Here is a 72,089-nt window from a genome sequence, read left to right on the forward strand (position 1 = left end):
CGCACCAAGGGGGAGGGAAGGCTATTATTTTTGCTAAGACTGAAAGATAAACATGAATGTCGTATATTCATGTAATGCTTGCCTACTGTCGAAAACACAACAGTTACAAAATTCACTAAGATTTTTTGTGAAGAATTATCCCGATAATATAATTGTCTTTCAGTCCTCATTTTGAAACGTGCTCAAAAACATCAGCAACATTAGATTCTGTAGCCTTCGGTGCGGCTGTCGTGGGTTCAAGTCCCAGAACTGGTGACCTTTGCCGAATGTCTCCCCCCCACTCTTTGCCCCTTCCTGTCTACCTACTATGGAAAAATAAAGGCATCTAGCGCTGCAAACAACAACAACAAAAAAAAGATTCTATAACAAAATGTTATTAATGCATTTAAAAAACAGAATGAACTACTTCTGAGTTAAATGAATCCTTGTCAGTGCAAACTTAGTGTTATTTCAAAATGCAAATATATTGCCCCTAGTGTAACAACCTGCTGAAATAAAACAATAAAATAAATTAATAATAGAAACGACCTAATAATTGATTTTGTCCAAAATCACTGATGCCAAACTTACCGGACCTCCTGCTGCTGATGAAAAGGATCCTCTTCAGCCAACCGGACAGCAGGTGCCTTTCATGGGATGTAATGGTGTTGGGTCATACAGAGAGTCTCTAGGTGGCCCAGAATCATGGCTCCTCTCTCCTCTGCAGCTCGGCCCACTTGAATCAGACCTAATGATTTTGGTTTCACTTAAAAATAAATGGGAAGCCAATTTGTGAGAAATCTTAGATACCTTTTGGAAAGGTATCTTCAAGACGAATGTGGGCAACAACTACAATATTCTTCATTAATCTCATTATTTGATGGTCCCTCAATGATTGTTATAAAAATATGATAGCTTTCGCTGTCATAAGGCTTTTATTTTAATTCATACTAAGCTATGATTGGACACGTCTCAGAGAGGTCGGAGGACACTGCATTAAAGGGGAACACTGCTGGTTCAAGACCAATCAATACAAATGCAAATGACCTGGGACTGAGATTCAGTTCACCCAGGAGCCTTTTCAATGTTCAGAAGAAAGGATCCTCACGTGTCCAAGTCAAAAACTCATCTTAGCATATGGAAAATTAACATTTATTACAATATTGTCTGTTATAGGATTATTATTTGTGATGTGTACTGCTATGAGGCCAAGTTATCAATCTTGTGAATTATTCTTGAATATTCAACATATTTGTTCAGAAAGTGTTGGGCCAAATACAGAAATTCAGTTCTTAAGTAGCTCCAGTGTTGCAGTATTTAAACATTCCTTAAAAACCCATTAAAAATAAAACAAATCAAAACACTTTTACTTCTATATAAGTCACCTCAATCAACAACATTTAACCAGTAAAACCTATTTTTTTATATTCAGGTCTTACAGTTGAAATAATAATAAAACCCGGGTAGAAACAATGAAAACAGAGAATAACTGTAAGAGTGAGTCAGCTGAAAACACATCATATCAATCTGCCTTTCTGTGAACATTTAACGTTGTGCTTCAACAGGTTGAGCAGGCTTAAGGAGATCCTTTAGATCAGTGGTCCCCAACCTTTATATCACCGCTCATCGGCCCGGGGTGTGGGGGGTTGAACCGTCATGTTGGTGTGGCCGCTGAGACTCACAAACTCCTCTCCTCTCGACCACTGCCACTCTGGTCGCTATGGTAACGTTTAAACATCCATTCAAAATAAGATACAGATACGCCACAAAAACGAATATAAAGAACATTTTATTTTCAGGAAACTTTTTACTCACGATAACGACAAAATCAATGGGAGCCCTGAGCTTGCTTCTCTGCAACAAGGCAGTCCCATCTGGGAGTGATGGGAGACAATGATACCCGAAGTGTGTTGCTCATGCCCAGTCTACTCCGTTATGTTTTGGTGCTGTCACTGCAGAAAACCCCGCTTCATATAGATAGGATGTCGGAAATGGCAAAAGAGTTTTCAGTGCTGTGGTGGCGATCTCAGGGTATTCTGCCATGACTTTAGTCCAGAACACCGGCAGAGTTGCTGTCTCACGCATACTTTAAGGCCGCCGTCATTTGCGATCTCCAGCAGCTGATCTTCTTGTACAGACCTGCTAGATTCACCTGGGAGACTTGACCCATTTTCCATCCTTGTCAAAGGCAACTGCATCATCAGAGGTAAAAAACAACCTGCTATGCAACACTGACTGAAAATCTGCAGAAAGGTTTTGAGGAAAGATTTTATGACCTGAAATAAAAACGACCTCAGATAACATTTCTCATCAACCCATTTACTGCAGACTGTTCAAAGGCCCCCTTGGTGATGGATGAAGCAGCCTCCCAGTTGGAGATGCCTGAACTTTGTGAGGATGACAGACTGAACCACAGAGTTTTGGAAAATTATGCCCACAGACAAATACCCCAACATAAAACAGGCTGCACTCAAGCTATTGTCAATGTTTGCATCAACATGTCTGTGAATCGGGTTTTTCTACACTTAAGCAAGTGAAGTCTAAACGTGAAAGAGATGCTTCGAGTAGCCACAACACAGTACAAGCCAAGCATAAAGACACTTGTTAAAAATAAAGACTGTCAGATGTCCCACTGAGGCCTAGGGACAAAGAAACAAAACCAGTTTGAGCAAGCAATGTGTTATGTAACTAATATTAAAATAGCTGTTTGGTTCTTTAAGGTGATGGTAGGCTTTATTTGGCTCCTCATGCTGAACTGGTTCGCCACCCCTGGTCTACAAGGTTAACTGCAACACTTTTACAAATCTCTAGTATCTGCTTTAATGAATAAAACAGACACCTGCAGCTTTTAGAAGATGTAGCTTTTATTATTTAGAGCAGAGTTGGTCCAGTTTCTTCTGCTCCTCCAGCAGATACAGGAACATCATCAGGTCATTTCTGCCTTTCATAGCGATTTCTCTGTTATTGTGAAGAAAACAAAAGATCTCACAGCACATTTAAACAGCAGTGATGTCAGAACAGCTTTTCACTAATTGTAGCTCTGCTAATATTTTTTATGGTGTTCAATGGTCACACAAAACTCATTACAATCACACTAAGTTCACGTCTTAAAAACTGTACAGGCTGATCAACAGAAAGAAAATTACACTTGATGAATATGATCTCACAAATCTGACACAAAATAAATAATAAATATGCTAAAGTAATAACTGTATTAGGTTCAAATATTTCATTTGCTAAATTTTCCACGGATGGGGGAGAGCAGCGCAGTGAAAGTCACTTTCCCATTGGTCACTAACTTCTTTTAAGCTGCTTACAAACTATCACATACTGTCCGTATTAGTCCAGATGAGCCGGGATGAGACTAGAAGTAGAGTATTTGTTTTCCATCTGTGGCCCAACTGCCCTGTTTTCCCTTCAGGAATGCCTGGAGAGCTCGTTGATGAAGGAAAAGCTTTGGAGTGACTTTTCCCATCTTCAGCCAGCAATCTGCACAGGTATACAGCTGACAGAACAAACTGTCAGAATAACAGAAACCGTTACAGGTGAGTCCTGTTTGGGTAACTGGGAATGGTGTTTGTTTTATTTTGGACCATGTGGAGTATTTTTTATGCCAGGCTGACTCTGCTGCGCTGCCCTGTGACTCATGATAGGAATCCGATTATACTTTTTATTGTCTCACTAACATAGAAAAGTCTAAAAACAACACAACAATGTGCTCTGGGCTCACATGCTTCCACATCAGACCTGATCCATTCCCAGTGTCTGAACAGGATGCCCTGCTCTTCTCCTTCAAGAAGAAGGTGAACTATCTGTCAAACTGGGCTGAACCATGAGGAGGCTGCAAAGGTTCTGGCAGTGTCGTTAAAACTCAGTGGTCCAGATTTGATTATTAGATCCCGATGAACCAGATTCAGACTACAAGGAGCAGATCAGGTCTGAGCTAAAAGTTTCCTGAATTTAAACTTTGTTTTAGTGTAAAGTTGGGATGTCCGTTTACTGAAACACTTTGACCCGGAAGGTGACTCGACCCAGATACTTGTCCCGGTCATCGCTGTTGCGCAGGTTGGATCCCTCCACTTTACATTCCACCGTCTGCTCCACGTTGTAGTCCTCTTTAGTTAGCAACAACTTGACGGCCACCAGCGGCTGGACATAATCAGGCTGCAGACACAAACAGAGTCAGAGGTATAGGTTCTGATTCGCTATGGGATCACAACAACCCGGCAGCAGCAGCACCTGCAGCAGTACCTGAATCCAACATCTGAGAATAGAATCAGCAGAATAAAACACGGCAGCTGGTTTCTTCTAGTTTACTTTGGTTGAACGTCTCTGAATTAAATTCAGAACATTCTGCTAATAAAACAACTGGTTCTGTCCGTTCTACAAGATGTTGGGTTGACATCGGGCTTCATTTAGCAGGTTTTCTTGGTGTTGAGGTAATGTCCAAATGGGTCTGTAAATGTTTTGTGTGGCTTCAATGTGTTCTTCTCCTGAAGAACAGAAGAACAATTAAAAACTGTTTCTCAGGTTGAAATGCTTTTAATTTCGGCTGTGTGAATATAAGAATCAGAATCAGAACCAGGTTTATTGCCACGTTTGTTTTTAGATAAACAAGGAATTTGACTCCGGTCCTCTTTGCTCTGAAAGAATATCTTTTTAAATGTACATATAAACACAACTAATAGAATATAATGGGGGACCAGTCCAAGTCTGCCTGGTGTTGTTCTGGAGCTCTGACTGTCAAGAGTTCATCAGAGAAACAGCCTGGAGGAAGAAACTGTCTCTGTGGCGGCTGGTTTTAGTGAACAGAGCTCTGTAGCGCCACCTGAAGGTAAAGCTCTGAACAGTTTATGTGCAGGGTGTGTGGGGTCTGCAGAGATTTTAGCAGCTCTTTTCTTGACCCTTGACCTGTATAAGTCCTGGATGGAGGGAAGGTCAGCTCTGATTATTCTCTCTGCGGTCCTGATTATTCGTTGCAGTCTGGACCTGTCCTGTTTGGTGGATGATCCAAACCACACTGAGATGGATGAAGACAGGACAGACTGAATGATGGCAGTGTAGAAGATGACCAGCAGCTCCTGGGGAAGGTTGAACTTCTTGAGTTGCCTCAGGAAGTACAGTCTCTGCTGGACCTTCTTCTGAACAGTGTCTATGTGTGAAGACCATCTCAGCTCCAGAGAAATGGTGGTTCCTAGGAACCAGAAGTGGTCCACAGCTGACACAGTGTTGCTGAGGATGGTGTGAGGGGGTATGAGAGGGTGGTGTTCTCTGAAAGTCCACCATCACCTCCACAGTCTTGAGTGGGTCAAGTTCCAGGTGGTTCTGACAACACCAGTGTACCAACCAATTCACCTGTCTGCATGCAGACTCATCACTGTTCTGGACCAGTGATGAGTGGTGTCATCTGCAACCTTCTGGAGTTTCAGAGAATTGATCCTTCTTCTTCCTAACGTCTGGATTTCTCTCGAACTAGCTGATGAGGACACGTTCTTCTCTTCTTAGTGCTTGGAGAAGATCACAGTTTGTTGGTTTCTGTTTCTCCACCTGCAGGTTTCTTGACACACTTCATATGTCAGCAACTTTCTGTCCCGCTCCTGTTTGTTTCTGTAAAATCTCTGGGCTCATTGTTTTATTCTGTTTCTGTGGCGTTTCTAAAGGTTTTGGTCTTGTGTTTGTTTGGCGGTGAAATGCTCATCTCAGGTCAGAGGTGGTGGTTGCTACAAAAGCTGTGTTGGGACCACAGCCAGTATGAACTTTTCTGGAACTTTTAAAATAAATCACATTAACCTATGTCCAGTTCAGCCCAGGAAGAGGAGTCACATCTGGAATCTCAGACCCAAAAACATGTCTTCTGCTCGGCCTTAATCCGGCTGCAGACGCAGCTAACAGAGAAACTGTGCATCAGCTGAAGGTCTTTAAACTCGTGGGCGAGTATAAGACTTCAACCTTCGAGAAATCCTTGGATCTAAAGTGATTACAATCAGGAGGCCGAGTCCTTGCCAATCCTGTACAACAAGATTAAGTAATGATTTGCTGTTTGAGTACCCAGCATTCATTCATAAAAGGGGGTAATTAAGACTAGCTTGACTTCTCTTTTTAAGGCCTACAGAAAGCCCCTGTCCCTAATTAGGGCAGTTGTGCCCCTGCCAGAAAGAGGACAGTGTAGGAGCCGCCAGCTCTGCACATGTCCGGTGTGAACGTCCAAACACTGGAGCAGCGAGAGTCTGGTGTATAAACCTACGTCACTTCCTGCACTTTCTTCTCCTCAAAACAATTACTTGTTGCAGTTTTAAATAGTTTTTTTAGCAGCAAGACTGAAAACAGCGCTGGTTCCCGCCCTTTTTGATGTTGCAGTTACGTTGCAGAGGTGCAAGTCAATAACGTAATCCCTACTGTCCGAATTCTCCAATTTTGCAGCTTATAACCTGCGCACTTCAACCCTTACATGCACTTGTACAAAGTAAACACTTCATAGAGGGGCGTAGGGTGTAGTGTGGGAATTGGGACAGGGACGTGTTCTGTGTTGGTTTTAAAGTTAAGACAAACTTTATTTAAAGGGTGGTTTGTAAACACAGATCAGACATACAGTGCTGTCAACGCTTATGCAGTTTGATCCTTTTATTGATGGTATTTTAAAGGTACATGTTTGACTTGAAAGGAATGGTAGCAGTTTCCTGTTAGCTCCAACTGCTAACGGCTAAGGTAACATGTGACCCGCCGCCATCTTATGAGTCTATTAAGACTCATTTATCCAGGAAGGTTTAGTTCTTATTCAAAGTCATATTTCCTTCTTAATATTTCCTTGAATATTATTGTACTAAATAAAGGCAGCTAATTAAACACCATTGTGAATAAGTCATCCAGGAGGTTGGTTTTAGTCAGCAAATCATTCTTTAAAATATAAGTTTTTTTTAAAAGTATGAAATACATATATAAAATAAATATATATAATGTTTTATCTGATCTTGCATTGTGAATGGTTGTTTAAAAGGTATAACAGTTATTGTCTAAGTTGGTTCCAAGACTAACTTAACCTCATTTCCAGATTCGTCCAGATAATCCTTGGTTCTCAAACATAAATATCATTGAATAGTAATGTTGCATCACTTTATGGGTCATGGTTTTTAACCATTTTTGATTAATTTATTTATATTGTACATTGCTCTTAGTCTTCCTTCTTCTTTCATTCTGTTTGGTAGTTTAGTCAGAATCAGAATCAGAAACAGAAAGCTGATTCTGATTCTGATCCGGGTTGTTCAAGTATGGTAAAGTGTTTGATGATTGAAATATGTTTGACTTTAAGTTGACTTATTTTTGTTAATAAATTCTTGTAATTTAAGAAACTGTGAATGTATTCCATGTGTGTGCAGAGTTCTGCTGTTCAATAATGTCAGAGCTTGGTTCACCCCTTTCATTATTGTTCTAATGCCACCGCCTTATTGGGCTGGTTTTCACAGGACAACACTTAACAGACCAAATTATTATTTAATTCAATATTAAATGATATTAACAATTACAACAATAGGTTTGATCTTCAACAGGTTTTACTCCTCAGGTTCCAAATGACAATATTAAATGGAAATGAAAGCGTCTGACATGTTATGCTTCATATTAATGCCTGGTAAGACCATAACTTAAAGAGATGTCCTGAATATTTAAAGCCTAACCAAATAAAAATAACAGAAAATGAAAATAAATATTTTTTCTTTCTTGCATTTTAATTGGAGCACATTAGTAATTTATTCCATCCTCACTGATGAGGAGAACTCAGGGGAATCAGTTATTTGTAAAGTTAACTTTAATAAAGCAGTTAAATAATTGATGAATATACAGAACATAACTGAATCAACCAGAGGTTTTGTGTCAGAACACAAGAAAGTTTTTATTCAGTAAGCTACAGGTTGCAGTCAGTTAAAAATCTGGACAAATAAATGTTGAGATTGTTAACATTCTAAAACACAATCTACAAACTACAGTATATTTATGAAGACTGAAACATACAATATATTTGATTCTGATAAGTATCATGTCAGCTCCAAATAGGGATTATAGGGTGTTTCACTGAAGCAGAGAAGCAATGTGGTCATTTCTTTCAGTGTTGAAGGAGTATATTATATAGATTATATATAATATCGGTTATTGGTAAGATCAGCAATATTATTATCAGATATCGGCTTAAACTTTCATATGGGTGCTTCCCTACCTCCGAATTACTAAATTTAGGTGTTCCAATTTCTACAAAAATTTTTGAAAGAATGGGTCGTCGTCAGGGTCTCAGTACCATGGTACCATAATGGGATCCCACCTGTACAATGAGTCCAGTCATGAAATCATTCCCACAGCAACTTGGCCATGGAAAAATCTCAGAGTGAGGGACAGCGCATGCTGACGCACACAGTGTGCAGAAGTCCCTGACTATCTGCAGTCAATTAGACCTCCAAATGTCAAGACGCCTTGAGGTTGGCTCAGAAAGGTTGAGCAGAAAGCATCATGGTAAGGTTTGCCATGGCCAAGTAGCTGCATCTAACCCACAGATCAAATCCAATGCAAAGCATCACATGCATGCAGTGGAGACATGTACTGTGGAGTAACGAATAATGCCTCGCTGTCTGGCAACCTGATGGATGAGTCTAGGTTTGGAAGGAGCCAGAAGAACGGCACTTATTTAACTGCAGCTTGTGAAGAGTAAAGTTTGATGGAGGGAGGATTATGGTTTCCGGTTGACTTTTAAGGTGTTGAACTCGACCCCCATAGTTACAGTAAGATAACATCTTAATGCTGTGGCATATGAAAACTTTATTGGGACAATTTCATGCTCTTGACTCTGTGGGAACCATTTGGGGATGGCCAGTGGACCAGTGGAAGAACTTGACTGCACCTCAACCCGACAGAACCTTTCAGTTGAATTAGAGCAGAGACTGTGAGCCAGGACATCTAGATCAACATCAGTGTTTGACCTCACAAATCCCCTTCTGGAAGAATGGTCAAAAATTCCTATAAACACACTCTACCGACACCACACGAAACCCTCTGGATCAAGAATGGGATGGCACTCAGAATCATGTGTGTGAAGGTAAGTAACCCAGCACCGTAGCCAGTATACAAGTCCTTCTCAAAATATTAGCATATTGTGATAAAGTTCATTATTTTCCATAATGTCATGATGAAAATTTAACATTCATATATTTTAGATTCATTGCACACTAACTGAAATATTTCAGGTATTTTATTGTCTTAATACGGATGATTTTGGCATACAGTTCATGAAAACCCAAAATTCCTATCTCACAAAATTAGCATATTTCATCCGACCAATAAAAGAAAAGTGTTTTTAATACAAAAAACGTCAACCTTCAAATAATCATGTACAGTTATGCACTCAATACTTGGTCGGGAATCCTTTGGCAGAAATGACTGCTTCAATGCGGCGTGGCATGGAGGCAATCAGCCTGTGGCACTGCTGAGGTCTTATGGAGGCCCAGGATGCTTCGATAGCGGCCTTTAGCTCATCCAGAGTGTTGGGTCTTGAGTCTCTCAACGTTCTCTTCACAATATCCCACAGATTCTCTATGGGGTTCAGGTCAGGAGAGTTGGCAGGCCAATTGAGCACAGTGATACCATGGTCAGTAAACCATTTACCAGTGGTTTTGGCACTGTGAGCAGGTGCCAGGTCGTGCTGAAAAATAAAATCTTCATCTCCATAAAGCTTTTCAGCAGATGGAAGCATGAAGTGCTCCAAAATCTCCTGATAGCTAGCTGCATTGACCCTGCCCTTGATAAAACACAGTGGACCAACACCAGCAGCTGACACGGCACCCCAGACCATCACTGACTGTGGGTACTTGACACTGGACTTCTGGCATTTTGGCATTTCCTTCTCCCCAGTCTTCCTCCAGACTCTGGCACCTTGATTTCTGAATGACATGCAGAATTTGCTTTCATCCGAAAAAAGTACTTTGGACCACTGAGCAACAGTCCAGTGCTGCTTCTCTGTAGCCCAGGTCAGGCGCTTCTGCCGCTGTTTCTGGTTCAAAAGTGGCTTGACCTGGGGAATGCGGCACCTGTAGCCCATTTCCTGCACACGCCTGTGCACGGTGGCTCTGGATGTTTCTACTCCAAACTCAGTCCACTGCTTCCACAGGTCCTCCAAGGTCTGGAATCGGCCCTTCTCCACAATCTTCCTCAGGGTCCGGTCACCTCTTCTCGTTGTGCAGCGTTTTCTGCCACACTTTTTCCTTCCCACAGACTTCCCACTGAGGTGCCTTGATACAGCACTCTGGGAACAGCCTATTCGTTCAGAAATGTCTTTCTGTGTCTTACCCTCTTGCTTGAGGGTGTCAATAGTGGCCTTCTGGACAGCAGTCAGGTCGGCAGTCTTACCCATGATTGGGGTTTTGAGTGATGAACCAGGCTGGGAGTTTTAAAGGCCTCAGGAATCTTTTGCAGGTGTTTAGAGTTAACTCGTTGATTCAGATAATTAGGTTCATAGCTCGTTTAGAGACCCTTTTAATGATATGCTAATTTTGTGAGATAGGAATTTTGGGTTTTCATGAGCTGTATGCCAAAATCATCCGTATTAAGACAATAAAAGACCTGAAATATTTCAGTTAGTGTGCAATGAATCTAAAATATATGAATGTTAAATTTTCATCATGACATTATGGAAAATAATGAACTTTATCACAATATGCTAATATTTTGAGAAGGACCTGTAGTGTCTCATGTGATTAAAGTATCACAGCATCATGAAATCTTCACATTCTCAGACAAGGTTTCAACATGACAGTAGCGACATTGTGTGGCCACTCAGGGATATTGCATAAAATACTTTTTAACCCCGAGTGAAGATCAGGCCAAAGGCTAGAGTCTGACTGAGTCTGAATGGTCTCGTTGCAATTAATAGCAAGAAATCTAGTTGTTTTCTGAAATGCTTCAGAAAACTGGTGCAAAATAAATAAACTGAACTGAAATGACATGAAATATTTTTGTTTTTGATTTTTAGAGCACCATTTTCAGTTCTTGTGTGCATGGACACCAGCTTGAGCCGCCTCATGTTCAAAGATGTGTTCATCTGGATTAAATTCGTTGGCATCCATGTGAGAAGCTAACGGCCTTTACTTACGTGAGCAATCTTGCCGTAGTACGGGAAGAACATTTTATCCAGACGACCTTCAGGCGGGAAGTAAAGCATCTGCAGCGGAGAGTTTCTCTGTCGAGAAGTGAAACGGGAACTTTGAGTTATCAAAGCTCTCTCACTGCGCTCATTCACAGCAGCTACTCCACATCCACACTTGAAAACCTTCACAGGAGCATGATGGGATAAAAGGAGAGTGTTACCTTGGCGGTACAGTTAATGTATGGATCTCCTTGTGGTTTCAGTCCGATGACCTGCAGACAGAAACATGCACTTCAGTCTGACCTGAAGCTGCAGCTACCAAGTGCAAACAGTCCTGCATAGTTGCTCTAAAATCAGTGACTCATGTTTTAAAGACAGCTGAGATTTCAAAATAAAGTGCAGAAACTCCTAAATTTTAAAAAGTGCTAAAAAGCCACAGGTAAAAAACTGCTCCTGATTCTGTAAATCTTTGCCCTCATGGCTACAAAACAAGCCCAATTCATCAGTCCTCTGCCACCATGCTTTTACATATGGCATGAGGTTATCTCTGACCATGGTGCAGAGCAATATGACCAAACATCTCTACTTTGGTTTCATTTGTCCAGAACAGATTGAAAAAATATGTTTTTGTGCTTCTTTCAAGTGCATCTTTGCAAACCTCAGTCATGCTGACATTGCTCTGTTAGTAAGAAGAAGTTTTCTCCTTCAGATCTTTCACAGAAGCCATACTGGTTAAGTCTTTTCTAAACACTTGTCCTAAACTTCAACCTTTGACCTCCTAACTGAGGCCTGTAGAGTCTGACATAGTGCTCTAGATTTTTTTGTCACTGCGTGCTCTAACCTTCGGGGGATTTTGCTGGGGTGTCCATCCCTGGGAAGATTGTCAAATGTTTTCCACTTGGGGACAATCTTTCTAGAATGATGGAATTCAGATATTTCATAGACTGAAGAGGAGCAGCATCATTTAACTCTCTAACTTTATTGCTGATGTCTTCCCTCCTTGGCATTTTGTTAACACACACGCAGCAAACTGCAAAAACTTCTGCTTTTACTAAAGTGCTCACACTGATCATGATGATCTGTGAAACCACGCATCTAATCAGCAGCTTCAGGCTGCATTGTTGATTATTATTATGTTTATTCTCCATGCTGGTCGTTTTCATTCTGCTTCTATTTCTTATTAATTTCTTATCCATATTAAATTCAGCATTTACTGTGATCTCCTTGTTTAATGAGGTTTCATTTGGTAAAATGACTAAAACAAAACGGAGGAAAAAAGGTGGAGAAAAGTGAAGTGAACAGAGGAGCAGAGCCTGCTGATGGAGGAGAGGAGTGTTAAAGGTAGATTTGGTTCTGGGATCACGGTGGGAACCAACAGACATTCCCAGTAGATCAATGCGTCGTTCCCTCTGCTTTCAGCACCAGCCTGGAATGTGAGCATCTTTGGTTCCTGCTGCATTCAGAAGCTAGAGAGGAGATAGCAGCACCAGAGAACTTCTCCACAGATGTTGGAGATGATCATTTAGGCTGCTGACATCATCATGAACATTACAGCAGATTCACCTCATTTACATATTCCTGCTCTGGATATAGAGCTCAGATTATTGGACTGTTGGACACACTTTCTATTTATGTATTTGTTTTTTTGTCTTTTTCCAATTTTTTCCAAATGTATTTTTGAAAGAATTTTACAATCTGTAAATACTTAAATAATTCTGTTCTATATTGTTTGTAATTTTGTTCATGTTTTATTCATGGCTATTTATTATTATTTCTATTTTTTATTTATCCTTCCTAATATTACCTTACAAGAGGTTGACCTTTAACCTGTCCTGCTGCTGAAACTATTGTTGGGAGCCACAGCCATGGTTACAACGCGAAAGGCCAGAACAGACTTTCCTGGAACTTTCAAAATAAATTGCATTAACCTACTTCCGGCACAGCCAGGAAACGGGGTAACTGTGGACTTCCTGTGACGTCACTGTCCAAATAAGCACCGTTCTTGCTACATCCTGCCTCCTCTACGCGGGTCACACAGGGACCTGGACAGAGGGACACAGCGCGCTAACGTCTCTCTGCTGGCAAACAGACATAAACTCTTCAACTGGATCCAAGGATGTCATACGATCATCGATCATATGCATAAAGTTAAGTACGGATGAATTGTTGTTTGTGTATCCGGTATTCATTCATGAACGGGAATAATTAAGGTACAAGCCTGGTTTGACTTTCTCTCTGAGGCCTGCAGAAGCAAACTGTGTTCCAGAGAGTTCCCAGCAGAGACCCAGTCTCTACGAAGCCGAGTGGAGCAGTTTCCCAGTCTGAAGGAAGGACAACGGCCCAGCATCACCGTGGTTACAGTAACTGTGCAGTTGGTTGGCAGACAGAGCGAGCCGTCTTTCACCCACAGCTACAGAGGTTAGCTGGAAGCTAACCGTTTGTTCACAGAGCTTTCTTCAAACGTTGTCGTCGCCCAGACGACTCCTCCTCAACACGTTTCAAACGAGGTTAGGTTTGGGCAGAGAGATTTAGGGTGAAATGATTTTGTTTGTGTTGAACTCAGCTATCTTGGTGCTAGCAGGCTATCTGCAGCACACGTACTCAGGATGTGTTCTGTTTGTGTTTTTAAAGTTAAGACAAACTTTATTTAAAGGGTGATTTTACACAGAAGATTGATCATAACGCGCCGTCCGTGCTTATGCATTTTAACCCTTTTATTAACCTGGTATATTAAATGTATGTGTTGATTCTGGTGCTAAGCTATCAGTTTCCTTTGTTAGCTTCAACTGATAACAGCTTAGAACACATGCTTGCATACTTAGGCCCATTTCTCCAGAAAGATTTGGCTCTTTTCCAAAATATTTCCCTAAATATTTTACTATTTAATTAATAATATTTCTTCAAATATTATTTTAATAAATAAAGGCAGCTCATGAGACACCGTTGAGAATTAGTCATCCAGAAGGTTGGTTTTATTCAGCAGATAATTATTTAAAACATTATTTTATTAAAATAATATTTTATCTGATCTTACATTGTGAATGGTTGTCTAAACGTTTGCTGATTATTGTCTAAGTTAGTTCCAAGACTAACTTAACTTAATTTCCAGATTCTTCAAGATAATCCTTGGTTCTCAAACATAAACATTGCATGGTAATGTTGCATCACTCTTTTGGTCATAATTATCAATCATCTTTAACCAACTTGTTTATATTGTACATAGTCCATTAGTCTTCATTATTCTTTAATTCTGCTTGGTAGTTTAGTTGGATTGTTTTAGCAAAGTAAAGAGTTTGTTGATTGAAATATGTTTGACTTTGAATTTACTTATTTTTGTTAATAAATTCTTGTATTTTAAGAAATTGTGTGAATTTATTCCATTTACAGGGGTTGGACAATGAAAGTGAAACACCTGTCATTTTAGTGTGGGAGGTTTCATGGCTAAATTGGACCAGCCTGGTAGCCAGTCTTCATTGATTGCACATTGCACCAGTAAGAGCAGAGTGTGAAGGTTCAATTATCAGGGTAAGAGCACAGTTTTACTCAAAATATTGAAATACACACAACATTATGGGTGACATACCAGAGTTCAAAAGAGGACAAATTGTTGGTGCACGTCTTGCTGGTGCATCTGTGACCAAGACAGCAAGTCTTTGTGATGTATCAAGAGCCACGGTATCCAGGGTAATGTCAGCATACCACCAAGAAGGATGAACCACATCCAACAGGATTAACTGTGGATGCAAGAGGAAGCTGTCTGAAAGGGATGTTCGGGTGCTAACCTGGATTGTATCCAAAAAACATAAAACCACGGCTGCCCAAATCATGGCAGAATTAAATGTGCACCTCAACTCTCCTGTTTCCACCAGAACTGTCCGTCAGGAGCTCCACAGGGTCAATATACACGGCCGGGCTGCTATAGCCAAACCTTTGGTCACTCATGCCAATGCCAAACGTCGGTTTCAATGGTGCAAGGAGCACAAATCTTGGGCTGTGGACAACGTGAAACATGTATTGTTCTCTGATGAGTCCACCTTTACTGTTTTCCCCACATCCAGGAGAGTTACGGTGTGGAGAAGCCCCAAAGAAGCGTACCACCCAGACTGTTGCATGCCCAGAGTGAAGCATGGGGGTGGATCAGTGATGGTTTGGGCTGCCATATCATGGCATTCCCTTGGCCCAATACTAGTGCTAGACGGGTGCGTCACTGCCAAGGACTACCGAACCATTCTTGAGGACCATGTGCATCCAATGGTTCAAACATTGTATCCTGAAGGTGGTGCCGTGTATCAGGATGACAATGCACCAATACACACAGCAAGACTGGTGAAAGATTGGTTTGATGAACATGAAAGTGAAGTTGAACATCTCCCATGGCCTGCACAGTCACCAGATCTAAATATTATTGAGCCACTTTGGGGTGTTTTGGAGGAGCGAGTCAGGAAACGTTTTCCTCCACCAGTATCATGTAGTGACCTGATCACTATCCTGCAAGAAGAATGGCTTAAAATCCCTCTGACCACTGTGCAGGACTTGTATATGTCATTCCCAAGACGAATTGACGCTGTATTGGCCGCAAAAGGAGGCCCTACACCATACTAATAAATTATTGTGGTCTAAAACCAGGTGTTTCAGTTTCATTGTCCAACCCATATATGTGCAGAGTTTATGCTGTTCAATAATGTCAGAGCTCGTCTCACACCTTTCTATTTTGTCCTAATACCATCGCCTTACTGGGCTGGTATTCACAGGACAACCCTTAACAGACCCAAATATTATTTGATCAAATATTAAAATATTAATATTAAATATTAAATAATATTCTCAGATTCATAGTCATAACACTATTTAATTTCCCCCTAGGGGGTTGATAAAGTTAATCTCAGGAATCTTTGGGAATACGGTCCCCGTTCATTTGTGGTTGTCTTGATTATCTCCTTCAAAACTGTAAAGTTGGTAGAGCCTTTAAACTACCGTGCTGTATGTGAGTAAAGGCTGGGCTTGGTACTGTACTGACCCGGTTCATCTTGATGATGACGCAGGGTTGCCCTTCAGCGTACCCGAAGCTGGTGTCCGGCAGGCCGGAGCACTGACGCAGAGTGCTGCGTTTAAACTGACAAACCTTCTTTTTGGGCTGTTCATCCTGATCCGTGTATTCACCCACCAGACACAACTCGTTCCCCTCCTGGATGCTGTCATTGTATTCTGAAAATAAGCAGATGTGGTTTTATTGTGAAAGTATCCCGACTAAAATAAAGAGAATTGCTGTGTTGAACCAGCCAATCATCATCCATGGTCTCAGCACACAGAAGCTTCAGTTCAGGTGCTCTAAAAATTGGTGGGTTTGGATTTGACTCACGCTGCAGAAGGTCACGCAGCTGCTGGACATACGGGTTGTATTGTGTTGGTTCAGAGTGGTTGTAGGAAATCTCAATAGCTTGAGGACGAAGAACCAAGCCTTAAATAAAGCAAAGCATCAATGAAATAGTAAAAATACAGCTGGGAATAGCATTCTGTACTAGGTAGCGGCGGTGGTGCGTGGGTAGGGGGGTGGGGCCAGTAACCTGGATTGGCCAGTCGGTCCTGGTGCCGTGGAACGTCATCATCCAGTGTCTGTAACATCACCCACATGGTGAGGGTAAACATTCCCGCCAGGAAGCCATAAAAGATGAGGTAGAAGAGGAAGATGAGACCTGGAGGGAAAATCAAACATTTCTTTGTTTACATCTGCAGAAACAAACAGGAAGTTATCATGTCAGTCAGGCGACTGTGGTTAGTTTACACGGTCTAAACAACTTAGTGCTCTGCTCTTCAGTCTGCAATAACTCTCCAAGGTTTTTCTCCTTCACTCTTTATCCTTTAAACATTTAGTTTAACACCTTGTAAATCATTTCGGATGTGCCTCAAACCACCACACAGCCAATGTATATACCACTAATGTCTAGTGATGCATATCCAACACATTCCAAGGATCGTATTGGAGGCATTTTGCTGCCATCTAGTGGCCAAAGCTTTTTCAACTTATGCCTAATTTAGCTCATTTGGAAACTTCTGCGATTTGTGTACAGGTCCTTCTCAAAATATTAGCATATTGTGATAAAGTTCATTATTTTCCATAATATCATGATGAAAATTTAACATTCATATATTTTAGATTCATTGCACACTAACTGAAATATTTCAGGTCTTTTATTGTCTTAATACGGATGATTTTGGCATACAGCTCATGAAAACCCAAAATTCCTATCTCACAAAATTAGCATATTTCATCCGACCAATAAAAGAAAAGTATTTTTAATACAAAAAACATCAACCTTCAAATAATCATGTACAGTTATGCACTCAATACTTGGTTGGGAATCCTTTTGCAGAAATGACTGCTTCAATGCGGCGTGGCATGGAGGCAATCAGCCTGTGGCACTGCTGAGGTCTAATGGAGGCCCAGGATGCTTCGATAGCGGCCTTTAGCTCATCCAGAGTGTTGGGTCTTGAGTCTCTCAACGTTCTCTTCACAATATCCCACAGATTCTCTATGGGGTTCAGGTCAGGAGAGTTGGCAGGCCAATTGAGCACAGTGATACCATGGTCAGTAAACCATTTACCAGTGGTTTTGGCACTGTGAGCAGGTGCCAGGTCGTGCTGAAAAATGAAATCTTCATCTCCATAAAGCTTTTCAGCAGATGGAAGCATGAAGTGCTCCAAAATCTCCTGATAGCTAGCTGCATTGACCCTGCCCTTGATAAAACACAGTGGACCAACACCAGCAGCTGACACGGCACCCCAGACCATCACTGACTGTGGGTACTTGACACTGGACTTCTGGCATTTTGGCATTTCCTTCTCCCCAGTCTTCCTCCAGACTCTGGCACCTTGATTTCTGAATGACATGCAGAATTTGCTTTCATCTGAAAAAAGTACTTTGGACCACTGAGCAACAGTCCAGTGCTGCTTCTCTGTAGCCCAGGTCAGGCGCTTCTGCCGCTGTTTCTGGTTCAAAAGTGGCTTGACCTGGGGAATGCGGCACCTGTAGCCCATTTCCTGCACACGCCTGTGCACGGTGGCTCTGGATGTTTCTACTCCAGACTCAGTCCACTGCTTCCGCAGGTCCCCCAATGTCTGGAATCGGCCCTTCTCCACAATCTTCCTCAGGGTCCGGTCACCTCTTCTCGTTGTGCAGCGTTTTCTGCCACACTTTTTCCTTCCCACAGACTTCCCACTGAGGTGCCTTGATACAGCACTCTGGGAACAGCCTATTTGTTCAGAAATGTCTTTCTGTGTCTTACCCTCTTGCTTGAGGGTGTCAATAGTGGCCTTCTGGACAGCAGTCAGGTCGGCAGTCTTACCCATGATTGGGGTTTTGAGTGATGAACCAGGCTGGGAGTTTTAAAGGCCTCAGGAATCTTTTGCAGGTGTTAGAGTTAACTCGTTGATTCAGATGATTAGGTTCATAGCTCGTTTAGAGACCCTTTTAATGATATGCTAATTTTGTGAGATAGGAATTTTGGGTTTTCATGAGCTGTATGCCAAAATCATCCGTATTAAGACAATAAAAGACCTGAAATATTTCAGTTAGTGTGCAATGAATCTAAAATATATGAATGTTAAATTTTCATCATGACATTATGGAAAATAATAAACTTTATCACAATATGCTAATATTTTGAGAAGGACCTGTATATTGTATGTGCTATGACTGCATAGTGGTAACACTTGGTGGCACTGTTGCCTTGCAGCAGAAGGACCTGGGTTCAAATCCCGGCCTGGGGTCTTTCTGCATGGATGGATTCTCTCTAGATACTCCAGCTTCCTCCCACAGTGCTAAAATGTGACTGTTAGGTTAATTATTCTCTCTAAATTGTCCTGAGCAGTGACTGTGTTGTCCTGTGTTGGACAGGCAACCCATCCAGAGTGAAGGCCCCCAATAATGAATGAATGGACATGCTCTATTTGAATTACAACTTAATTTGTAATGTGTCTGAACACCCAACCAAAAAGCAAATAATTTAATACTTTGATGTAACACAGATGTGCAGCTAGCAGAATATGAAACACAGGGTGGTTGATAGGCAGAAAGTAACTGGAGTTCATGGACGATAGTTTGCCTAGATTTAAATAAATGTACAGAATCTCTGAGCTCCATGGCTTTCTGTGCAGATCTCACTTCTGGGAAGTAAGATAAAATGCTTCCATACTTAAAAATGTAAAAAATTGAATTTTTCTTTATGTTTAACCTGAATATTTAAGAAACACAGCAATGGCAGAAGAAAATTTGTGAACTTAGCAGCCAGAGACTGAATGTCACCCAGTAAGACCCAGTTAGGAGTACTTTTCATCCCCATTCTGTGGTTGGACAACAGTAGACCACCCAAAAACTCCTGAGCAGACTCTACATTACCGGGAATCTACTACAGTACTATGAAACAGATTTGCTCCCTAATGGATTTCTTCTGGTTTTATTTTTTTAGACTATCAAATAAATATTAATATCAAACAGAGAAAACCTGAGTAAATACAAGAAGTGTTCAAATGATGGTTTCATTTATTAACTTTAATAAGTTTCTAAACCAATCTGGCCGCCTGTGGTAAACTGTGATTAATTTGGGTTTCTTTTCACCTCCCACACCCTCGTCTAATTAATAAATTAATCAATAAATCACTTAATACAACCTGACAACATAAAGTAGGCTAAAAGATCTCAAAGGCAGCACATCATTTTCTGATCGATAGAAATTCAAAACAGCTGACAAAGACGATAACATCTACCATCTGGAATGGGTCACAAGGTCCTTTCTAAACATTTGGGGCATCAGAGAACCACAGTGAGAACGCATACTCGTACTCTTACTCATTGTCTTCCACTTTATCCGGGACCGGGTCGCGGGGGCAGCAGACTCAGCAGAGACACCCAGACGACCCTCTCCCCAGACACCTCCTCCAGCTCCTCCGGGGGGAGCCCAAGGCGTTCCCAGGCCAGCCGAGAGACATAGTTCCTCCAGCGTGTCCTGGGTCGTCCCCTGGGCCTCCTCCCGGTGGGACGTGCCTGGAACTGATGCTCGAGCCACCTCAACTGGCTCTACTCCGAGCCCACAACAGACCCATTACTGCGGCAGCCGCACCAATCCGTCTGTCAATCTCCTGCTCCATTCTTCCTTCACTCGTGAACAAGACCCCGAGATACTTAAACTCCTCCACTTGAGGCAGGAACTCCCCTCCAACCTGAAGAGGACAAGCCACCCTTTGCCGGTCGAAAACCATGGCCTCGGAGGAGCTGATCTTCATCCCAGCCGCTTCACACTCGGTTGCAAACCACCCCAGCGCATGCTGTAGGTCTTGGCTAGAGGGGGCCAGCAGGACCACGTCATCTGCAAAAAGAATAGACGAAATCCACTGGTCCCCAAACCAAACCCCCTCCGGCCCTTGGCTGCATCTAGAAATCCTGTCCAAAAAAGTTATGAACAGGACCGGTGACAAAGGGCAGAACTGCTGGAGTCCAACATGCACCGGGAACAGGTCCAACTTAGTGCCGGCAATGTGGACCAAACTCCTGCTCCGCTTGTACAGGAACCAGGTGCCCCCTAATAAAGGGCACCCCGATTCCATACTTCTGGAGCAGTGCTTCACCAACACTGTTTATAGTCGGGGTGGGAGGCTGCTGACCTCGACTGGGGACATTATCGGACGGTGGAAGGAGTACTTCAAGGATCTCCTCAATCCTGCCATCACACATTCCCTGGTGGAAACAGAGGCTGGGGACTTGGGGTTGGACTCTTTCATCACCCAGGCTGAAGTCACCGAGGTGGTTAAAAAGCTCAGCGGTGGCAAGGCTTCGGGGTTGGATGAGATCCGCCCTGATTACCTCAAGTCTTTGGATGTTGTAGGACAGTGAGAACCATTACTTAGAAATGGAGAAAAGATGGAACTGGGGTAAACCTTCTCAGGAGTGGCCGGCTTACCAAAATTATTCCAAGAGCTCATTGAGGACTCATCCAGGAGGTCACAGAAGGAAGGTGTTTGTCGCTTTAAATCTGCTGTAAAACTAACAGCATTTCAAATAAATAACATCCTACCGACTGTCAAACACGGTGGTGGGAGTTTGAGGAATGTCTGAGGATGCTTTGGGCTTAACGATAATGAAAAACAAGCTATATGGCAAAATATTGTTGAATGCTGTGATACCGATATAATTTGCATCTATAAAAAAAAATTATTTAAAGTGTTAATGACTTTCTGCTTTGGGTTCAAAAATAGACCTCAGATAATGAGTCGTCTACCCAGCTACTGGAAAAGCTGCTTGTGGCCGATGTCTGCTGTTTGGCATTGTTTCAGTGTAGTTTCTTAATGACTGGACCACCTCACCACCTCTGTATCTTTTGACGCTTTTTACATTTAGCAACGTCACCAAATAAACCACAGATACAGAGAGCCTGATGGAACAGTTTTTTAATAAGTAGCTAACATTTATTCCTGTCCAGGTAGTCCTTTGCGATGTGCGTACTATGCAGAGGTATTGTCTAAATGGTAAATTTGCGATAGTGGCCTAGTCAAAACATTCAGACTTGAAAGTGATTGAGATGCTGTGGTGTGAGATTAAACAGGCGGTCCCTGTAGGAAAGCCCTTCATTGTGGCTGATATTAAAAAATTCTCCAAAGCAGAGTAGGCCAAAACTCGTACACAGCGATGTAAAAGACCTTAGCCAGTTTCTGCAGTTGCTTTTATCAATGTTGCTGCTGCCAAGAGTGGAACAACCAGTTAGAAGGTTTAGGGGGTAATTACTTTTTCACATAGATCCAGGTTGGTTAGGGTAGCTTGTATCTCTTCATCAGTTGAAATCTGTGTTTTGTACTGAGTTAGGTGTTTGTCTGAAACCACAATTATTTGGGGCACGGTGGTGCAGTTGGTAGCACTGTTGCCTTGCAGCAAGAAGGTCCTGGGTTTGATTCCCAGCTGGGGGTTTTCTTCATGGAGTTTGCATGTTCTCCCTGTGCATGCATACTCTGGCTTCCTCCCACAGTCCAAAGACATGCCTGTTAGGTTGATTGGTCTCTCTAATCACCCTTAGGTGTGTGAATGAGTGTGTGCATGGAAGAAGTGGTAGAAAATGACTGACTGAAGCCACCACTGCTGCCCTCATAAAAAACTGCATAAGGAAGGAATTTTTATTAATATTTCCTTCCATCAATGAAAGATGGTGAGATAAGAAAGTGGCAACAAAATGAAAACCAAAATTAAACTAGTTTTATAGTTTCAGTTTCTTTATTTTTCGTTTCCTTATTGTTACGCAAAATCATTCAGCTTAATAAAATAATTTGGCCTTTATTTTAATGTCCTCTGACAGAAATGTTACATTTTAATAAATAAAAATTTCAGCTTTAGGAAAATGAATGAAATCATTAAAACAGTTATTTTGCAAAAATTAATGAAAACCTGAAAGCAGAGAAAGAATCGAGTCAGAGAAAAATGACTGAAAGTCTTTCATTCATTTATTGTCACCAACGTTCAGAACCCGGTCTTTTACTGGGAATCTGGACTGGTCCAACAAACTGGACCGGTCCATTAAACTGGTCCTGTGATGTCTAGATAATTTGAGCTGGTTCTACTGGGAATCTGGACTGGTCCAACAAACTGGACCGGTCCATTAAACTGGTCCTGTGATGTCTAAATAATCTGAGCTGGTTTTACTAGGAATCTGGACTGGTTCAGTAAACTGAACCGGTCCATTAAACTGGTCCTGTGATGTCTAAATAATCTGAGCTGGTTTTACTAGGAATCTGGACTGGTTCAGTAAACTGAACCGGTCCATTAAACTGGTCCTGTGATGTCTAGATAATCTGGACTGGTTCAGTAAACTGGACCGGTCCATTAAACTGGTCCTGTGATGTCTAAATAATCTGAGCTGGTTTTACTAGGAATCTGGACTGGTTCAGTAAACTGAACCGGTCCATTAAACTGGTCCTGTGATGTCTAAATAATCTGAGCTGGTTTTACTGGGAATCTGGACTGGTTCAGTAAACTGAACCGGTCCATTAAACTGGTCCTGTGATGTCTAGATAATCTGGACTGGTTCAGTAAACTGGACCGGTCCATTAAACTGGTCCTGTGATGTCTAAATAATCTGGACTGGTTCAGTAAACTGGACCGGTCCATTAAACTGGTCCTGTGATGTCTAAATAATCTGGACCGGTCCATTAAACTGGTCCTGTGATGTCTAAATAATCTGGACTGGTTCAGTAAACTGGTCCTGTGATGTCTAAATAATCTGGACTGGTTCAGTAAACTGGTCCTGTGATGTCTAAATAATCTGGACCGGTCCATTAAACTGGTCCTGTGATGTCTAAATAATCTGGACTGGTTCAGTAAACTGGTCCTGTGATGTCTAAATAATCTGGACCGGTCCATTAAACTGGTCCTGTGATGTCTAAATAATCTGGACTGGTTCAGTAAACTGGTCCTGTGATGTCTAAATAATCTGGACCGTTCCATTAAACTGGTCCTGTGATGTCTAAATAATCTGGACCGGTCCATTAAACTGGTCCTGTGATGTCTAAATAATCTGGACTGGTTCAGTAAACTGGTCCTGTGATGTCTAAATAATCTGGACTGGTTCAGTAAACTGGTCCTGTGATGTCTAAATAATCTGGACCGGTCCATTAAACTGGTCCTGTGATGTCTAAATAATCTGGACTGGTTCAGTAAACTGGTCCTGTGATGTCTAAATAATCTGGACCGGTCCATTAAACTGGTCCTGTGATGTCTAAATAATCTGGACTGGTTCAGTAAACTGGTCCTGTGATGTCTAAATAATCTGGACCGGTCCATTAAACTGGTCCTGTGATGTCTAAATAATCTGGACTGGTTCAGTAAACTGGTCCTGTGATGTCTAAATAATCTGGACCGGTCCATTAAACTGGTCCTGTGATGTCTAAATAATCTGGACTGGTTCAGTAAACTGGTCCTGTGATGTCTAAATAATCTGGACCGGTCCATTAAACTGGTCCTGTGATGTCTAAATAATCTGGACTGGTTCAGTAAACTGGTCCTGTGATGTCTAAATAATCTGGACCGTTCCATTAAACTGGTCCTGTGATGTCTAAATAATCTGGACCGGTCATTAAACTGGTCCTGTGATGTCTAAATAATCTGGACTGGTTCAGTAAACTGGTCCTGTGATGTCTAAATAATCTGGACTGGTTCAGTAAACTGGTCCTGTGATGTCTAAATAATCTGGACCGGTCCATTAAACTGGTCCTGTGATGTCTAAATAATCTGGACTGGTTCAGTAAACTGGTCCTGTGATGTCTAAATAATCTGGACCGGTCCATTAAACTGGTCCTGTGATGTCTAAATAATCTGGACTGGTTCAGTAAACTGGTCCTGTGATGTCTAAATAATCTGGACCGGTCCATTAAACTGGTCCTGTGATGTCTAAATAATCTGGACTGGTTCAGTAAACTGGTCCTGTGATGTCTAAATAATCTGGACCGGTCCATTAAACTGGTCCTGTGATGTCTAAATAATCTGGACTGGTTCAGTAAACTGGTCCTGTGATGTCTAAATAATCTGGACCGGTCCATTAAACTGGTCCTGTGATGTCTAAATAATCTGGACTGGTTCAGTAAACTGGTCCTGTGATGTCTAAATAATCTGGACCGGTTCAGTAAACTGGTCCTGTGATGTCTAAATAATCTGGACCGGTCCATTAAACTGGTCCTGTGATGTCTAAATAATCTGGACTGGTTCAGTAAACTGGTCCTGTGATGTCTAAATAATCTGGACCGGTCCATTAAACTGGTCCTGTGATGTCTAAATAATCTGGACTGGTTCAGTAAACTGGTCCTGTGATGTCTAAATAATCTGGACCGGTCCATTAAACTGGTCCTGTGATGTCTAAATAATCTGGACTGGTTCAGTAAACTGGTCCTGTGATGTCTAAATAATCTGGACCGGTCCATTAAACTGGTCCTGTGATGTCTAAATAATCTGGACTGGTTCAGTAAACTGGTCCTGTGATGTCTAAATAATCTGGACCGGTCCATTAAACTGGTCCTGTGATGTCTAAATAATCTGGACTGGTTCAGTAAACTGGTCCTGTGATGTCTAAATAATCTGGACCGGTCCATTAAACTGGTCCTGTGATGTCTAAATAATCTGGACTGGTTCAGTAAACTGGTCCTGTGATGTCTAAATAATCTGGACCGGTCCATTAAACTGGTCCTGTGATGTCTAAATAATCTGGACTGGTTCAGTAAACTGGTCCTGTGATGTCTAAATAATCTGGACCGGTCCATTAAACTGGTCCTGTGATGTCTAAATAATCTGGACTGGTTCAGTAAACTGGTCCTGTGATGTCTAAATAATCTGGACCGGTCCATTAAACTGGTCCTGTGATGTCTAAATAATCTGGACTGGTTCAGTAAACTGGTCCTGTGATGTCTAAATAATCTGGACCGGTCCATTAAACTGGTCCTGTGATGTCTAAATAATCTGGACTGGTTCAGAAAACTGGTCCTGTGATGTCTAAATAATCTGGACCGGTCCATTAAACTGGTCCTGTGATGTCTAAATAATCTGGACCGGTCCATTAAACTGGTCCTGTGATGTCTAAATAATCTGGACTGGTTCAGTAAACTGGTCCTGTGATGTCTAAATAATCTGGACCGGTTCAGTAAACTGGTCCTGTGATGTCTAAATAATCTGGACCGGTCCATTAAACTGGTCCTGTGATGTCTAAATAATCTGGACTGGTTCAGAAAACTGGTCCTGTGATGTCTAAATAATCTGGACCGGTCCATTAAACTGGTCCTGTGATGTCTAAATAATCTGGACTGGTTCAGTAAACTGGTCCTGTGATGTCTAAATAATCTGGACCGGTCCATTAAACTGGTCCTGTGATGTCTAAATAATCTGGACTGGTTCAGTAAACTGGTCCTGTGATGTCTAAATAATCTGGACTGGTTCAGTAAACTGGTCCTGTGATGTCTAAATAATCTGGACCGGTCCATTAAACTGGTCCTGTGATGTCTAAATAATCTGGACTGGTTCAGTAAACTGGTCCTGTGATGTCTAAATAATCTGGACCGGTTCAGTAAACTGGTCCTGTGATGTCTAAATAATCTGGACCGGTCCATTAAACTGGTCCTGTGATGTCTAAATAATCTGGACTGGTTCAGTAAACTGGTCCTGTGATGTCTAAATAATCTGGACCGGTCCATTAAACTGGTCCTGTGATGTCTAAATAATCTGGACTGGTTCAGAAAACTGGTCCTGTGATGTCTAAATAATCTGGACCGGTCCATTAAACTGGTCCTGTGATGTCTAAATAATCTGGACCGGTCCATTAAACTGGTCCTGTGATGTCTAAATAATCTGGACTGGTTCAGTAAACTGGTCCTGTGATGTCTAAATAATCTGGACCGGTTCAGTAAACTGGTCCTGTGATGTCTAAATAATCTGGACCGGTCCATTAAACTGGTCCTGTGATGTCTAAATAATCTGGACTGGTTCAGTAAACTGGTCCTGTGATGTCTAAATAATCTGGACTGGTCCATTAAACTGGTCCTGTGATGTCTAAATAATCTGGACCGGTCCATTAAACTGGTCCTGTGATGTCTAAATAATCTGGACCGGTCCATTAAACTGGTACAGTGGATATGATCTTCTGATCTTCACAGATGTCACGATAGCTACATTAACTCTTTTTTTTTTTTTATATTTGCTCGGTTCGGTTCGAGGCATAGCAGCAGAAAACCCTTTTCTAAAACGAACCGTGCCGAACCGAGCTTCGGTTCGTTTGAACTAATCACGCAGAACCGTCCCTCTTACCCCAGCTGCTGGCGGTTCGGCCCAGGAACTCTCCGGTCCGCGGGTTGTAGATTAAATCCTTCCAGGATTCTTTCTTCTCCTCCTTCTTTTTCTCCTCCGTTTTCTCCACCTTCACCTCCTCCTTCACCTCCTCCTTCACCGCATCCTTCTCCTCCCCCTGCGCCTCTTTCTCCTCCTTTTTCTGCTCCGCGTTTGTCTCTTTAGGCGGCTCCTGGTTCGGTTCTTGGTTCTGGACTTCTGAGGCGGACGACATGCTGGTGTGGCGCCGGAGTGATCCGAACCGGGCTAATTAATCTGCGTTTAAAGCGATCCGTTGGATTTGTCAGCGATGCTCGCTCTGGAGCCCAACACACACACACACACACACACTAACGCGCGCGCACACCAGGAATGCGCGCGCACTCACCCACGCACGGCAGCGCACGGACTGCTGCAGAACGCGGAGCATGCGCAGCACGGAGTCCCGAGGGTGGGTTCAGTCATGGTCAGAGAAGCTGAGAGGAGAAGGTTCAATTTGATTAACTGATTAAACAGCCAATTAAGTCACATGATCAATGATGTGAGGAGGTTCTGATCCACTCAGAGATATTACCCGTCTGATCCTTAGAATGACCCACACACACTCTCACCTTCCCATAATAATATAATATAATATAATACAATATAATATAATATAACATAATATAATATATAATATAATATAATACAATATAATATAATATAATATATAATATAATATAATATAATATAATATAATATATAATATAATATAATATAATATATAATATAATATAATATAATACAATATAATATAATATATAATAGAATAGAATAGAATACATATAATATAATATAATATAAGTATATAATATAGTATAATATATAATACATACTATAATATATATAATATAATATAATATAATATAATATATATAAATATAATATAATATAATACAATATATATAATTAATATAGATAAATATAAATAAATACTAATATAATATATATAATATATATATAGATATATATATAATATAATATAATATAATATATATAATTATAATACAATATAATATAATATAATACAATATAATATAATATAAGCATATATAATAGGTGAAATATATATATATATATAATAGAATATATACAATATATATATATAACATAATATAATATATATAATATAATACAATAATAATATAATATAATATAATATATATAATATAATATAATATATAATATAATATAATATATATATAATATAATATAATACAATATAATATAATATATAATAGAATAGAATAGAATACAATATAATATAATATAATATAATATATAATATAATATAATATATAATACAATATAATACAATACAATATAATATAATATAATATAATATAATACAATATAATATAATATAATATAATACAATATAATATAATATAATATAATATAATATAATATAATATATAATATAATATAATATAATACAATATAATATAATATAATATAATATAATACAATATAATATAATATAATATAATACAATATAATATAATATAATATAATATAATATAATATAATACAATATAATATAATATAATATAATACAATATAATATAATATAATATAATATAATATAATATAATATATAATATAATATAATATAATATAATATAATATAATATAATATAATATAATATAATATAATATAATATAATATAATATAATACAATATAATATAATATAATACAATATAATATAATATAATATAATATAATATAATATAATATAATATAATATAATATAATACAATATAATATAATATAACATAATATAATATATAATATAATATAATACAATATAATATAATATAATATATAATATAATATAATATAATATAATATAATATATAATATAATATAATATAATATATAATATAATATAATATAATACAATATAATATAATATATAATAGAATAGAATAGAATACAATATAATATAATATAATATAATATATAATATAATATAATATATAATACAATATAATACAATACAATATAATATAATATAATATAATATAATATAATATAATATAATATAATATAATATAATATAATATAATACAATATAATATAATATAATATAATACAATATAATATAATATAATATAATATAATATAATATAATATATAATATAATATAATATAATATAATATAATATAATATAATATAATATAATACAATATAATATAATATAATACAATATAATATAATATAATATAATATAATATAATATAATATAATATAATATAATATAATATAATATAATATAATATAATATAATATAATATAATATAATATAATATAATGTATGTTCAGGTAGCCTATATCTAAAGGGTGCAAACAGAAATAAATAACAGTAAAATGAAGTTATATAATCACCCCAGAGGTGACAGTCACATGACTGCTGGAAGTCAAACTCATTGGGTCAAAGCTGGGTGATGTCATACTGATGTCAGATACACCGCAAGGTATGAAGTCATGTGACCAGTTGAGGATCTTCAGTGAAAGAGATGGAGGAGCAGACCTGTCTGCCTGAGTCCATCCTGCTAACTCCATCTGCTGCATCTGAACATTCATCGTTCCTCTTAGACCTTCGCAACTAAACATTTACATATTAGCTCACCTGTCCTTGATGAACGGACATGATCAACTGGGTTTAATTAAAGCTGAACTTCACAAACACTCAGGACTGCGATATGAACCCGCTTTGTTCAAGGGGGAGAAGGAGCAGGCTGGTTCAGATCAGATCCATCTGACTGGTTCCATGTTCTAGATAAATCTTCCTCACACATCAGAGTTAACTATGGAGTTCTGATTCTCTTTTGTTGAACAAAAACAAGGAAGGAGGAAGGAAGGAAGGAAGGAAGGGAGGAAGGAAGGGAGTGGGGGAGGGAGGAAGGAATGGAGGGAGGGGGGGAAGGAGGGAGGAAGGAAGGAAGGAAGGGAGTGGGGGAGGGAGGAAGGAAGGAAGGAAGGAAGGAAGGAAGGAAGGGAGTGGGGGAGGGAGGAAGGAATGGAGGGAGGGGGGGAAGGAGGGAGGAAGGAAGGAAGGAAGGGAGTGGGGGAGGGAGGAAGGAAGGAAGGAAGGAAGGAAGGAAGGAAGGGAGGAAGGAAGGAAGGGAGGGAGGGAGGGAGGGAGGAAGGAAGGAAGGAAAGGAAGGAGGGAGGAAGGGAGGGAGGGAGGGAGGAAGGAAGGAAAGAAGAAAGGAAAGGAAGGAGGGAGGGAGGGAGGGAGGGAGGAAGGAAGGAAGGAAGGAAGGGAGGAAGGAAGGAAGGAAGGAAGGGAGGGAGGGAGGAAGGAAGGAAAGAAGAAAGGAAGGAAGGAAAGGAAGGAGGGAGGGAGGGAGGAAGGAAGGAAGGAAGGAAGGAAGGAAGGGAGGGAGGGAGGGAGGAAGGAAGGAAGAAAGAAAGGAGAACACCGAATACAGAAGCACTGAGCCAGGAAAACCTTCTATGAAAAACACAGATAACATAAAGTTAGGGGAGAGTGATGAAAAGTTGTCCATTCAGTAGAACCATGGCGATACTGGACTGCTGGACTGTCCAACACTCATTATTAAAGCGAACAATTTCTTTACCTTATGATTATGTTCCAGTCCAGTCCAGACCGGAATGAAATTATCTGAAATCTTTCTAGGAAGATGAATTTTTCAGTTTTTCTGAGGCACTTTTGATTATGTATGATAACAAAATCCAGAAGAGTGAGAGCAGTGAAAGGGTCCAAACTCTGTAAAGGTGTGAACTGCCCCTCATCAGTCAGTCATTTTCTATACCGCTTCTTCCATAGTGAGTTATGGGGAAGCTGGTGCTCCAGCAGTCTATGGGCAGAAGGCAGGGTTCAACCTGGACAGGTCGCCAGCAACACACGAACAACCATCCACTCACCTAAGGGTGATTTAGAGAGACCAGTAAACCTAACAGGTATGTCTTTGGGCTGTGGGAGGAAGCCAGAATACCTGATGAGAACCCACGCATGCACGGGGAGAACATGCAAACTCCATGCAGACCCCCAGCTGGGAGTTGAACCTGGGACTTTCTTGCTGCTAAGCAACAGTGCTACCAACTGTGCCACCGTGCAGCCCCGAACTGGACCTCTAAAAGTGAAATTCCTCTGGAAAAACAGCTGCTGGTTCTGAATGAAAACATTCAAACAGAATCATTTCTGCAAAACTAGGACAGAGTTTGATGTGATGCCCCAAATGGATCAGCTTCAGATCATTGGTTCCACCAGTACATGTGGTTCTGTTGCTTCTGGCTGGACTGGTTCACAGGGGAACCACCAACTGACTCAGTCCAACTTGTCTAACTGGTTACTTGAGCAGCTAGTTTCCACAGGATTCTGCTCTCTGGGTTGAGTGGGAAATAGAACCAGCTGTTCATAACTGAACCCTTTAAAGCCATTCAAACCAGCTTGGGTTCTGCCTCCTGTTTCTGTCTTTGTGTTCTGGTTCGGGTTCTGTTCTTGCTGAGCACTGTCCTAATTGATTTCAGCCCAACTGGAGGTACCTGCTAGAATCACACTGTGTCTAGTTTTAGGATCTGAATCCACAGTGAATCACTGATGAATGATCAGTGAGCGGTGACATCACAATGTGGTGAAGAAACATCATGTGACATCATCACAAAGAAGCTCTCTCTCTCACACTGAGCCGCCGTCAACAGAGGGAGGAGTCAGCAGGCTGAGGATGCTGTCAGGTTGCCGTGGTTTCAGCCTCCTGTTTCTCGTGCCGACCGTTGTGTGAGCCATGAGGATTTATGACAGGACGGAGGGAAGGAGGGGAGGAGGCTGTGACAGCAGGGGGTGATGAAGGGTGGATGATCGCTGCTGCAGAAAAACATCAGAGTCATCCTTTCCTCTGAGTTCCGACCGTCGTTAAGCTCCATCACTCCATCTGTGAGCAGAGGGAGGGCTGAAGGACTGAAGGAAGGGCTGGAGGAAGGATGGAGGGAGTGTGAGTCCTCGCCGGTCCTCAGGTAAGCCTCCTTCCTAATGTCTTCAACATGTCTGCCTGTTCTAATGATGTCTTTCAGTTTAATGTGAATCTTCCATGAAGGGTCAATAAAGTGTTCAAAACACATCTGGCTCCTTCCCACACCGAACCCTTTCCTCCAACATGGCTGCCATCCTTGATCGGAAAGTAGAACAAAATCAAAATAAATTTCATATAAAATGTGCTTTTATAACGAATAAAACATGGAAAAAATCAAATAAATATCTGAACTGTTTCAGACAGGAAGTGACCCAAGCATGAGCCAATATGGCTGCCTGATCAAAATATTTAAACCAAACCAAACCAGAGGCCCATGAGACTTAAACCCAAGAACAACCAAAGAGAAACCAGAGCACCGTGGGACAGAACCTGGGGTATTACCAGATTGAAACCAGAGGAGAACAGAACTGAAATCAGAGGACCGCAGGATGAACAGGTTGTGGTTTCATTGAGCGATGCTTCAGATTCATCTATCTATGGTCCCTCTTTCCCTTTAACAACAAATGTCTTCTTAGACGCCTTTACAAGAAGAAAACTGGTCCAAATAATCTCCAGTTACACAGAAATTCACAATAACTCATACCAATCCAATATAGTTCTGTAGACAGATTCAATGACACCCGGTCCAATCGGATCCTAAATGTAATGCAAGGCAAACTAAATCAGGTTATTATGACAACTGGTTGTATGGTTTCCTAGGCAAGGCCAGCTGGTTCATTGAGTCATTGACCTTGCAGCAATCCGTCCTCCTGAGCAAGCATGTGGTGACAGTTAAAAGAACAACCTTCCTTTAACAGGAAGAAACCTCCAGCAGAACCAGAACCAGGATCACTGTGAGTAGCCATCTGCTGAGACTGTCTGATGAGACATCCATCTATCCATCAATCCATCCATCCATCCAAACATCTGTCCGTCCATCCGTCCGTCCATGTGTCCTCTACTTATTACCGGGCTTCCTGTTTTTGTTCTAGGTTCCTGTTGTTTGATCCTGTCTATGGGTGCTGTTCTTGGTTTCTGTTCTTGGTTATTGACCCTGGTTCCTGTTTTCAGGTTCTGTTCTGTTATTGGTTAGTACCCTTGGTTCCTGTATTGATTCCTACGTTTGGTAACTGACTATGTTTCCTGTTTCTGTGATTGGTTTGAATTCCTGCTAGCTTTGTTTAGAACCATAACCAGATAACCAGCTAGATTCGGACTGCAGGTGGAGTCCATACAGAACTTGGGGAACCAGACATTTAGCAGGTATTTTCAGCCTGACTCAGCTCCGTTTCCTTGCAGCATTTATTCTGAGCATTCCCTTCTGATTATGTTGAAGGCAGCAGATTATCTGACTCTCAGCTTCTTAAAGCATTAGCAGAGAGTTGGAAATGATGACAGAACCATCAGGAAACAGAATTCAGAGTAAAGCTAGGTTCAGGTCTTTGGGCTGGAGAAGGTGGTTGTTGGAGAGACGTTACTTAGATTAACCGACTTTATGTATGAACATAATTAAATCAGCAGCAGATGAGGTGTCAGGCAGCTCTGGGTGGAGCAGCAGGAGGAGTTTTATCTTCCAAACGTTGACCTGCTGGTTAGTTAGAGCTGCAGAGCACTTCGCCTCGCTAGGAGGAACATCTGCGCCTCACCTCCTCCGTCTCCTCCTTTCATCATCTCCCCTTCATCAGCCGCGTACGAGGAAGCATTACATCATACTCCTCTGAGAGATGCAGCTGTTGCTAGGTTACCGCTGGCTGACTCTCTTCCATTTTTAGAAGGATGCTGAGAGACAGAGGGTGGGGGAGGGGACGCCGTCAGAGAGCAGAAGGATTCAAAAACACTTTATTAACAAGGTACATTTGCAACAAACTCCATGAACTGAAGGTTCTCAGTCCTTTAAGGAGTCCAAATATTTTTAATATTCATTCCATTTAACAGTGTGCCAGAATGAGTTTTATAGAAGGCATTAAAGATCAGAGTATCAAACATTTCTGAGGAATTTAGGGCTGCCTCAGAGTGACAGCTGGTGCATCAGAAATCTCTGTGTTAAACCTTTACAAGTGTGATCCAGTCTGACTCTGGTTCTGGTGAGAACATTGTTGTTGACAGAGTCATACTGCATCAAGCTGTTTTCAGAGAAGATACCATCTGCAGTTTTATGTGCTGCAGTTCTTAATGTTTCCACTGCTCATCTTTACTCCAGTTAGTGCTTTTATTCTTTTACATTTCATGGTGATTTCAAACGGACTCTTTTGCATCGACCCTCCAGGGACATAAAGATCTCAAGCTATTAATCCTCACTGTGAATGGCGTAGATCTGTCCTTCCTGTTTCAACATATTTGACTACATCATGTTTCACATCTCAAATCACCAGACATGAAGTTTCATTTGATTTCATTCTGGAGAGAGACAGAACCTGCTTCTCCATGGAGAACCAGCTTCTGGTCATCTCTCTGAGCATTGAATGCTGGGATGAAACTTTGTTTTAAAGCATCTGTAATCGTTGTACAAGTTTGACCAGTCTATATGTTTAGACTTGTCTAAGTCTAATGTGGTCTTAATGCGAAGAAACAACCGTCTTATTTTCACATACAAAACTAAAGCTTTCACAATCCACAAATTACGTTTTAAAGAATCTAAATATGCAATATTTAAACTAGATGGGGTCAAATGCACTACAAACTCCTCAAAAAATATTGAATTACCGCTTTAAATTGACACCAAAGCATAGGCAGCAATTCAGCAGCATCCCCAGCAGTGCTTATGCTGTTCACACCACCAGGGAGCGCACACTCCTCTGACAGGATAAAAAAGGCAATAAAACCTTTGTTTAGAGCAATAACTATAGAGAAGGTGCTTTGGTCCGTGGCGCGCACTAGGCCGAGCTGCCCCGCGCAGAAAGCCGTATCACCCATGTCAAATCTTCGATTAACCATCAATCAGCAATCTGCTTTTAATTGGGTAACAAACAAGACTTCAAACATCCAGGAACCTTTACCTCTAAGTAGACCTGGGTGCCCATTTATAAACTCAGCTAAATGTAGCATGACTGAGACACGTCCTGTTCTTTTTGATGCAAACACACACAAAAACATGTAGACAGAAAATCAACCTGAAAAACACGGGACATTGCATGCTTTTATTCTTTTATTCTTTTTCAACCTTCAAGACCTATGTATGTTTCAGACCTTCAGTGATTTACAGATCCGACTTCTCTTGCTTCATTAAAATATTAAGTTTATCATTGAGCAGGCAAAAATAAATTAAAACTTTAATAAAATAGTCCAAGTAATTTTAATTAAAAATAAAATAATCATCATAATTTGGCAAATAGTTTGGTACCACTGCATGATCAAGATGGAGGCCATGTGGTTCATCTCTGGTCTGCATGTAAGCCAAATGATATCCAAACTGGAGCACCTTTCTGATGCTAAACATTGTGTTTCTGTCAGTGTGAAGTCCACAGATTTTTGATGAGGAGGCACAGTGATGATGAAGATGGCTCTGATTATTTAGTTCTGGTTGAAAGTGAAATTGAGAACAGAGACAGTTACCAGATCAACAAATGTTCTACAAATATCTTGTCAGAAATATGCGAAGCAGTTGCAGCAAATTTCGGACTGATGTATAATCTCACCTGTCGACTGTTGACCATAGAACCTAGAACTCCGACCCAATAAGAGTACAGCATAGGATCGCATAACCTTCTCAACTCCTCCTCTCAGATCTGTGGGGAGTCATGACCTCTCAGGAAGAGGCGTCTTCCTTTAGAAGGTTCTTCCAATATGTTGAGGACAGCGGGCTTCGAGCATACGATGGACTGGTGATCCAAAACGCTTCCGACATCGCCAGAGAGAGCGACCGCTTAAGGAACTACACCAATTGGACTTACCTGCAAGAGAAACACCACAAGAAGAGACGTCAAGAAGAGGCCATTAGAAGGTAAAAATGCTGTTTTGTAACTCAGATCATCAGGTTTAATGTAACCTCGTTTCTCACCTCGTCAGCTTTTATTTTGAAATTTCAGGATGCCCGGTGACTGGCTCTGACTCTGGAACAGCAAGAAGAAGCAGGTTCTCTTTGCAGGTCTTAAACTGAACATCTTGCGTTCTTCCAAACTCTTCAGAGTTTGTTTGGTCATGGGATGAAAGAAACCAGGAGCTCTGACCACATCTGGAACCCTAAGTTGGTCATTTTATCTCCAGAGAAACAACTAAACACTGCAAGCCCAGCTTTATGGTTCTGCTTGGTTGCTGCTATGGAAACCAAAGAGCAGCTGGTACAACTGGTGGGCAGGTTGACTAATTTTAAAAAATGAAGCCTTGATGACCCGGTTCATTTATTGAATGATACATTTAGCTCTGCTGCAGAACATCAGGGCGTACAGATTAAATTGGGGGAAGTAGATTTGTTAACATGAGGGAAACTAAAAAGCTCACTGATCAATATGAATCCACTACGGGACTGAGACAACCTTCACTAGGAGCTTGAAGATGGTCGTCAGTGTGTTGTCCCAGGTTCTTAAGGTCTCAAACCCAGTCCTAGTGGACCGGAACCCTCAGCTTTTAGATGTGTCTCTGCTTCAACACACCTGAATCAAATAATTAGGTCATTAGCAGAACTCTTTGGAACTTGAGGCATGCTGAGGAGGCAAATTTAGCCAAGACTAAAAGTTGCAGGACACCAGCATGAATCCTTGCTGTATGGGGCTCTAATCTTGTCTAGTCAGTGTCAAATTCCCCTCATGTTTTATTTAGCTCTGGATCTCATTCTTTGCAACCTTATTGTTCTTTCAGTCCTCATCACCCAACACCTTGAGACATGGACCTCTGTCCCCTTGAATCAAACCAATCTCCTTTCACTTCTGTCCATTAATGCTTGGCTGAATCTATTTAGGTAAGATAACTGACCAAATGCTGTCCTGATCTTTTTCAGGATCGGTGAAGATGTCGCCATGGCTTCAGATGGAGCATACTCTGGAAAACATTTCAGGATGGGCTTCATGACAATGCCGGCACCACAGGACCGACAGCCCACGCCCACCCAGGGCTTCACTGTCCGATCCCAGTCTCTTCATTCAGTGGGTGGAGGGGAGGAAGACTCCAACCATAGTCGCAAGCAACCTCCACCCAAACCCAAGCGAGATCCTACCACCAAACTGAGCAGCAGCTCTGAGGCGGTGGATGGAGTCTCTGGTTTCATAAAGAGAGAGTATCAAGAAACAAAAGATGGTGCAGAACTGTCAGAAGGTGAGAACAACACTTAATCATGTGTTGAAAAAGAAAGTCTCCATGCCTTCAGGACAGTGGTACTGAGCTCTGTTCCTTAAGAACCTCTGTCCAGTAGGCTTTGGATCAGTGGTGTCCAAAGTCAGTCCTCGAGGACTCTTTTTGGTCTGAACAGGACTCAAGGACTGCATGTCTTCGGTGTTTCTCTGGTTCAACACACCTGAATGATGAAATGAGTCATTAGCAGGCTCCTGCAGAACGTGGCAAGGCTGAATTCAGTCATTTGAATCAGTGGCATTAGTGCAGGAACATGTAGAACACCAGCCTGGAGGGCTGGAGATGGACAATACTGCCTTAGGTCTTTCTCTGTTTTCAACAGCTGATTTCTCCACACTGGGTCATTAACAAGCTTCTGCAGAACTTAATGACATCCTGATTAGATAATGCATTTATTTGAGTCAGGTGTACTGGATCAAGCAACACATCTGAACAATGCAGGACATTGGACCCTGTAAACCAAGTTCCGGTTGAACAATAAAGAGTTGAAACTTGTTTTCAGCCTGAGTTTTCTCATTGTAGCTGCATGTGAAGGGTGGGTGAACATGAGATGTATAGAAGGTCCTTAGGTTTTCAGTTTTCTCTGTTTGTCTGCAGCTCGATACCATCACCACACTGAAGAATCCAAAAAGATGCCTCCGCCCAAACCCAAGAGAGACCCAAACACTCAGCTGAGCTCCTCTTTTGATGAGTCCTACATCCGTAACCATTGCAGCAAGAAGTCTTCCCTTCAAGGTGACAAATCCTCGTCTCAGAGTCAGAGTCCAGCATCTAGAGACACTGATGATGAAGAGCCAGTTTATATTGAGATGGTTGGAAACATCCTGCATGAGCTGAAAGGGCAGGAAGCTGTGGACAATGAGCAGAGCGAGTCTGTGTATGAGGAGATGAAGTACCCAATGCTGGAGGACATTCTGCAGGATGTACAGTCCACAATCATCGAGAGTGAGGCGTGGTCCTCCCGGGGCACATTTTGTGACATTCCTCCGCCCTTCCCTAACCTCCTGACTCACCGTCCACCACTTCTGGTCTTCCCACCTGCCCCGGCTAAATGCTCCCCCAACTCTGACGAGTCTCCGCTCACTCCCCTCGACGTAACTCGTCTGCCTATGCTAGAAAACGTTACCTTGAGCAAATCAGAGCAGTCACAGGGCTCCACTCACCACCGCAAAGACCGGGACCAGGATCGGGACCGGGACCTGTCCCACACTCACACAGTCACATCCTCTGGTCGCTCATCAGCCCCTCCTCTACCCTCCAGTTTATACAAGTCATCTAGCTCCACCCACAGTGGTCATGGTTACCCCCGCAGCCAATCAGCATGTCCGTCTCCGATCAGCATGGGGCGCTCTTTGACTCCTCTGAGTTTGAAGAGGCCACCCCCTTATGACACCCTGATAGCTGTAGAAAGTATACCCCGCTCTTCCTCCTCTTCATCATCATCCTCTCAGAGGGTGGCAGAGGGTGGAGCTAAACTCAGTAACTCCTCCTCCGCCCACGGATCCATGCACAACGTCTCGGTGAGGTCACAGACCCCGACGAGCCCATTGGACGAACTCAACAACCTGTTTGCATCAGGGAGGCAAGCTAAGAAGAGAGGCTCAGGGGGGAGGAAGAGCAGAGAGGGTGAAGGTAAGAATATCACTACAAAACTGATGCACAAGTACTAGAAAGCGCTAGAAATACAGCAGAACTTTCCCTCAGCTACGGTGTTATCTCCAGTGAAGAACAAAGTTTGAGGATGAAGAAGAGAGTTACTTCGTTGACATTGATACTACGCGAGTACTACATCAGTACCACATTTTTTTGTAACAGTAATAGAACACATAAGAGGTGTCAGAGTCTGGTTGTCTCCGTGCCTGCTGCTTCCTTTTTCCACCTCTAGGGCCGCGGTGCTGGAGGACCGAAGGTGTGACAGGTGTTCTTCATTGACTCATCAGTTCAGAGGACTATATGAGGGCGGCTCACCTGCACTTCTGCGCCTGAGTGTTTTTGCCCTTCGTGGTAGTACTGCCTGGCCATATACCTTGTATCTTGTGATTGTTTTATGAGGATTTTTACTAACAATCTGTTTACCTTGTCTTAGGCACCTCAGCCTTGCTCCTTGTTGGAGATCTCAAGAAAACCTCTGATCACAGTCTGGACTCTGGATTCATTCCATGCAGCGGGCCGCCCTGGATACCTCTCTGTCTGGTTAAGCGAACCCTGTCCACCCTCCTACGGTTCCTCCTGGATCATCAAGAAGCCCCAACGGAATCAGCACTACCTCACTGTCCCAGACTCGCAACCATCTCCCCCCTGGCGGATCGCCCTCCCGAATAGTAAGCCTAACCACAGAATTAGCAAGTCTGTATCCCGATCTGAACTCACCTTGTTGTTTTTCCTTCCAGTCAGACGGCCTTCCTGGAAACTTCGCTCCTTGTACATTCCACAAATTGTTAATAAATTCTTTAAATGTTTCTCTGTTTGAGTGTTCTCTGCATGTGGGTCAAATCGGCCTTAAAAACAATGACAGAACACTCAGGTCTGCCGGACCCAGCAGAGGCCCTCCGGAGATCCGTTTCCATACAAGACCATTTAATCCAGGCTCATGGTTCGACACTCCGCTCCCTCCTCATCTGCTTTTGAACCAGTACATGGGGCCACTATCTTCTCAAAACTAGACCTTAGAAATGCCTATCATTTAGTTCGGCTCCGCCAGGGGGATGAGTGGAAGACGGCATTCAAGACCCCGCTGGGACATTTTGAGTATCTTGTCATGCCTTTTGAACCATGCAATGGTCCTGCCGTTTTTCAGGCCCTCATCAATGACGTTTTACGGGACTTCCTGAATTTGTTTGTTTTTGTTTATTTAGATGACATCCTGATCTATTCTAAGACTCTTGCAGAACACCGCCTACATGCCCGTCTGTTCTTGCAACGCCTGTTGCAGAACCCCACTATATGTGAAAGCTGAGAAGTGTGAGTTTCATCGGCCATCCATCAGTTTCTTGGGCTACATCCTTGAGGGTGGACAGGTTCGTGCTGATCCAGACAAGGTCAGGGCTGTGGAAGACTGGCCTACACCTACCACTCGAAAACAACTGCAACGCTTTTTAGGATTTGCCAACTACTACAGGAGGTTTATTCAGGACTACAGCCGCATGGCCAGCCCTCTGACCGCCCTGACATCCACAAAGGTTCCCTCCACCTGGACCCCGGAGGCTGAGGCCGCCTTCTCCACTTTAAAGAGCAAGTTTACCCAGGCTCCTGTGCTCATCCACCCGGATTCAGCCAAGCAGTTCGTTTTGGAAGTCGACGCATCAGACTCTGGAGTAGGTGCGGTACTGTCTTACCGCCATGGCTGTGATGAGAAGCTTCACCCCTGCGCCTTTTTCTCTCGCCGTCTGTCGGCGGCGGAGAGGAATTATGATATCGGAGACAGGGAGTTGTTGGTCATCAGGCTGGCTTTGGAGGAGTGGCGGCACTGGCTGGAGGGCGCCGAGCAGCCGGTGCTAGGTTGGACAGACCACAAGAACCTGTCATACATCAAAGCCGCTAAGCGGTTAAATCCCCGTCAGTCACATTGGTCACTTTTCTTTTCCCGCTTTAATCTTTTGATCTCTTATAGACCTGGAACCAAGAATACCAAGCCTGATGCCCTGTCCCGACAATTCAATCCAGATGATTCAGAGAAGCTGGCCGTACTGCCACCCTGCTGCACCATAGGGGGCGTGACCCGGGAGATTGAGGACTGTGTGCGACAGGCTATCCTCGCTGACCCGTGTCCTGGAACGGGGCCACCTAACCGCATGCTCGTCCCTGCCGCAGTACAGTCCCGGCTTATAACCTGGTTTCACACTTCAAAGTTTGCTGTCCATCCAGGAGCCAGTTGGACCATCACTTCGATTACCAGACACTTCTGATGGCCCATGCTGCACAAGGAGGTTAAGGACTACATCTCTGCCTGTTCAGTCTGTGCCTGAAATAAGACTTCTAATTGTCCGTCTGCCGGTCTCCTAGAACCACTCAGTATTCCTCACCGACCTTGGTCCCACATCGCTGTGGACTTCATCACCGGCCTCCCTACCTCTCAGAGTATGACCACAATTATGACTATTATAGACAGGTTTTCTAAAGCATGCCATCTCGTTCCTCTCAGGAAGTTGCCCTCGGCCCTTCAGACTGCCAAGCTAGGAGCTGCCAAGCTCCTGGTTAAACATGTGTTCCGGCTCCATGGTATTCCCCAAGATGGTCTATCCGACCACGGCCCCCAATTCACCGCCCGAGTCTGGAAGGAGTTCTGCACCGCCCTGGGAGCTAAGGTTTTGCTGACGTCCGGTCACCACCCACAGACCAATGGTCAGGTAGAGAGGCTCAACCAGGAGCTAGAGGCTGCACACCGCTGTGTGACCGCATCCAGTCCCACCGAATGGAGCACCTATCTCCCATGGGTCGAATACTCACACAACTTTCACGTGTCGGCTGCTACTGGTTTCTCTCCATTCGACTGTTGAGGAGGAGGTAGTGTCAGAGTCTGGTTGTCTCTGTGCCTGCTGCTTCCTTTTTCCACCTCTAGGGCCGCGGAGCTGGAGGACCGAAGGTGTGACAGGTGTTCTTCATTGACTCATCAGTTCAGAGGACTATATGAGGGCGGCTCACCTGCACTTCTGCGCCTGAGTGTTTTTGCCCTTCGTGGTAGTACTACCTGGCCATATACCTTGTATCTTGTGATTGTTTTATGAGGATTTTTACTAACAGTCTGTTTACCTTGTCTTAGGCACCTCAGCCTTGCTCCTTGTTGGAGATCTCAAGAAAACCTCTGATCACAGTCTGGACTCTGGATTCATTCCATGCAGCGGGCCGCCCTGGATACCTCTCTGTCTGGTTAAGCGAACCCTGTCCACCCTCCTACGGTTCCTCCTGGATCATCAAGAAGCCCTAACGGAATCAGCACTACCTCACTGTCCCGGACTCGCAACCATCTCCCCCCTGGCGGATTGCCCTCCCGAATAGTAAGCCTAACCACAGAATTAGCAAGTCTGTATCCCGATCTGAACTCACCTTGTTGTTTTCCCTTCCAGTCAGACGGCCTTCCTGGAAACTTCGCTCCTTGTACATTTCACAAATTGTTAATAAATTCTTTAAACGTTCTCTGTTTGAGTGTTCTCTGCATGTGGGTCAAATCGGCCTTAAAAACGATGACAAGAGGTGCAACGAGACTAACAAAGAGAGTACTACAGCAGTACTACAAAGGTACAAAATGGGTCACTTATCAAACTAATATATTCATGGTTTCTGAAGTCATGCTGGTGAAACTGGGTTCTGCTGGCTGAGCTGATATTAAACTCTCGTGTTTATGTGATGGAGAAACACCCCAGAAACATTCCTGGTTTCCAATCAGCCTGTTTTCCACCAAGCCAATTTCAGTGCCAAAACTTGTAGTGCTTGTTTAGAACCAGTTCTTTGTGTTTACACGGCTGCAAGCTGTGGTTCTGGCCCCCAAAATTGGTTCTTTCTCAGCGTCAACTCTCAGCCAAGGCACGAGAAACGTCACACCCAAGCCTTCTCGTTGCAAGTTGGAAAACAGTGAGACTTGCTATTGTTGTGATGCCAGTGGCATTTACCAGTGGTTTTTAATTATGGGTCAAATGGGCAGTTGCCCAGGGTGACATTTGGGTGACATAACTTACTGGATTATAACTGGTTAAGGGGGCTGCAGAAGGGGGGGCTTGCACAGGGCACCATTTATGTGAGTATTGGTGCTAACTACCAATAGCGATAATAACTGATTGCAAAATATTTCTCACTAGTTTGTGAGTGTAAACTCAAAAAGAACATGTTCACAGATGTACAAACCATTAACAATGCTAAGTCTACAGTTTATTCTGGCAGGGCTGGTCCAAGGTGGTATGGTAAATGGCTTTTCCAGTCATGCAGACCACTCAAAGCGCTTTACACTAGAGCCAAATTCACCCAATCGCACTCACTAACACTCACACATTCATACACCGATCAGTAAGCAACTTGAGGTTAAGTGCATCAACATATGGCAGGAGGAAGCTGGAATTGAAACCACAACCTTCTGATTGCAAGACAACTACTCTTCCTACTGAGCCACAGTCACCTGGGTGCCTAAAGCAGAATTTAATTTGGACCCCCTCTTCCTGTTAAGACCATCAGCACCACTAACAGCCTTTCAGTACAGATTTGATTAAATCTGAGAGAGGTTAAAGTTGTTTAAACAATATAAAATGTTTTAACTGATCTTTGCTGAAACCATCAAATAAAATTTAGTAATTTAGTAATATCCTCATCCTCATTTTATATCTTGGTCTGTGTTAAAATGTAAGCATTTATGGGAGGACCGTGATGGCTTGGAGGCCCTATGCAGCAGCCTAGTTCGCTTTTCCCTTGGGCTGACTTTGTAAAGCGATAACTATCACCACATTATGTATGCACAGAGTCATATTGGATGCTGAACTCTGCTCTCCAACTTTCCCAGTAGGAATTCCAACTTCAGCGGGTTTCTCTAACGCATTCCTGACTGGGAATTTAGAGTATCAAACATTCGAGTACAACAAGAATGCACCATAACTCCCATTTTTGAGTTCTGCTGGTGTGGATGAGAGATTCATGGATTGGGGGGAGGGTGAAGTGTTCACAAACCAAGTTGGTTCTCAGCTTCTAGAAAACCAAAACAGTTCTTTTGAAGGACCAGTGAAGCACTGGCTCTAACACCAGCACTGGTTAAGCACCAGTGGAAAAGCCCGGTCAGAAACATGTTTTATCCAGAGCAGGGTCTAAACATACATTAAAACAACAATAGATGAGGTTTTTGTCAGGCACAGAGAAAGACTAGTCAGTTTGGTGAGATACGTTACGTTAAGAAGACGGCAAGTCAGGTCGCCAGAAGACATTCAACCATTTTCACCAGTTTTTAGACTAAGTTACACTTAAACCTTCATGTCAGTTTACTCTCCAATTTTGTATTATCTGCTGTTATTTCAACTTTTAACTCCATGTTCTACTGGCTGAGCTTCTACTGTAACTAACTCTATGTGCTCTCTTTCAGACTCTAACCTTGAAAACTGGCTCAGAGTTTATCTGTTCTTTCTTTCTAGATGAAACGACTAAAGGAGCTACATCCATTAACATTTACTTTTCCTTCCCATAGAAAGTACTCCTGGATCAGTGCTTCTTTGTTCTCTTTGTGTCTCTGCTCTGTTCTCTCAAACCCCCAGTCGGTCGTGGCAGATGGCCGCTCACACTGAGCCTGGTTCTGGTTCTGCTGGAGGTTTCTTCCTGTTAAAAGGGAGTTTTTCCTCTCCACTGTCGCTACATGCATGCTCAGTATGAGGGATTGCTGCAAAGTCAACACCAGTGACTGTCCACTGTCTCTACATGCTCATCCAGGAGGAGTGAATGCTGCAAGTCACTGACTGGATGCAATCTGCTGGGTTTCCTTAGATAGAAAAACTTTTTATCCAATTTGAATAAATAACTGAATCTGACTGAACTGTTCAATAGTTAGGATTAATTGGAATGTATGAACCTGACTGGGAATCTGTATGATTGATTGAATTGACTTTATAAAGAGCCTTGAGACGACATGTGTTGTGAATTAAATAAAAACTGAATGTGAGTCCAGATTAATTTCAGAAAAACAAGACGGAGGTTAAGTTCTCTGCTCACTTTTCTCTAGATCTCTAAATGTTTTATTTTTTTACTACAGTTTGGTCGAACATGAAGCAGAGAAATGTTAATGCCTGGTTAGAGAAGACAGTTTTACATTCTAACCAATGAAAAGCATGAAAACAATCCATCTGTCCAGGTCATCAATAGAATACAGAGACACACAGGACAAACAACCATGCTCACACACACTCAGGCCTAAAGACAATTTATAATGAACAAATAACTTAACATGCATGTTTATTTTGGACTGTGGAAGCAGGAGGAGAACATGTGAATGCCATGCAGAAATACACGGGCCAAGATTTACTCATACTCATCGTCGTCGTCTTCCGCTTATCCGGGACCGGGTCGCGGGGGCAGCAGACTCAGCAGAGATGCCCAGACGTCCCTCTCCCCAGACACCTCCTCCAGCTCCTCCGGGGGGAGCACAAGGCGTTCCCAGGCCAGCCGGAAAACATAGTCCCTCCAGCGTGTCCTGGGCCGTCCCCTGGGCCTCCTCCCGGTGGGACGTGCCTGGAACACCTCCCGAGGAAGGCGTCCAGGAGGCATCCGGTATAGATGCCCGAGCCACCTCAACTGGCTCCTCTCGATGTGGAGGAGCAGCGGCTCTACTCCGAGCTCCTCACCCTATCTCTAACGGAGTGCCCGGCCACCCTACGGAGGAAGCTCATTTCAGCCGCTTGTATCCGGGATCTCGTTCTTTCGGTCATGACCCAAAGTTCATGGCCATAGGTGAAGGTAGGAACGTAGACCGACCGGTAAATCGAGAGCTTCGCTTTTCGGCTCACCACAACGGACCGGCACAATGCCCCCATTACTGCGGCAGCCGCACCGATCCATCTGTCGATCTCCCGCTCCATTCTTCCCTCACTCGTGAACAAGACCCCGAGATACTTAAACTCCTCCATTTGAAGCAGGAACTCAAGTGGCAGGTACAGCTCTCTATGTGCTCTCTTTCAGACTCTAACCTTGAAAACTGACTCAGAGTTTATCTGTTCTTTCTTTCTAGATGAAACGACTAAAGGAGCTACATCCATTAACATTTACTTTTCTTTCCAATAGAAAGTACTCCTGGATCAGTGCTTCTTTGTTCTCTTTGTGTCTCTGCTCTGTTCTCTCAAACCCCCAGTCGGTCGTGGCAGATGGCCGCTCACACTGAGCCTGGTTCTGGTTCTGCTGGAGGTTTCTTCCTGTTAAAAGGGAGTTTTTCCTCTCCACTGTCACTACATGCATGCTCAGTATGAGGGATTGCTGCAAAGTCAACACCAGTGACTGTCCACTGTCTCTACATGCTCATCCAGGAGGAGTGAATGCTGCAAGTCACTGACTGGATGCAATCTGCTGGGTTTCCTTAGATAGAAAAACTTTTTATCCAATTTGAATAAATAACTGAATCTGACTGAACTGTTCAATGGTTACGATTAATTGGAATGTATGAACCTGACTGTTGTGAAGAACATTGAGACGACGTGTTGTGAATTGGCGCTATTTAAATAAACTAAATTGAATTGAATTGAATTGAACTCCCCTCAAACCGGAAGAGGACAAGCCACCCTTTTCCGGGCAAGATTTACTCTTGCTTAAATTTCTCCACTGTGCACCGATTAAGATCTCGAATGTTCTCATGATGCAGACTTGTTTTAAATAAGTAGATAATATATGGAAACACAGGCTACACAAACTGAAGCTGTTTTTATAAATTATCTCTTGAGAATCTTCTCTAGTTCTGGTCTGGTGCAAGTTTCCCTATCGACCAGCATACAGTTGGTACTTTAGCAGGTTATTTGTGTTTCAACAGTTTTCCACAGAAGAGAACATTTAACCGATGAGCTGCAGATCCAGATTTCAGTCTCAGTTTGAGTTCACGTGCATTGAGTTCTGGCCAGATGGACAGACGGACGGACCTTATTTGCACTCCTTTATTCAGCAAAGTTCCTTAACTGGATAAAACCAGGAGACAGATTTTATAGAAGGCTCTGGTTCTGGTGATCAGGGACTGGTCTGACTTCCTCCTGTCATGGTATGACATCTTTGGACTTGGTTTGTGTTTTTGTGTTAACTGTGCTTAGGTCTATGTTTCCCTTTATTGTTAATTAGTTCCACCTGTCCCTGTCTCCTTGCCACACCTGTTCTTAGTTCCTGTGATTACCTGCCTTTGTTATCTCCCTGTATATTAGTTGGTCTGTGTTCTTTGTTCCCCGCTCGTTCCTCCGTCACTATTCCTGGTTCTGTTTCTCTACATGTTCCGCAGTGAACTCTCATGTAAGTTTTTGTCTGGACTCTTGTGTTACCTGAAGTGATTTATTTGCTTCACCTGGAAATCGCTTAATAAAGCTGATAACTCATTTAATCATGCGGCTCCCAAGCTCCTGTCTGCGCATTGGTCCGATCCAAACACAGAACGTGACACCTCCAGGATCATTTTGATCTGAATACCCTTGAACCAGGGCTGCACAGTGGCGCAGTTGGTAGCACTGTTGCCTTGCAGCAAGAAGGTCCTGGGTTAGGTCAACTCGACATTTTGTTCAGAATGCAGACGCTAGGTGAGATAAGAGGAATATTCTGGTGCCTTGTGAAGTAAATAAAACTATTAATCTGAAAGCATCTCTGCTGCTTTTTCTGCCACAGCTTATCCCCTCTAAAGGTGGTAATCTGGTGCCCATATTAACAAACTAAAAAACAGCTTAATAAAATCGACTATCAACAAATTACGCTTTGTTTCCAAAACTACAGTACATCATAAAATCATCTAAACTGCTGCTGTGGCTCACAAAATAAACCCTGACCCTGATCTGATTGGTTAACCTGCACAGCAACTCCAATCGCCTTTTCTACAGTAGTGTTAGCCCTGCTGAGTTAGTTTGATTTGTAAGTCAGAGAGATTAAATAAATTCATGAGGTGCTGCAGCACATGACCATGAAGTAAAACATTTACAAAAAACACTCAATTCTACCTTTATTGGTTAAGAGAAAGATAATTTATTTGATACATCCATCTCAGGACTGCACGGTGGTGCAGTTGGTAGCACTGTTGCCTTGCAGCAAGAAGGTCATGGGTTCAATTCCCAGCCTGGGGTCTTTCTGCATGGAGTTTGCTTGTTCTCCCCGTGCATGCGTGGGTTCTCACCAGGTACTCTGGCTTCCTCCCACAGTCCAAAGACATGCCTGTTAGGTTAATTGGTCAATCTAAATTGCCCTTAGGTGTATGAATGAGTGTGTGTGTGGTTGTTTGTGTGTTGCCCTGCGATGGACTGGTGACCTGTCCAGGGTGAACCCAGCCTCTCACCCATAGACTGCTGGAGATAGGCACCAGCTCCCCTGTGACCTACTATGGAATAAGTGGTAGAAAATGACTGACTGACTGACCCTTGAACCACCTGATCACCTGGTGATTAATGGCAGGTGTTGGTTTTCTGAGAGAAACTGGGCCTGCTCTGGGGACCACTTTGATGTGTCGTGGATCAGTCAGAGAAGTTGAAAACACTACAACCTTTGAACAGATTGTTGTTTCTGTTCTCCATCAAAAGTTTTTAACCCTAACCCAGGCTAAAACATTTCAAAAATACTTTTCATTTGATATAAAACCATCTTGTTGCTACGGTAACCTTAAATGCTTTGATCATTTCTAACAAACCTTCTCACTTAATGTTTTGTTGTAGAAGATCCTTCCAGAAATAAGAAGGTTTAATGTTCTGTTGCATGCTCTCATGTTTTCTCTTTAAGTTTCATTTTGTTTCACCAGCTGAGATTCTTTCCTCCTTGTGGTTTGGTTTGTCTTCTGTGAGAAAATTATCAAATTAAATGATGAGATCTGCTGGTTTCTTCATGTCTGCATAGATGTGTTTCTGTTTCGTGTCTGCAGGAGACTCCAAGTCTCTGCCGAGACACGACAGTAAAGACAGAGATGGACAATCAAGTCCAGTTTCCAGCAGGATGGGGAGGTCGTCTGTGAGCCCCACCATGATGCTGTCAGGAGGAGGAGGAGGAGGAGGTGAGTTGCTGTAATCCTCTGAAGTCTGGACTGTTCTAGCAACAGAAGAACCTGCAGAGACAGGTTGGATGGATCCAAACCCAAACTCGACCCCTTACAGGCCCAGACTGGAGTCAGACAGGTTTGGTTTAGTTGAATAAAATGACCAGTTTCAGTTTGTTTAAATTCATAATTTGATCGACTACAGGACTTGTGATCAAACAGATCTTACAGAAACAGCAGAGGAACCTGCATGAAGGAGATTAGTGTTGCCTTCTTGTCCTCCTAATTAAAACCAGAGGTATGCGTGCAGTCAGATGGCATTTCCATGATTGGTTCTGAGTGACAAACTAATCTACAGACAGCAGACTCCTGAGAAAAAATCTAAATTTAATGAATTCAGTTACATTTCAAACATCTCAGTGCCCCAGGCACCTTTAAGGTTTACACAGCTTTGACAAAATGTTCTTTCTTTCCTGTCCAACTGGAAACGTTTAAATATTGATGGCTCCTGGGTCAACTTGACATTCGGTATTAAACCTTATGGATTTATAAAAGGAATAATTTAGAGAGAATATAAACAACTTACAGGAATAAACTTTTATCTGTTAAAAGCTCAAACATCTACCATCCTCCCTCTGGACGTCAACAACACCCACTGAATGGGTCCGTAATAAATCAGAATCACATTTATTCAGCAGGTTTGAGACACAAGCAACGAATTTGATTTTTCAATGACTGGTTCAACTTTGCTTTACAGACATTTAAAATATAAATATCAAAAAATATATTGGTATATACGGTAAAAGCTTAAACTGTTTGTGTGCAGGGTGTGTGGGGTCTGCAGAGATGTTAGTTTTTCCTGATCCTTGACCTGTATAGGTCCTGGATGGAGGGAAGGTCAGCCCTGATTATTCTCTCTGCAGACCTGATTATTCGTTGCAGTCTGGACCTGTCCTGTTTCGTGGATGAGCCAAACCACACTGAGATGGAATAGGATAGACTGAATGATGGCAGTTTAGAAGATGACCAGCAGCTCCTGTGGAAGATTGGACTTCTACTTTGGAAGTTCAGTCTCTGCTGGACCTTCTTCCAAATAGTGTCTATGTGTGAGGACCATCTCAGGTCCAGAGACTGGGTGGTGCCTAGAAACCGCAAGTGGTCCACAGCAGACACAGTGTTGTTGAGGATGGTGAGGGGAGGCAGTGTAGGGGGTGTTCTCTGGAAGGCCCTTGTCTTCCGTCTTCAGCAGGTCAAGTTCTAGGTCAGGGGTGGCGAACCAGTTCAGCATGAGGAGCCAAATAAAGCCTACCATCACCTTAAAGAACCAAACAGCTATTTTAATATTAGTTACATAACACATTGCTTGCTCAAACTGGTTTTGTTTCTTTGTCCCTAGGCCTCAGTGGGACATCTGACAGTCTTTATTTTTAACAAGTGTCTTTATGCTTGGCTTGTACTGTGTTGTGGCTACTCGAAGCATCTCTTTCACGTTTAGACTTCACTTGCTTAAGTGTAGAAAAACCCGATTCACAGACATGTTGATGCAAACATTGACAATAGCTTGAGTGCAGCCTGTTTTATGTTGGGGTATTTGTCTGTGGGCATAATTTTCCAAAACTCTGTGGTTCAGTCTGTCATCCTCACAAAGTTCAGGCATCTCCAACTGGGAGGCTGCTTCATCCATCACCAAGGGGGCCTTTGAACAGTCTGCAGTAAATGGGTTGATGAGAAATGTTATCTGAGGTCGTTTTTATTTCAGGTCATAAAATCTTTCCTCAAAACCTTTCTGCAGATTTTCAGTCAGTGTTGCATAGCAGGTTGTTTTTTACCTCTGATGATGCAGTTGCCTTTGACAAGGATGGAAAATGGGTCAAGTCTCCCTTCTGAAGATGGGTAGAGAAGAGCCTGAGTTTGCTGATAATGTGAACACACTTTGCACCAGGTCAGGCAGCATTTTAAGCTTTCCTTGAAGATCTAAGTTCAGCTTGTTCAGATGATTCAACATGTCGACTAGAAACCTCAAATCTGAATTCCACTGGAGGTCACGAGGCTCAGCATAGTTCTTCTCTTTCTCCTCAAGGAATAATGTTACTGGTTTCAACAGTTCAAAAAAACAAGAAAGCATGTCACCTCTTAATGGCCATCTGACAGAGCAGTGAAGACGCAGAACACTGGGATCAAGAACACTTCATCAAGATCAGATTAAGTTTTGGAACTGTCGGGATGATGGTGGAATGCTTGAAGGAGGAGGGAACCTCACACAGCTCCAGAGACCTGATAAAGAGCTGAGTGAAAATGGGGCCTGTTGGATCTCAGGCGTGAGGAGGAGACATTGTCATATTCTGGAGATCTGTTGGTCTTCTGATGCTGAAAGATAATAATAAAATGATTATTAAAGGCATGAACCATTAAATGATTGATTAAAGGAAAATTTACAAGTGACACAACTCATGTCAACATTTTTAGAGTTCTTAAAAGATCCTTTTAGATCTTTTCTATGTGCTTTTAGCATGTAGAAAATAGTAAAAATAAATGGAAAAATAACTGTTTCTATTTAAAGCTCAGGTGAACCTCAGGTTAGTTGTCTGGGAAGCCTGGTACTGGACTGATGTTGATGAATTACTGTATGAATGTGTTTTTAACCATCAGGGAGCACTAACTGGAACTGCTTTCCTCTCTAGGATTAATAGCTTTCTGAATGTAAAATGAAGCTCAGCTGATATCTGTCAGGTGATTGATGTCCTGCTGTCTGGTTCTACAGAGTCAAAGACTGTGGGTAAACTGGGCCGATCTGCATCAACATCTGGGGTTCCGTCTCCTGGCGGAACGCCACAGCGCCACCTCCATGAGTCCCACCATCCCGCCCTCAGCCGGGTAAGACACCTGTTCATCAGCCTTTTAGCTGTTTGCTTGTGTCTGTCACTTGTTCTGACCACATGTGTTTGAAATGTTCACACAGGACTGAACAAACAGAGAGCAGAAGCTTCAGACCTTCTCCTCAACTCAGTTTTCAGTCTTAATCTGAGTTTTAATCACTAACAGCCTGCAGCTGAACATTCACTGGCTCAGTACTACTTTAACATGCTGAAATTTCTACCAGTAGAACTAACAGTCATTCTAAAGCACTCTGACACAATAATACTCTTTAAAACCTCTTCTATAGTGTCAAAAAATCGTAAATCAAGCCAAATCCTCTTACTTCGCCTCATTTGTACCCATACTGACCAGCTCCATTCTTCCACATGCTGTGCATGCTGCCATTTAAAGCATTTTGACTCCACCCCATTCTGACCACGCCCCATTCTGTTACATGTGGACTGTACCTCATTCCGATATGTAGTGGCCACGCCCCACTCTGACCCATACTGACCGTGCCGCCATTTCAAAGCATTTTGACTCCACCACATTCTGATAAAAACTGACGTTCTGTTGTGTTCTGACCCTTCCATGATCTGATCCCTACTGACCCAGCCCCGTTCGGAACCACACTGACTGTTGCATGCTGACTCCACCCACCTGTAACATACTCTCTGACCCTCCCCCCAAACCTAACCATACTGCCCCCGCCCCAACCTGATCTGTAACTGACCCATCCTGATTCTAACTCCCCCTGTTATGAAACACATGAACTCCACCCTGTTGTTCTGACTACACAGTACACACCGTGGCCCAGTTTCAGTCCGGTCCGACTACAGTCCTCCCCCATCTGTTGCAGAGTTTTTCCTTTAATTAAACAAAAGAAATTAAGCATAACATCTTCAATCCTGTCCTTCAACACTGTTCCCTTTAATTAGAACTTTTTCAAAGCAGAACAGAACCTTCAAAGAGCTAACTCTTAGAACCGGACTAGAACTGAGTCGATCCTTGCCTGGCATTAATCACCTTGTCCCCGTGATTGTGTTTCTGTGTCAAACCTTTTCAAATAAAAACCTACATGTTGTCTTGCTTGCTCTGTGTTCTGTCTGAGTCTAGTGTCAGTTTTTCGTTGTTTAAATAATTGTATTCGAACCAATCTATTTCTGTTCAGAATTCTGGTTCCTTTACATTAATTCCGGACTGGCTACACATCATAATGGGTCTTCGGTCCTTTTTTTGGATGAAATTGTTATTATCATATTAGATGAGAACTAAATTTAATTCACTTTATTCATTTAGGTCCAATCTGTGTTATGTGAGTTAATCTTTAACGAGAACCGGTTCTAGGTTCAGGTCATACGGGTTAAAACCCGAAAGAATTCATGTTCATATTTTACCACCTGAACATCCTGAACTCACTTCTCCAAGTGATCTTGTTGTCTTTTTTTATCTATTTTAATTCAGTAGAGTGTTTAAAGCACTCTATTGCTTTAAGCACCGAAACCACTTCTGTTTGTTGTTTTGTACCGTCCACCAGGTCCTTACTCTCAATTTTTAGATCAGTTTTCAGACCTTTTATCTGATTTAGTGTTAAATACAGATAAAGTTATTATAGTGGGGGATTTTAACATTCATGTTGACACTGAAAGTGATAGCCTAAATATAGCCTTTAATGCTATATTAGACTCAATTGGCTTTGCTCAAAACATTAACAAACCTACCCACCTTTGTCTTCATTCTCTGGACCTTGTGCGGACATATGGCTTTGAGTGTAAAGACATAACAATATTTTCTCATAACACCTGAAAGAAAATTTCGTTATATCAGATCATTATCAGGTGATGCTGTAACAACCTTTAAAGAATCTGTTTCACTTTTAATTTCCTCATTATCACAGAAAAACACAGTAGTGGGCAGTAATTTTGTTTCTGCCCCTTCACAAATTGATTCTCTTGTTCATAATGTTACTTCATCACTGCGTGGTGGATTAGACAATGCAGCCCCCTTGAAAAAGAAGGTAATTATTCATAGGAGGCTGGCTCCTTGGTTTAATTCAGAGCTGCATACTTTAAAGCACAATTTTAGAAAATTGGAGAGAAAATGGCGCTCTACACACCTAGAGGATTCCTACTTAATCTGGAAAAATAGCCTACTGTTGTATAAAAAGACACTTCACCAAGCTAGAACAGCTTATTTCTCATCATTAATAGAAGAGAACAAGAATAATCCTAGGTTTCTCTTTAGTACAGTTGCTAAACTTACACAGAGTCATAACTCTGTTGAGCCATCCATTCCCTTAGCTCTTAGCAACCATGACTTTATGGGATTCTTCTTAAATAAAATTGAAACAAAAAACAGCTTGTGGCTAAACATGTCGTCACTGGTCCGATCGGGGAGGGGACCAGAGAAAATGACGGAGTCCGACATTGTTTTGGCAAACTTACACACCGAAGCAACACTAACTTTGGTGACCTCCGATTGACGTAACCGGGTGTCATTACCGCCAGCGTGAATAACAATCTTACTGCATTTACGCTTATCCTTAGCCAGCAGTTTCAGGTAGGATTTGATGTTGCCCGTTCTGGCCCCTGGCAGACATTTGACTGTAGTCGCTGGTGTCTCTAGTGCCAGTGTTTCTGACTATGGAGCTGCCAATTACCAGAGTTGGCTTCTCAGCGGGTGAGTCGCTGAGCGGGAAAAATCGGTTAGAAACACAGACGGGTTGGTGGTGACCTGTGGGCTGGGATCTAGAACTATGCTTTCTACGTACCGTCACCCAGCCGGCCTGAGGCCCTGGCTGCGCGGGCTCTGCTGGAGGACTGCTACGGGGAGCTACCCTCGGTGGCTCCGCGCTGGCTAAGGGGCCTCGGCTATCTGCTGGTTTTTCAACAGCACGGAGCCGGGCCTCCAATTCCGACACCCTCGCCTCCAAAGCTACAAAAATGCTACATTTATTACACGTCCCATTATCACTAAAGGAGGCAGAGGAGTAACTGAACATCTGACACAGAGAGCAGGAGAGAGGAGGAGACTCAGAGAGAGAAACAGTAGAACGGGTAGCCATGGTGGAGCTAAAGCTAACGCTAAGTTAGCGACCCCTTCCCACTACTAGAAAAACCGTGTAAGACACGGAGAGTCCCCAAACGTTAAATACAGCAACAGAAAGTATGTGTTTTAACGTGCTTATGTATTAGAACAAGTAAGAGGTATCACAGTAGAGAGAAATCAGATCAAACGAGAGAGCTTCACACACCAAACAATTCACCAACAGCGAAAACAGGAAGTGACGAATACACCTTACCAAGCCTTCACAGCATCCCAATGCCAAACTAACCCGAGAAAAATGAGCTGCAGCTCCTTTCTTCATCTTTGTTGTTTTTGCAAACACATGGTTGGACTCACCCCCTGCCTGCAGCAGAACGCCACACCAGAACTTCAAATCAACAGGTTTTAATGGTTATAAGCCTTCAGTTCAAGTTACGTTTTTAAAACAAGAGGAGCGGGCACCCACAGGACAGATGGTACACAATGCATTTTCTGTTTAGTTTCGCTAGCCATCCACCTTCCTTATTACTGTTGAATCAAGAAATCACTTAACTAGAACCTGTATGACAGCATGAAGTAGGATAAAAGGTCTCAAAAAAACAACCGCAGTGTGAGCCATTATCCATAAATGGAGGAAAACATGAAACAGTAGGGAACCTTCCCAGTACAGGCCGACCTACCAAAATTACTCCAAAGTGCATCAAAGACTCATCCAGGAGGTCACAGAAGATCCGAGACAATATCTAACGCTCTGAAGGCCTCACTTGTCTCAGTAATGGTCAACGTTCAAGATTTAACTACATGAAGGAGGCTGGGGGAAAAGGACATCAGTGGCAGAGTTCCATGGGCAGAACCACTGCTCATCAAAACGAACATAAAGGTCCGACTCACATCTACCAAAGACACGTTAATGATCCACAAGATTTTTGAGAAAAATATTCTGTGGGCTGACGAAACAAAAGTGGGCCTTTTGGAAGCTGTGTGACCCAGAAATTCTGCTTTCCATCAAAAAATCCTGAAGATTCTTTGGCTGTCAGTTTTTGACCTTAAGCTCAAGCTCACTTTGGTTATGCAACCGAACAATGATTCAAAGCATACCAGCAAGTCCAGAAGATCTCTGAATGGCTCAGAAATGTGGCTAACATAAAACCATTTCACCACGGCGAGTGGGCCAGAGTTCCTCCACAGTGAGGTTAAAAATTAATTGACAATTTTCACAAATGCTTGATGGCATATGAAAGCACTCATTAGTGTAATGAAACCAGTTAGAACATTTATAACGCTGATCATTCATCTTTAACATCAACACGTTCTTCCAACCCTTGACTGCTGCTGCTATGCATGTTGGTGTCTGAATGTTGTGACATTCACAGACTAATGTTACAGTGTTCATGTGTGAAACTAACCCTGAACCCACACAGTGAGGCTCAGTGTTCAGTCAGGACAACAGTCTGTGGTTGATGATGTGCTAATGATGACAAGCTGTTCTTCATCACCAGATGCCGTGGCTCTGCGGCGACCCCACTATGATGGAGATGATCGAGAAAAAGAGAGTGTTGTGTAGAGAGATCAAAGCTCGTCAGCAGCTGGAGAAAAACCTCTGCAAACAGGACAGCATGCCCAACCTGCCAAGCTGGAGGAGGAAGCAACCGCCGCCGTACTCGGCCCCACCCAGCGCTGCTGGACACACCACCACTGTGTTCTGGGACACCGCCATTTGAGACCAATAGACACCAATAGGGACATCCAGAACAATGTTTTCCAGTGACTCAGAGAGAAATCAGGATGATGATGATAATTATGATGATGATAATTATGATAATGATGCTGCTGCTGATGATGATGACAATAAGGATCATAGAAGTGTTGGTGAAGACGATGATGTAGTTGCCATCATCAACATGGTGGTGGTGATGAACATGGTAGTTAAGATGCTGGTCATGATGATGATGACATTAATGATCATAATGAAGATGATGTTGATAAGGATGAAGATGATGATGTAGTCACCGGCACCATCATGGTGGTGGTATTGATGATGATGGTGAAGATAAGGAGGATGATAAGATGATGATGTGAGAATGATGATGACCATAATGATAATGCTAAAGATGAGAATGATGCTAATAATGATGAGGATGATAATGATGAGGCTAAAGGTGGGGATGATGGAGATAATGCTGCTGATGAGAATGTTGATGGTGTCTCATCATCAGACCATGGCAATCTCTGACAGCTTTAAGGTGTTCTCCAACCAGATGATTTGTCAAACTTCCCAGTCGTTCCATTTGCTTTAACACATCCTTTAATTCCGTTTGAAGTTTACGCCTAAAGACCGGTTCAAATGGTTCTGAGTGTTTAGACACCCTTTATCCAGGTAAATCTTCTCACCTGACACACGAGGACATCATCCTGCTGTCCAATCAAAGAGAAGGGGATGGTTGTTCAGGTGTAGCAGACATTTCTGTTGTCTTTCTAGTTCTAAATTTTTTTACCTGTAAAAGATTCAGATGGTTTTTTTTTTTTTTACTCTGACAGTAGTGTAGCAGAAAAAATATGAACATCTCTATGTTTGAAAAGAAGATCAAGCACATCCCTGCGATGTGTTTTTATATTTCTGAAAGAAAAGATGGTGACGTCTGTGTGTGGAGTGTAGTTGAAACGTGAACATCTTTTTATATTAAAATATTTTAAAGGGTGAATATTTTAGCAGGCTGTTTGATGGTTTGTGACTTTTTAATCCAGCCTGACTGCAGGCTTGAGTCCAGAGAGACTTCAGATTAAAATTCCAGTTCAATTCAAGTTAAAAATTCACACCACTTTAACTTCAAATTCCTTCCTTTATGAGTATTTTTAGATCTAGTTGCTGACTCCAGTTTGGCCCCAGGTTGACTCCAGCTCGAGTCCGTTTTCATTGTGGTTTAAGACCACAAACTCAGACTCAAGTTTAACTCCAGCTGAGGCCCAGTTTGCCTCCAGACTTGCTCCAGTTTGATTCTAGATTGACTCTAGTTTAACTTTAGTTGAACTCTAAACTGACTCTAGAATGTCACTAGTTTGGCTCAGAATCAGAATCAGAATCCCTTTATTGTCATTGTACAAAAACACAACAACATTTAAAAATAGCAGCTCTCGAAGACAGTTCAAGAGAAAAACAAAGGTGCAGTTCAAACAAGTATTAAATAGAATTGTATACACATATTTATTCATATTACACATGCACACACACATACAGTACAGACCAAAAGTTTGGACACACCTTCTCATTCAAAGAGTTGTCTTTATTTTCATGACTATGAATATTGTAGCTTCACACTGAAGGCATCAAAACTATTAATTAACACATATGTAATTATATACTGAACAAAAAAGTGTGAAACAACTGAAAATATGTCTTATATTCTAGGTTCTTCAAAGTAGCCACCTTTTGCTTTGATTACTGCTCCTCACACTCTTTATATTCTGTTGATGAGCTTCAAGAGGTCGTCACCTGAAATGGTTTTCACTTCACAGGTGTGCCCTGTCAGGTTTAATAAGTGGGATTTTAAGCCTTATAAATGGGGTTGGGACCATCACTTGTGTTGTGCAGGAGGTGGATGCAGTACACAGCTGATAGTCCTACTGAATAGACTGTTAGAATTTGTATTATGGCAAGAAAAAAGCAGCTAAGTAAAGAAAAACGAGTGGCCATCATTACTTTAAGAAATTAAGGTCAGTCAGTCCGAACAATTGGGAAAACTTTGAAAGTGTCCCCAAGTGCAGTCGCAAAAACCATCAAGCGCTACAAAGAAATTGGCTCACATGAGGACCGCCCCAGGAAAGGAAGACCAAGAGTCACCTCTGCTGTGGACGATAAGTTCATCCGAGTCACCAGCCTCAGAAATCGCAGGTTAACAGCAGCTCAGATTAGAGAACAGGTCAATGCCACACAGAGTTCTAGCAGCAGACACATCTCTAGAACAACTGTTAAGAGGAGACTGTGTGAATCAGGCCTTCATGGTAAAATAGCTGCTAGGAAACCACTGCTGAGGACCGGCAACAAGCAGAAGAGACTTGTTTGGGATAAAGGACCCTAACCGGCTCAGTTATGGTTGAGGTGCAAACACACCCTCCATTTCTGCTACTTGTATGACCCCCTTCTCTTTTCCAATGGTTATAATCAGTCTGACAGAGAGAGGTATCCCAATCATTGTGGTTTTTAGTAGAACAATGACCATCAGCGGGACCCTTTGTGAGGTTCCTTGAGACGACATTGTTGTAAATAAGCGCCGTTTAACTAAATAATCTGAACTGAAACTATCTCTGTAGTTATGCTGTTATAGGCTTAGGCTGCTGGAGGACATAATGACCACTTTCACCCTCTTCGCTACATTCTCATACTACTCTCCAATTTAGCATTATTTGCTGTTATTTCAGCTTTTAACTTTGTTCTCTCTTTTCTCTTCCTAGAAGCTACACCTGGCCTGACTCTGTGTCTACCTGTGACACCTTTCTGGAGAGGGGCATCATCTGAGCTTCTGCTGGCAACAACTTAATGCTCACCCTCTACAGATGATCCACATGGCCCTGTCTTTTAGTGTTTAACCCTTTCTCTCTCCTAGACATGGCTACTGACTGAGCTTCTACTGTAACTAACTCTATGTGCTCTCTTTCAGACTCTAACCTTGAAAACTGGATCAGAGTTTATCTGTTCTTTCTTTCTAGATGAAACGACTAAAGGAGCTACATCCATTAACATTTACTTTTCCTTCCCATAGAAAGTACTCCTGGATCAGTGCTTCTTTGTTCTCTTTGTGTCTCTGCTCTGTTCTCTCTAACCCCCAGTGGGTCATGGCAGATGGCCGCTCACACTGAGCCTGGTTCTGGTTCTGCTGGAGGTTTCTTCCTGTTAAAAGGGAGTTTTTCCTCTCCACTGTCGCTACATGCATGCTCAGTATGAGGGATTGCTGCAAAGTCAACACCAGTGACTGTCCACTGTCTCTACATGCTCATCCAGGAGGAGTGAATGCTGCAAGTCACTGACTGGATGTAATCTGCTGGGTTTCCTTAGATAGAAAAACTTTTTATCCAATTTGAATAAATAACTGAATCTGACTGAACTGTTCAATGATTACGATTAATTAGAATGTATGAACCTGACTGTTGTGAAGAACCTTGAGACGACATGTGTTGTGAATTGGTGTTATATAAATAAAACTGAATTGAATTGAATTGAATTAAAAAATGTGAGGTGTTACTGGACAGCTGTGGGTCCTGTGGGTCAAAGGAAGATGGAATGTCTGTTTGGCTGTGAGCAGGAGAGGAGGATGCTGAGCTTGTTTCTGAACTGAACCTATTGAAGAAGGTGTTCAGTTCAGTGGCTCTGTCCAGACCTTCATCGGTCTGATCATCCTTCTGCTTGAAGCCTGTGATCTTCTTCATTCCTGTCCACACATCTCTGATATTGTTTTGCTGGAGCTGCTCTCCAGCTTCTTCTTGTACACCTCCTTGCTGTCTCTTATCTTGACTTTAAGTTGCTTCTGTAAACTCAATAATTCTCTGTCTCCCTCTCTGAAGGCTCTTTTTTTCTTGTCAAGCAGGTCCTTCAGGTCACTGGTGATCCAAGGTTTGTTATTGGGGAAGCATCTCACGGTTCTGGTGGGGATGATGTTATCCACACAGAAGTTTATATAGTCGGTTACACACTCAGTCATGGCATTGATGTCCTCTCCATGTGGCTGGTACAGTGCGTCCCAGTCTGTAGCCTCAAAGCAACCTTGCAGAGCTTCTTCAGCTTCCTGTGACCATCTTCTCACAGTCCTCTTTATTACAGGTTGCCTCTGAACAAGGGGCTTATATTTCAAGCAGAGAAAAACAAGATTGTGATCTGATTTGCCCAGAGGAGGTCTTGCTGTAGAGATTTATGAGTCCTTGACATTTGCATAAAACAAATCCAATGTTATGTTTTCTCTGGTAGAGCAGCTGACAAATTGTTGAAACGCTGCAGATTTTGCAGGTTTTCCCTCTTGCAAGGCATGTAGAAGCCTTTCATTTTCATCATAGGTACACTTCAACTGTGAGTGATGGAATCTTTTTTTTCAAATTGTGCTAAAGGTTTTTACATGTTTATATATTTCACTGTGCAAACATTTTAGGCAGGTGTGAAAAAATGCTGTAAACAAAGAATGCTTTCAGAAATATAAATGATGATTGTTTATTTTTATCAATTAATAAAACGCTAAGTGAGTGAACCCAAACTTACAACCAAAGTCATTCAGAACTATCTTCAGCGTAAAGAGGAACAAGACTTACTGGAAGTGATGGTCTGGCCCCACAGAGTCCTGATCTCAACATCATGGAGTGTGTCTGGGATTTCATGAAGAGACAGAAGGATGTGAGAAAGCCTCCATCCACAGAAGATCTGTGGTTAGTTCTCCAAGATATTTGGAACAACCTACCAGCCAAGTTCCTTCAAGAACTGTGTGCAAGTGTACTTAGAAGAACTGATGCTGTTTTGTATTGACATTGCACTAAGAAAATAAAAATGATAATTGTTTAGGTTTTGGATGAATTTGCTGTGTTTGGGGCAACAAGAGCTTTTCAGTAGAAGATGTTTTTCAGTCCGTTTTGTTCAATTCAATTCAGTTTATTTATATAGCACCAATTCACAACACATGTCGTCTCAAGGTTCTTCACAACAGTCAGGTTCATACATTCCAATTAATCCTAACTTTCAAACAGTTCAGTCAGATTCAGTTATTTATTCAAATTGGATAAAAAGTTTTTCTATCTAAGGAAACCCAGCAGATTGCATCCAGTCAGTGACTTGCAGCATTCACTCCTCCTGGATGAGCATGTAGAGACAGTGGACAGTCACTGGCGTTGACTTTGCAGCAATCCCTCATACTGAGCATGCATGTAGCGACAGTGGAGAGGAAAAACTCCCTTTTAACAGGAAGAAACCTCCAGCAGAACCAGAACCAGGCTCAGTGTGAGCGGCCATCTGCCACGACCGACTGGAGGTTTGAGAGAACAGAGCAGAGACACAAAGAGAACAAAGAAGCACTGATCCAGGAGTACTTTCTATGGGAAGGAAAAGTAAATGTTAATGGATGTAGCTCCTTTAGTCGTTTCATCTAGAAAGAAAGAACAGAACACTGAAAGACAGGGCTATATGGATCATCTGTAGAGGGTGAGCATTAAGTTGTTGCCAGCAGAAGCTCGGATGATGCCCCTCTCCAGAAAGTTGTCACAGGTAGACACAGAGTCAGGCCAGGTGTAGCTTCTAGGAAGAGAAAAGAGAGAACAAAGTTAAAAGCTGAAATAACAGCAAATAATGCAAAATTGGAGAGTAGTATGAGAATGTAGCGAAGAGGGTGAAAGTGGTCATTATGTCCTCCAGCAACCTAAGCCTATAGCAGCATAACTACAGAGATAGCTCAGGATAACCTAAGTCACTCTAACTATAAGCTTTATCAAAAAGGAAAGTTTTAAGCCTAGCCTTAAAAGTAGACAGGGTGTCTGCCTCACGGACTAAAACTGGGAGCTGGTTCCACAGGAGAGGAGCCTGATAACTAAAGGATCTGCCTCCCATTCTACTTCTAGAGACTCTAGGAACCACCAGTAAACCTGCAGTCTGAGAACGAAAGTGCTCTGTTAGGAACATATGGACCAATCAGATCTCTGATGTATGATGGAGCTAGATCATTAAGGGCTTTATATGTGAGGAGGAGAATTTTAAATTATATTCTGGATTTAACAGGGAGCCAATGAAGGGAAGCTAAAATAAGGAGAAATATGATCTCTCTTTTTAATTTTCATCAGAACTCTTGCTGCAGCATTTTGAATCAGCTGAAGGCTTTTAATTGCATTTTGTGGACATCCTGATAGTAAAGAATTACAATAGTCCAGCCTTGAAGTAACAAATGCATGGACTAGTTTTTCAGCATCACTCCTGGACAGGATATTTCTAATTTTGGCAATGTTCCAGAGGTGAAAGAAGGAAATCCTAGAAACCTGTTTAATATGAGATTTAAATGACATGTCCTGGTCAAAAATAACACCAAGGTTTTTTACTTTATTATCAGAGGTCAATTTAATGCCATCCAGGTTAAGTGATTGACTAAGCAGTTTCTTTTTTAAAGACTCCGGTCCAAAGACGACAACTTCTGTCTTGTCTGAATTTAGAAGCAAAAAATTTAAAGTCATCCAAGTTTTTATATCTTCAAGACATGCTTGTAGTCTATCTAACTGGTTGGGCTCATCAGGATTTATGGATAAGTAAAGCTGAGTATCATCAGCGTAACAGTGAACATTTATCCTATGCTGCCTGATAATTTGACCTATTGGAAGCATATATATAGTAAAGAGAATTGGTCCAAGTACTGAACCCTGTGGTACTCCACAATTAACCCTGGAGTTTAAAGATGATTTATCATTTACATGAACAAACTGGAATCTGTCAGACAGATAAGATTTAAACCAGCCTAGCGCTGTTCCCCTGATACCTACAACATATTCCAGCCTTTCTAAGAGAATATTATGATCGACTGGATCAAATGCAGCACTGAGATCTAACAGAACCAGAACAGACACAAGTCCAATATCTGAGGCCATAAGAATATCATTAGTGACGTTCAGCAGAGCTGTTTCAGTGCTATGATGAGCTCTGAAACCTGACTGAAACTCTTCAAAATGGTCATTGCTGTATAAATGTTCACACATTTGATTAGCAACAATTTTCTCAAGAATTTTAGATAAGAATGGAAGATTGGATATAGGTCTGTAATTTATTAAGTCATCTCGATCAAGCGAAGGTTTCTTAAGTAAAGGTTTAATTACAGCTACCTTAAAAGCCTGTGGTTCTGATCCATTTACTAAAGATAGATGAATCATATCTAAAATGGGGCTGGTAATCAGAGGGAACACTTCCTTAAATAATTTGGTTGGGATTGGGTCTAACATACAAGTTGAAGGTTCTGATGAAGCTAATATTTCTGATAACTCAGGAAGCTCCACAGGATCAGAACAGTCCAAACACAAATCAGGTTCTGCAGTTATTTCCAATGTTGTCTCACTTGCTGAGGATGAAGTAATCATCTTCAGGAGTATGTCAAAGATTTTATTTTTAATAAAATCAATTTTATTTAAGAAGAATCCCATAAAGTCATGACTGCTGAGAGCTAAGGGAATGGATGGCTCAACAGAGCTATGACTCTGTGTAAGTTTAGCAACTGTACTAAAGAGAAACCTAGGATTATTCTTGTTCTCTTCTATTAATGATGAGAAATAAGCTGTTCTAGCTTGGTGAAGTGTCTTTTTATACAACAGTAGGCTATTTTTCCAGATTAAGTAGGAATCCTCTAGGTGTGTAGAGCGCCATTTTCTCTCCAATTTTCTCCAATGTTCTTATATTAATGTCCCTGAAACGCCTCCCTGAAGGAAAGAGTTCAAAGAGGTGGTGACCAGGGTGTCAGGGTTCCTGATAAAGACTCCAGTTTAAATCCAGCCTGACTCCAGATTGAATCCAGTCTGACTCCAGTATCAGGGATTGGTACTGTGTTGCTGCAGGTTATCTGAAGCTTCCAATATATATCCATAAATGGGGAAAAAATAATAAATGTTAAAAGCTTCACTTATTTAGGTGTTACTCTGGATCAAACCTTGACTTTTAAAAATCATGTAAAAACAATTGTGCAACTCTTTCAAATTTACTCTGGCAAATTTTAGGTTCATCTGAGGATCCCTTAAAGGATTGAAGCATCACATATGTATTTAAATTCCATGACTAGCTGGTCACAGGTATGCAAAACTGTCTTAAAGCCTCTTCAATCAACCTTCAAAAGTGTAATAAAAATTCCTGACAAGAAATGTAGACAGTATCACCACTGTCATATTCTTTCCAAGTACAATTTTTAAAATTTTAACAAACTTTTTATGCAGGCAAACTTTTGCTTACTTTTTAAAATGATTCATGGTATTATTGCTCCTCCTCTATGAAGGTTTGTCACACTGAGCTCAGAAAAACAACTAGAGTAACAAGGGCGACCTCTAGAGGTGAGTGCAGCATTCCAAAATGTAAGACATCTTTTGCTAAATCTACCTTCTCTGTTGTTGCCATGACTCAGTGGAATACATTATAACATGTACAAGTTTCTCAATGTTTGCACGTTTGACAAAGAAATGGCTTTTATCAAAGCAGGTCTGCACTCATTAGTGATGAATGTGTGTAAATGAAAGTATAGTTGGTTCTTTTGGAAAGTATGTGAGTGTGTGAAAGTGTATGTGTGGTAGGTATGATTATTGTATAGGTGGAAGTGTGTGATAGAGAAATGATAAATCCCTGGAAGTTTTTAATAACTGGTGTAACTGAGGGGCGAGGTTTGTTACGATTGTGTTGTATGATTAACATCAACCTGTCAAGGGACTACAGGTGGAAATTAGCATCTTTTGCTGTAACCTGGCACCATGCATATTTCCTATTTTTAGGTCAATGTATTGTTGTACAAATAAAAAAAAACAATCAATCAATCAATTAATTAATAAACGTTTCATTTAAATCCAAATCAATCAAAGCAAACCTAAATGCAAGACTCAGCAGCAGCAGCACCCTGCAACACACTAAAACAAATACACAGAGGGACACTGACATTGAGTGGGAACTAGAACACTAAGAAAACTGACCCATTTTAACCCGGATTCATCTTGATCCAGATTGATCCAGAACCAATGTGACTCCAGCATAAATCCAGTTTGGCTTCATAAATATAGCCTAAAAATGTTTTTTAATCGGAGCCTCCTGTTGTGTAACAGTCAGTTACACATAACAGTGTGAATCTGACCTTCAGCCTGGAAGTCATGTGACCTTGGGCATGGATGACTGATCTGTAGATACCTGCAGCATATTGATCCTGATGAATCAGGAGATCCTCCCGACGCAGAAACATGATCAACATGAAACAATCTGAAATCACGCAGTTTGCTCATGTTTAAATATGCAGAAACATTTAGATATTAAAAAATTTGTTTCTTTTTGACTCTTTCTTTTCCATTTCTCTGCTAACAAACTCTTCATCCTGTTCTGCTTTTGCTCACATCTTAAAACTAAGTGCACTTCCTGAGTATGGAAAAGTCAGTCAGTCATTTTCTACCACTTCTTCCATAGTGGGTCGCGGGGGAGCTGGTGCCTATCTCCAGCAGTCTATGAGCAAGAGGCAGGGTACACCCTGGACAGATCACCAATCCATCACAGGGCAACACACAAACAACCAAGCACACACTCATTCATACACCTAAGGGCAATTTAGAGAGACCAATTAACCTAACAGGCATGTCTTTGGACTGTGGGAGGAAGCCAGAGTACCTGGTGAGAACCCACACATGCACGGGGAGAACATGAAAACTCCATGCAGAAAGACCCCCAGTTGGGAATCAAACCTAGGACCTTCTTGCTGCAAGGCAACAGTGCTACCAACTGCACCACTGTGCAGCCCTGAGTTTGGAAATGTTTTCTCCAAAAAGATTATTTTGTTCTTATTTACTAGAAATGAATATTGTATGAATCTAAATTATTGTTATCTGCTGTTTCTTTAGATAATCATTAAAACTGAATTCCTCAGATACATTGAAATGCTAAAGGAGAGCAGGCTTTGTCAGAAACCAATGAGCTCTCACCTGTGCAAAGATCAGCAAATAAGCAGAGATATATCTACAGAGACAAGCAGATGGACGGTTGGAGATGCAGCTCTGAATGGTTTATGGAAGCATTTGAACGTAATCTGTGAACTACAACATGAAAACCTGAGCCTTTTACACAGGTGTCTTCAGCAGAGAAACAAAAACCTTCAGGATGAAGAGAGCTCCACCTCTGAAGCTGCTTCAGATCATTCATATCTGGAGGCAGGACCTGTTCTTCACGTGTTTACACTGTGAGAAGCTGATGGACGGGCCTGGTTTCCTGCTCTGATATTATTGCACTGTTTATTTCTATTGAATCTGTGAGAACAAAAAAATCAGGTGAATTTGATTCTGTTTTTCATTAATGAAGATGAAAATGAATAAAGATGTTTTTTTTCTGATCCAGAGTCAAACTGTTCTCTTGGTTCTGGTTGGTCTTGCAGCTGTTTGTGGTTTGCCTTCCTGATGCTCCTGCTAGATCTTCAAACAACCTTCAAACACAGCAAGTTATGGTTAGTGTTCTCCTCCACATCTGGCAGATGTTTAAGTTTAGAAGATGCCTGAAAATACAGGAAGCGAGCAGATGTGTTAGTGAGGATGCAGCTCAGTTTGTTTTACCAGGACAGTAAATGTCATCTCAAAGCACTTCACAGACAAACAGATCCTACTTATATAATCAGATAGGTCCAACCATACAGATCCAGTTCAGTCCTAGTCTGAATACTATGCAGTCAACTACATTTTAATGCCCGTTGGTAAAACGTTTTCTATCCAAGGAAACCCAGCTGATCGCTTCAAGATGTTAACTTAATAATAATTAATAATTCCCTCAGTCTGAGCAAGCATGAAACCTCCCAACAGAGCCAGAACCAGGCTCGGTGTGAGCAGCCATCGACCATGAGGAACCCGTTTGAAAAGACAAAGCAACAAAAACTCAGAAGTAATGATTTTTTTGCAGCACTATTTAGACCTTTATTTTTTCCAGTATATTTCCTGAAAGTCAGCAGACAGGAAATGGGGATGGAGAGACGGGGAAAACGTGGCATATGTCACCAGGGCCGGGACTGGAACCCGGGACGGCAGCGGAGCTGCAGTTCTACGGTAACATAGATGTGCCCAGTGTCGTCTGTCATCATCTGACTTGTTAAGGAAGCTGATGAGCCCTAGACTAGTTTAATAAGATGTTTAGATTATTTATTTGGTGTCTGTCTGTGAAGTGACATGAAAACATTTGAACTACAGAGTTACACATCTTTGTGTGCCAACCGAAAGCAAGATCTGTCTACTTTCCAACCAGAACTCATGGTACTGAGATTTGGACCATAACCAAAGGAACAAAATCCTCTGAAGCAGCTGAGATGAGCTTCCTCTGTGGGCGTGCTTTGAGTAGAGCTGCTGCTCCTCTACATCCCAGGGTCAATGCAGCTAGCTATCAGGAGATTTTGGAGCACTTCATGCTTCCATCTGCTGAAAAGCTTTATGGAGATGAAGATTTCATTTTTCAGCACGACCTGGCACCTGCTCACAGTGCCAAAACCACTGGTAAATGGTTTACTGACCATGGTATCACTGAGCTCAATTGGCCTGCCAACTCTCCTGACCTGAACCCCATAGAGAATCTGTGGGATATTGTGAAGAGAACGTTGAGAGACTCAAGACCCAACACTCTGGATGAGCTAATGGCCGCTATCGAAGCATCCTGGGCCTCCATAAGACCTCAGCAGTGCCACAGGCTGATTGCCTCCATGCCACGCCGCATTGAAGCAGTCATTTCTGCCAAAGGATTCCCGACCAAGTATTGAGTGCATAACTGTACATGATTATTTGAAGGTTGACGTTTTTTGTATTAAAAACACTTTTCTTTTATTGGTCGGATGAAATATGCTAATTTTGTGAGATAGGAATTTTGGGTTTTCATGAGCTGTATGCCAAAATCATCCGTATTAAGACAATAAAAGACCTGAAATATTTCAGTTAGTGTGCAATGAATCTAAAATATATGAATGTTAAATTTTCATCATGACATTATGAAAAATAATGAACTTTATCACAATATGCTATTATTTTGAGAAGGACCTGTATTTACTCTCTGTGGTTTCTGTCTGCTGGAGCTGCTGATGAACAGCAGGCCGCAGCCGCCAGAGGGCAGCATTGCGCCTCGACCAACCTGCAGCCAACCGGAATAAAAAGAAGAAGAACTAGTATCCGGGATGTAAACAAAGGATGAGGCGCCATGTTGGACTGATGGACCAGAGATAGTTCGTTTTGATTGGAACAGAACCGCCCAATTGCAACAGTTTGTCGTCTGAGTAGAGTCTAGGCTCCGGTTCGGTTCATCATGCAGCATCTCAGAACTGCAGAGGACATTTTTTGCCGTCAGACCGAACTGGTTCTACAGCTGCTGCTGGAGGCTGCTGTGGAAGTTCTGATTGGACAGCAGGAATCAGTAACTGAGGTGGTTCTGCTGGGTCAGCAGGTATCAGCTGCTGGTTCTGTAATGATGGGTCATCGGAAACCAGAAGAGAAGCGGAAGCAGGTAAAAACTAGACTTGATTAGGGTTCGGTTCCGTAAGCAGCTGTGTTTTCTGAACGTTTTGCAGTTTGAAATTACCTGCCGCCTTCAAATCTCAGATTCGGGACCTTCTCTGTTCCTTAGGAAATGTTCTGATCCAAAATATCAAAAACTGCTTCGTTCCAATAACTACAGAAGTTGGACAATGAAACTGAAACACCTGGTTTTAGACCACAATAATTTATTAGTATGGTGTAGGACCTCCTTTTGCGGCCAATACAGCATCAATTCGTCTTGGGAATGACATATACAAGTCCTGCACAGTGGTAAGAGGGATTTTAAACCATTCTTCTTGCAGGATAGTGGCCAGGTCACTACGTGATACTGGTGGAGGAAAACGTTTCCTGACTCGCTCCTCCAAAACACCCCAAAGTGGCTCAATAATATTTAGATCTGGTGACTGTGCAGGCCATGGGAGATGTTCAACTTCACTTTCATGTTCATTAAACCAATCTTTCACCAGTCTTGCTGTGTGTATTGGTGCATTGTCATCCTGATACACGGCACCGCCTTCAGGATACAATGTTTGAACCATTGGATGCACATGGTCCTCAAGAATGGTTCGGTAGTCCTTGGCAGTGACGCGCCCATCTAGCACAAGTATTGGACCAAGGGAATGCCATGATATGGCAGTCCAAACCATCACTGATCCACCCCCATGCTTCACTCTGATCATGCAACAGTCTGGGTGGTACGCTTCTTTGGGGCTTCTCCACACCGTAACTCTCCGGATGTGGGGAAAATAGTAAAGGTGGACTCATCAGAGAACAATACATGTTTCACATTGTCCACAGCCCAAGATTTGCGTTCCTTGCACCATTGAAACCAACGTTTGGCATTGGCATGAGTGACCAAAGGTTTGGCTATAGCAGCCCGGCCGTGTATATTGACCCTGTGGAGCTCCTGACGGACAGTTCTGGTGGAAACAGGAGAGTTGAGGTGCACATTTAATTCTGCCGTGATTTGGGCAGCCGTGGTTTTATGTTTTTTTGGATACAATCCGGGTTAGCACCCGAACATCCCTTTCAGACAGCTTCCTCTTGCGTCCACAGTTAATCCTGTTGGATGTGGTTCGTCCTTCTTGGTGGTATGCTGACATTACCCTGGATACCGTGGCTCTTGATACATCACAAAGACTTGCTGTCTTGGTCACAGATGCGTCAGCAAGACGTGCACCAACAATTTGTCCTCTTTTGAACTCTGGTATGTCACCCATAATGTTGTGTATTTCAATATTTTGAGTAAAACTGTGCTCTTACCCTGTTAATTGAACCTTCACACTCTGCTCTTACTGGTGCAATGTGCAATCAATGAAGACTGGCTACCAGGCTGGTCCAATTTAGCCATGAAACCTCCCACACTAAAATGACAGGTGTTTCACTTTCATTGTCCAACCATTGTAGTTTACAAGTGACGGTGAGCCGTCCAATAGACGATGTCTGATGAGTGATTCTGCCTTTTCATTGGTCAGAAGAAATCTCAGTTAACTGACTGGAGCTGTGCTTTATTCGGCCCAAAGGTTCCGTTCATTTATGTAGAATCAGATATTTATAATCAGCCACAAAGACACAAAAACACATTTAGCTTTATTATTATTATTATTATTAATTTTAAATCCGAGTAAAATCCCCCTCCGGAGGTGGATGGGGGTTGTTGGGGACTGGGTTCGGGGGCAGGGTGGCTGGAGCTGGGCCGGGGTCACCCGGGTCTGGGCAGTACCGGCGCGGGTCCGGGGGCTGGTTGCCCTGAGGGGGTACAGGCGCCTGGACCTGGGAGTATATAGTATGCATGGGGAGTGTGAGTGAGTGTATGACGTCCATTGTTGTTATCCTTATGTTGGGTGTGAGTGATTTTATGTGTATGCATGAGGGTGGGAGTGAGTGATTGTGACTGTGTGTGCCTGTTTTTTTGTGACAGGTTGGGTCTTGAACTGCTCCCTCTCCTGGATCAGCTTCCTCCCCGCCACACCGCCTGCTGGTGGTTGGAGTCTCTGCCCACTGGTATACTTGTGGTTCTCGGTGTCCGCGGCCGGGTGCTTTGGTGTGGGCTGTCTCACTCCCAGTGGCTGCTTGCCGGGGCCTGGCCCCCTGGGCTCTGTCGGGCCTCTGCTTGGGTGGAGGTGTGTCCCGGGGTCTTGGGCCTTTGGGTCCACGGCTGGATCTGCTCGGGCGTGGACGGCTGCCGGCGGGGCCTATGGACTCGTCGCTGCGGCCCCCTGGGGCTTCTGCACTGTCACTGCAGGGTGGTTCCCCTGGGACTCTTCACTGCTCTTCTTTGGGGGGGTTGCGGTAGTCCCGGCGGTGGTTCTCCTGGGGTTCTTGTGCTTTGGGGGGCCTTTAGATGTCTGTGACTCAGTTCTCCTCAGTGTCCGTCCAGGGACCATGGGGCAGGTCTGTGGGTCCTCACACTCGCTATTGCATATTTTTGTGGAGAAACCTTGTCTACAAAAGCGCGTCCACACCCATACTCACAGGTGTTAAGCTTCAGGTGTTGACAGATACACAGATGTTCTATTTTGGGCTGCACCTCTAACTAAGTACATTTTACATTCAGAATTACAGTGTACTATTTTGTTAAAAAAAAAAAACAGCTGTAGGTGTATAAGCAAGCAGGGTGTAATCTTGTATTCTCTTCATCCTTCTTTCTCTCCTCCACTCTTCCCTCCTTTTTCCCCCATCTCTCTCTTTTTTGAAGCTTCATTTTTCCTTTTCATTTCAGTCTCCGTGTCCGTAACAATTGAAAATAAGTTTATAATAAAGTTTCTTTAATAAATATCAAGCAGAGCTTTAAAGCATTAGCTGTGATGCTCTGCTTGTGAAAGTAAATCTGTTGGGCTTCTTCTTGGCACTCAGACAACAGTTCTGAGCGATATTCTGCTGGACAGGACACGGTAAAAAAAAAAAAAATCCGTGTAAAATCCTGAAATGAAGGTGAAATGATTCCAGGTTTGGTGGAATCTGGATCATGTGCTCCCACATATGATCATCATCAGCATGAACTAAAGGACCTGCAGGAACAGAACCAGTTTACCCAGTCTGGTTGGTTGAGGATATCAGGGTCTCTGCCGCTGA

The 72,089-nt window shown here is 42.2% G+C and overlaps 3 protein-coding genes across 9 annotated transcripts in view; 2 read left to right on the forward strand and 1 right to left on the reverse strand.

Moving 5' to 3' along the window:
- Nucleotides 1–2,825: 2,825 nt before the first annotated feature.
- atp1b3b (ATPase Na+/K+ transporting subunit beta 3b) lies at nucleotides 2,826–27,321 on the reverse strand. The gene is made up of 7 exons (XM_047391118.1): nucleotides 26,919–27,321; nucleotides 16,663–16,791; nucleotides 16,458–16,556; nucleotides 16,116–16,303; nucleotides 11,320–11,370; nucleotides 11,105–11,191; nucleotides 2,826–4,143 (listed from the first exon to the last, which is right to left on the reverse strand). Exons 1-7 carry the CDS (start codon nucleotides 27,169–27,171, stop codon nucleotides 3,976–3,978), a joined length of 975 nt encoding a protein of 324 aa, XP_047247074.1. The 5' UTR covers nucleotides 27,172–27,321; the 3' UTR covers nucleotides 2,826–3,975.
- A 4,315-nt stretch (nucleotides 27,322–31,636) lies between these two features.
- Nucleotides 31,637–57,493, forward strand: nyap2a (neuronal tyrosine-phosphorylated phosphoinositide-3-kinase adaptor 2a). 5 transcript variants are annotated; one of them, XM_047392294.1, is made up of 7 exons: nucleotides 31,637–31,961; nucleotides 35,681–35,897; nucleotides 36,891–37,204; nucleotides 37,838–38,872; nucleotides 48,780–48,908; nucleotides 51,652–51,764; nucleotides 51,850–52,830. In XM_047392294.1, exons 2-7 carry the CDS (start codon nucleotides 35,695–35,697, stop codon nucleotides 51,853–51,855), a joined length of 1,800 nt encoding a protein of 599 aa, XP_047248250.1. In that variant the 5' UTR covers nucleotides 31,637–31,961; nucleotides 35,681–35,694; the 3' UTR covers nucleotides 51,856–52,830. The 5 variants fall into 5 exon arrangements, with proteins under 5 accessions (XP_047248250.1, XP_047248252.1, XP_047248247.1 ...); XM_047392296.1 differs by having other exon boundaries at nucleotides 48,780–48,902; XM_047392291.1 differs by lacking the exon at nucleotides 51,850–52,830 and adding an exon at nucleotides 56,291–57,493 and having other exon boundaries at nucleotides 31,640–31,961.
- An 11,164-nt stretch (nucleotides 57,494–68,657) lies between these two features.
- LOC124884654 (zinc finger protein 883-like) overlaps nucleotides 68,658–72,089 on the forward strand; it is a 16,139-nt gene continuing 12,707 nt past the window's right edge. For 2 of the 3 annotated variants that reach the window (XM_047392692.1, XM_047392693.1), the window contains exon 1: nucleotides 68,658–68,982. In XM_047392692.1, coding sequence (XP_047248648.1) covers nucleotides 68,785–68,982 — 198 coding nt within the window. In that variant the 5' untranslated portion in view covers nucleotides 68,658–68,784. Of the gene's footprint in view, nucleotides 68,983–71,841 lie in introns of those variants that run through there. The other variant, XM_047392694.1, reaches the window with a different exon arrangement.

Source organism: Girardinichthys multiradiatus, chromosome 18 (genome assembly GCF_021462225.1).
Source record: "Girardinichthys multiradiatus isolate DD_20200921_A chromosome 18, DD_fGirMul_XY1, whole genome shotgun sequence".
Lineage (NCBI taxonomy): Eukaryota > Metazoa > Chordata > Actinopteri > Cyprinodontiformes > Goodeidae > Girardinichthys > Girardinichthys multiradiatus.

Coding starts and splice junctions, on each gene's coding strand:
- nyap2a (XM_047392291.1), top strand. CDS start 35,695: ATGACCTCTCAGGAAGAGGCGTCTTCCTTTAGAAGGTTCTTCCAATAT. Junction 37,205..37,837: donor TGGTGCAGAACTGTCAGAAG/GTGAGAACAACA, acceptor GTTTGTCTGCAG/CTCGATACCATCACCACACT. Junction 38,873..48,779: donor GAAGAGCAGAGAGGGTGAAG/GTAAGAATATCA, acceptor TCGTGTCTGCAG/GAGACTCCAAGTCTCTGCCG.
- atp1b3b (XM_047391118.1), bottom strand. CDS start 27,171: ATGTCGTCCGCCTCAGAAGTCCAGAACCAAGAACCGAACCAGGAGCCG. Junction 16,792..26,918: donor CCGAACCGCCAGCAGCTGGG/GTAAGAGGGACG, acceptor TTTTCCCTCCAG/GTCTCATCTTCCTCTTCTAC. Junction 16,304..16,457: donor GCTGCGTGACCTTCTGCAGC/GTGAGTCAAATC, acceptor GCTTATTTTCAG/AATACAATGACAGCATCCAG.